General features: G+C 35.1%; 2 protein-coding genes and 1 pseudogene across 2 annotated transcripts; 2 read left to right on the top strand and 1 right to left on the bottom strand.

Moving 5' to 3' along the window:
* The first annotated feature begins 15,430 nt into the window (after positions 1 to 15,430).
* LOC143387200 (glyceraldehyde-3-phosphate dehydrogenase pseudogene) lies at positions 15,431 to 16,540 on the top strand (annotated as a pseudogene).
* A 2,521-nt stretch (positions 16,541 to 19,061) lies between these two features.
* Positions 19,062 to 19,970, bottom strand: LOC143387189 (olfactory receptor 8D4-like). Its single transcript, XM_076841786.2, has one exon. It carries the CDS (start codon positions 19,968 to 19,970, stop codon positions 19,062 to 19,064), a length of 909 nt encoding a protein of 302 aa, XP_076697901.2.
* A 20,711-nt stretch (positions 19,971 to 40,681) lies between these two features.
* On the top strand, positions 40,682 to 41,614 carry LOC143391090 (olfactory receptor 8B3-like). Its single transcript, XM_076843654.1, has one exon. The coding sequence runs from the start codon at positions 40,682 to 40,684 to the stop codon at positions 41,612 to 41,614; it is 933 nt and encodes a 310-aa protein (XP_076699769.1).
* Positions 41,615 to 63,240: the final 21,626 nt, after the last annotated feature.

The following is a 63,240-nucleotide window of genomic DNA, read 5'->3' as shown; positions in this document are numbered from 1 at the left end:
TACCTGCTATGTGAGAGGTATTGGGTTTTCCACTGATGTGCATGTTAAGATAAAGGTAACCTGGTCCTGAATATTATCCAATAATTCTTGAGGGAACAAGGCAAATATACAGAAAAGAAAAAAGAAAGAAAAATACAGGAAAAACAGCCATAGAACAAGAATAGCAATTTTACTCAGCAGACCTTTATATGGTTTTGTTATTTTTTATTTTTTATATGCAGTAGATTCAAAATCTGTATTACCATTTTCTTCTTGGCCCTTATAAGGTTTCTGTTGTTGCTATTTTATTTTTCTTGTTGCTTCTTTTAACACCACAGATAATCTCTTGGGAACTTCTGAGTGCATATTTTCATGGAAGCCTCACCTGTGTTGTCTGCAGATTGATCAACATTTTCACCTGCTGCAATGGCCTTGTCTGTGTGTGGAACCTGCCTCACAGGGAAGGTGTGGCTCATATGCACATTGCCTCAGTTGGAAAGTGGATATCAGGAGATCTCTGAACTGAAGCTATGCATGACATTTCTTTTTTAAAAATATTTTGTTTTAGTTGTAGTTGGACACAATGATACCTTTATTTTTATTTTTATGTGATGCTGAGAACCCAACCCAGTGCCCTGCACATGCCAGGTGAACCCACAACCCCAGCCTACAACCCCAGCCCTGTGCTTGATATTTCTGAGCATATGACTAGAGCACAAATAAAAACAGAAAATCTGGGGATAGCTTGAGCTCTGTAGATAATGTTTTTGTTGCATTCCAGACCACATGTAACAATTCCATCTTTTTCGGGGTGGCATGGGTTGGGTAGAGAGGGGTGATAATAAAATATGCTTCTAAGCTTTGTATCCATAAGATGATTTCCCTCCTCCAAGGAATGTTTCATTGAATTTCCACCATCTTAACTTCCATCTCAAATTGATTCTAATCATCCTATATCACACATTAAACCAGTTGTGTTAATTGGAAATTATTGAAATTATGTCTTTCTCCCTTTGCTTTTTTGTTGCTCTTGTTTTAGCCAATATATTTTTTAGAACAAAATGATTTAAATTTTATCTTAGGAATCATTCTAATTGAGACATATGAAATCAGTAGGTTTTCATCTATAAAATGCCACTGTTCTAACAAAGCATATCTACATTTAGGTCCTCCCTTTTATAATACCTCCCAGATTTAAATTCCCATCAAGTTGTTTACCCAGGTCCAGGACTTTAATCATGACATTGTCCACTTCTCCTTAATGAGTCTTCTCTGTACTTTATTCCATTTATTTCTTTCATGAATATTTTAGGGTCCAGGTAATGCTTTTACCTTTTCTAGCTCTCCTGTTTCTTATGACCTTTCAGCATTTGAGAGGACATGTATTATTTACTCTTTTTGCAACTCACTTTTTTATATCCCACATATAGAGGTATTGTGGTACTTGAATTTCTGTCCCTGACTTGTTTTACTTATGTATTTACTCTTTTTTCCAACACCATTACTTTTTATAATTAACAATATAGGAAGATTCTGAATTTCAAATCATTATTTCTATCATGTAGATTTTTAATCTGCTTCCATCTCTTTTTGGAATGTTTAATTTACATGTCCTTTATTTATCTGCAATTTTCTGCTGCTCCTAGTGGGATTTAAAATTGCATCATTTATAAATCATTTCATTCACTAAACAGATTTGTAGAAACAGAATGTTTTCTTTCCATATTCTTAGTCTTTAATTTTACTATACTTTTATTGAGCTGCTTCTTCTTCCCTATAATATGAAATATTCTTTTTATGGTAAGGTCTTCCTCTTCATTTTTATTTGTTGTTAATGAAATCTATAATCTACTACCCTTTTGTAGGGGAAAGCTCTATTTTAGGAGACAGATATTTGCAGTCCTAGAAAGAGCTTATGCATTTAACATATCCAGTTTCAGCTTAAGCATGAGATCACTTGGTAGACATTAATTCTCATCTTCCTCCTCCTCCTCCTCCTCCTCCTCCTCCTCCTCCTCCTCCTCCTCCTCCTCTTTCTTTTCCTTTTTTCCTTTTTTGCTGAGGCTCAAACCCAGGGACTTGCATATGCTAGGCAAACACTCAACCACTGAGTTGCCTCACTACCCCAGGGAGTTAATTAAAAAATTAACTCCCTTAAAAATAGTGTGAAAATAACAGATGGTTGTTCTAATCCCTATTGTCCCCAAATTACTTTTTATAATTTTTTTCTACTTGAAACGAACTTTCTCTGTATATTTAAATTTAAGTTGCAACAATATTTTAAAGCATCTGTGTAATTGCTTAGGTTAGCTCAAACTACCCAACCTACATTGTCTGAGTATCATGGAACTTTTAGTTATGTGAAGAAGTACTTAAATCATTATTCAAAGGACTTAGTCTTTGTTGATGTTAGGGGACAGATTATTAAGGATGGTGGAAACACAAGGTAAAGAGAATAATTCTATAAAATGAACCCACTGTGCTTACCTCCACATGCTTTCTTTACCAAAAAGCAATTTGCCTGCAAACCTTTGTGGCCTAAGTGAACAGGATGTCACATTCCTCAGCAACCTACCCATTATCTGAAAGGAAATGCAGGCAGGAAATAACCTTGATAAAAGGAAACAAGAGAGAGACTTTTCTGACATTTTCACAGACCAAATTCTGGAAGATAAGGATAACCCCTCCTGCTAACCACAAAATCTATAAGGATGTATGAATAACAACAATTCAATTAGAACCAGTCAACAGGGGCCAGGGTAACCTAGAATGGCCATGGCAGTGAGGATTTGAAAGTCTGATGCCACCGTACTTCAGTCAAAAGTCAAAAGATTGACCTGGGTGGAATTCTCTGAAACTTCCCTGGGATCCCCAGTAAAACTGGAGCACAGGAGAGGCACATTGGACCTCTCCTCTGTGAGAGGACCCACTCTTTCCCTTGAAAGTGTCCCTTTTCCTTTTCCTAATCCCTTCAATAAACTCATGCCTATTACTCTCAGTGACATGAAACCTTTATGACTTGGTCACAAGAATTTGGGTTTGAAGAGGAGTCTTCACACTGCCTCAGTGTCTTGGAGGTCTCTAAGTTTGTAACATTGAGACATTTGTCTGTGTTTAAGTCTTAGCACTAGCAGTGTGGTCATTGGAAAAATAAATTTTCCCTCAATAAAAATTACCTGTCTCTAGAAAGAAAGAAAGAAAGAAAGAAAGAAAGAAAGAAAGAAAGAAAGAAAGAAAAAAAGAAAGAAAGAAAGAAAGGAGGAAAGAAAGAAAGAAAGAAAGAAAGAAAGAAAGAAAGAAAGAAAGAAAGAAAGAAATTCACCTGTGAACAGTCCTGCTGTCTATGAACCTATGAAAATTAAAGTCTTACATCCTCAGCTCTTAGCATCCAGTTGCTGCTTCTTGAGATCTCAATAATTGGAAGCTGTGTATAAACTGTAAACTATCAAAGTAATGTCAAATGAGTGTTACTTCATGACATTGAGGTAAAAATCCATTCCTATCTCCCTATTAAAAACATAAGACTCAAATGGTTAGCTTTTGCACCTAACTCTATTTTTCTTTTTAACTTCTTTATACCCCTGGTCCAATGTACAAGGTATCATCTGTTTGAAGCTGCAGTGATTTGTGTTCTGCACAAATTGAGAGAAAAAGTAAATGAGTTGTCAAGTGAAGAAGTAAAATATCTTTCTTACAACTTTATTATTGCTAAGGTGTATTTTGGGTAAAGTGATCTTACAACTTTATTATTGCTAAGATATATTTTGGGAAAAGTGATTGTTTTTTTAAATTATAGCTATATTGTTATGCATAGTAGTTGGATTCATCCCAACAAACTCATATTTACATGAAAATCAATTTCAGTTTGTGATCTTTCCCCTTTTCCCTCCATCTCTTCTCCCTTCTCCCATTCTCCTTCTTCTACTCTACTGGACTTCCTTTTTCTCATCAAGTAATTTATATTTGATTGTTTCTTTATGTTATCCTACTCACCAAACTCTAGAATTAAACAAAATTACCATGAATCACAGAAAGTGCTGAATCCATGTAGGTCTCTATTAGCAGTTGTAGGACTCATAGGCAAGAGCAAAGATATATTCACTTATTTTAAATAATATTCTTTATTATAAACACAATTACCTTTATTTTATTTATTTATATTTATGTGGTGCTGAGGATTGAACCCAGTGCCTGACACATGCTAGGCAAGTGTTGTACAACTGAGCTACAGCCCCAGCCCTGAAAAGATATATTCTTTAGGAAAATATGCTAACTCATAAAATTTATTATTTATTATGAAAATAATATATTATTTTAATATATATTATAGTATATATTTAATATATTATAATATCTTGGTAATATATTTTAAATGATACATTATTATTTATTATTTATATAACATTTTTATTTATTATTTATTATGAATATATGCTAACTCATGAAATATGACACAAAAACGAACATTTTCCCTTTTTTTTATTAGTTGCTCAAAACACTACAATGATCTTGACATATTATATATCATACATTTGATTCAAATGGGGAATGAATTCTTTTTTTCCACGTGTACAGATTGCAGGATCACATTGGTTATACAGCCACGTTTATACATACTGCCATATTAGTGTCTGTTGTATTCTGCTGCCCTTTCTATCCCCGCCTCCTCTTCCCTCCCCTCCCATCACCTCTCTCTACCCCATCTACTGTAACACATTTCTCTCTCTCTCTCTTTCCTTCCCCCTCACATCATCTTATATGTAATTTTGTATAACAATGAGGGTCTCCTTCCATCTTCTGTGCAATTCCCCTTCTCTCTTTCATTCCCTCCCACCTCTTGTCCCTGTTTAATGGTAAACTTCTTCTCATGCTCTTCCTCCCTGCTCTGTTTTGAGTTGCCCCCCTTATATCAAATAAGACATTCGGCATTTGTTTTTTAGGGATTGGCTAACTTCACTTAGCATAATCTGCTCTAATGCCACCCATTTTCCTGCAAATGCCATAATTTTGTTATTTTTTAGTGCTGAGTAATATTCCATTGTGTATAAATGCCACATTTTTTTTTTATCCATTCATCTATTGAAGGGCATCCACAGTCTAGCTATTGTGAATTGTGCTGCTAGAACATTTTCCCTTTTGAAACTCATCAATCAGATGAGCTGCCCCACCTTCTAAGGGAGAATCAGTGAACTTGCAGTACTAGAGGAATAGGTATCCCACCTCATGGATGGATACATTAGGAATGAGGAATGTCTCATCCCATACATTTATTTTAGGACTTAGAAAATCAGGCTGCACTCAGCAGCTTTGGAAGCTGAGGCAGGAGGATTGCAAGTTCAAAACCAGCCTCAACAACTTAGTGAGGCCCTAAAAAACTTAGCAAGACCTTGTCTGAAAATAAAAAGTAATAACAGAGAGAAATGGGATATTGCTCAATGGTTAAGTGCCCCTGGGCTCAACCCCCCATACCAGAAAATTTTTTAAAAATTTAAAAAAATAAAAAGAAAAAATAGAAAATCAGACTCCAGCCAATTCAGAGAGGAAGAAATGGTGGCAAGACTATGGCAAGACTATGATGAATAAAAATAGAATAAGAGGATATCAATTAGTTAACTTATTATAATGATTCAGTCTTTTTGCAGAAGGAGGAGTAAGAACTAATGGAGAAGAGGAAAATAATTTTAGCTGAACAAAATTAAGCTATGTAAATGCTGCTTACATTTATAGAAAGGTAGATAAAAATCATTCAATGGGCATATATGTACATATATACATACACATATTCATATTCATATACATAAGTATATACATATTCATACATACATATAAATGCATATGTATAATTAGCAAAATAAAAATTTTAAGCTCTATTAGGAATAGAAATTCAAATAACACAAGCTATATGAATAAGTTATATGGAATTTACCTATGAAATAGCAAACATTTTTAAAAATCTTGACAGTGAGTACAATTGGACTTATATAGAAATATTCATATTAATTTGTATAAGACATTTTGATAATATATCAAATATGTTATAATTTTATATGAGCTTTTGAGGAGTTATTCAATTTCTAGGCATGTGTACTTTAGAAACAAAAGTTACATGTCAAAGGTAAAGTTATGACGTTTATTGCCTTGCTATTATAAAAGCAAAATAATGAATGCATAAAATTCTCTCAAAGGTTTGAATTTGGTATAGATATAAAATAGAATAAGTATGATACAGACACAATAGAATAAAAATCAATCATTATAACAATTTATAAAATAATACTGAAAAGAAAATCATCTAAATGGGAAGTGTGAAGTGATAAAGGCATGGCAAAAGGTGCTCACATATGTGATGTACTTAGATGAAAAATCCCTAGTGTATTAGCAGGCATTTTTTCTTTTTCCTACTTAAATAAGCACATATCATGCAAATTTAAATGGATAACACTTTAGGGATGACTTTGACATCCTTTCTATATTTCATTGTTGAGTTTAGGGAAATAAATACAAGGGGTTTCATCTTTTATTCCAAGTGTTTTTGAAGACTTTCTTCTACTGCATACCAGTGAATCTTCACATACATACATACAACACGCAGTGGAAATGCAGCTCCTCGTAATGGTTTTTTTTTTTTTTTATTGGTTGTTCAAAACATTACAAAGCTCAAGACATATCATCTTTCATACATTTGATTCAAGTGGGTTAAGAACTCCCATTATTACCCCAAATACAAGTTGCAGAATCACATCGGTTACACATCCACATTTTTACATATTACCATATTAATGACTGTTGTATTCTGCTACCATTCCTAACCCCTACTATCCCCCCTCCCCTTCCCTCTCATATTCCCTCTCTACCCCATCTGCTGTTGCTTAATTCTCTCCCTTGTTTTTTTTTCCCTCACAAACTCTTATATGTACTTTTGTGTAACAATGAGGGTCTCCTTCCATTTCCACACAGTTTCCCTTCTCTATCCCTTTCTCTCCCCCCACTCGTCTCTGTTTAATGTTAGTCTTTTCCTCATGCTCTTCTTCCCTGTTCTGTTCTTAGTTGCTCTCTTTATATCAAAGAAGACATTTGGCATTTGTTTTTTAAGGATTGGCTAGCTTCACTTAGATGTTTATACTTAGTGACTCCCCAGATAAAGACTTGAACATTGGCATCACACCAGGAGGCTTCCTCTTTTTCCTTTCTAGTAAATGCCTACCCCTAAAGGTAGCCACTATTTTGACTTGCACAGTTGATTTTGCCATATTTTAACTTCATATAAATGAAGCCATAGAATATATATACTCTTCTATGTCTAGTTTATATATTCATACTATGGTGCATTTGTGCAACCTCTGTCATGTGAATACAGCACATTTTATTTATCTATTCCCCTGTTTGATAGACATTTGTGTGTTCATTTTTTAGCTGTTATAATTAAATTTTCAATGAATATTCTTTTTCTGACTTATGGTTGATATATATCCTCATTTTTCCTGGGTATTTTTTTACTCGAGGTTATATATCTCCTGGATGTAGAGTGAATTAGTAGTTTTTGCTGAAACAGCTTCATAAAATAATGCACTCTCTGTCCTAAGGCTGTTGGGCATGCTATACTGCAACTATCAGTAAATGAAAGCACCAGTTTCTCCAGAACATTGTCAAGATTTAGTATTGTGATATTTTTAATTTTAGCCTTTTTGGTGAACATGTATCTCAATATAGGCAATACCCTGATGTCTAAGTTTGTACCACATTCATTTAGCTATATATATTTTTGGAAGTGACATTTTAAAATGTTTTTTTCCCAGAATTTTGAGGTAACATTGTGGTGACATTGTTTGCCTAAATTAAAATCTCTCCAGACATTCTCCCCAACGCTACACATATATATAGCTAGGAGAAAAATTAAGACCACATGATCACTGTGCCTTCAGCATAGCTAGATAATAGTACAAGCAATAATAAGTAACACTCCTATTAAACAAAAGAAATTGAGTCTAATAGCCTTCAGTATTAAAAAGACCATTTAATGTAAACATGCTAAAAAAGATACTTTTGGTAAACCAGAATATTGACTATGGGAACCAAACTCAAGTCACCAAAAAGCACAAAAAACTTAGGGTGTAATCTTAGAAAAATAGCACTTTTGGTGAGAGGATGAAACCAAGTCAGAGGAATCATTTGTATACTAGACAGGGGAAATGACAGACAAAAAGTTAAAAATTATGAAATATAAAAGAAAGTCAAAACAACAATAGAAACAGAAAATATACACGCAATCTATTCCTAAATGCTGTGCAAAAAAAAGAAAGAAAGAGAAAATATTTCCGCTGAAGAAACTGCATATGGCTATGCTGACAAAAGAGAGTGTGGAGAGCAGATGAACTCTAGTCATCAGCTGATCCTGCAGTGTAGGCAAAAGCCACGCCTGGAAACCAGTCCTTGCCAAAAGACAAGGATGTGAACAGCCTTCATACCAGGCTCTGACCCTAATAGTTATCAGATGTTCCAGTATGATGGGTTTACTGTGTACAACACAAATGTTTCTAACACCGTTAACAACAGGATAGTTAGAAAGTTTCCAGCTCTGTATCTTTTTAGTGCATAAAGACACCTCTTAATAACTCACAAGCCTTGAACAATTCACAAAGCCTTATAGTTAAACTTCCTGATTATAAGACACTATATGATAAACTTGTGGGGCTAGTTCTGGGTCTCTGTGACTCTATCAGAGGGCAGTGTCCCACCTGGCCCCAGCTTTGCTTAAGAATATCTCTGTGTTTTCTTTGTCTCTGTGTTTTTCTCCATCTCCTGATACCCCTATTGGAGATCTTTTGTTGATGCTGCATAGGTCGCAGCACTGGAAATACACAGCAGTTACTGCAAACTCTCAAAAGGCAAATCTTGTCCACAAAATGTACAAGGAAATCCAGCTGGGACATCTCATCATAGTAACAGTAGTAAAACAGTCTGCATTGTAGTTGTGGTTGTTCACTGGCAACGGCCAAGGTGGAGCATTCTGAGGAAGGAATGTATTTTCACCTGGCAAGGAATGACATTAACAAATGTGCTCATTTATCAAACCAGTTGGTATGCACCCTTGATATATGTTTGTATCACTGAATGTAAACAATATGAAAAAGTACAATAATGAAAATTGATTTCCTAATTTAACAACTGAACATAAATCAATAAATTAGAAAAAAATAAAAATATAAAATTAATTATTAAATTAATAAATTAGAAAGAAAACAGACATAATTTAAAACTCATAATCCTGAATTAAAAAATCAACCAAATATGCAAATCTGTAAGTAAATTAAAATAAAAGATAATACATCAATGTACAAGATATGAAATAATTAAAACAAATAAACCAGTGAAAGAGGAATGTAAACTAGGAGAAATTAGTTTGAGATTTTTGTGGAGATGAATCTTAAAATTTAGTTAAAAGAGTTTCCTAGGAAAATATGGTTTACTAAGGTTTTACCCATCAGCAATTGGAAGATTTAACAGATTCATTTCCATTAAGGATGGAAGTTAAGAAATGATCCTAAAGAAAAACACAGGCCCAGAGGGTTTCAATTGGCATTTCCACAATAAATTCAAAGACAAAATTGGCCCAAAGCTTAAAATAGAGTAAAATATTCCTGAGAATAAAAATAAGAACAATCTTCCAAATTCCCTTTAATTGGAAAGTATAGCAGGAATCATTATAGACATATAACATTCAGAATATCAAAGCAAAAACATTAAATACTGTATTAAAAGATTAAACAAAAACACTAAATACAGTATTAGCAAACAGAATCTAGTACTTGAATAAGAAGATAGTGGACCTTGACCAAGTGGGATTTATCATAGGAATGTACAATGTTTTGACATTAGGATCCTATAATCCTATTATAAATCAAAGGATAAATGAAAAATATATAACATGATTAAAACCCCATTGACAAACTCAAATTTTAATTAGTTATGTTAAAAACACTGTATAAAAGAAAAAAACAGATGTTTGATTTCTAAATATAATGGAAGATACCATGATTCAACAAATAGTATATCACAGAGGAAAACATTGAGTTATTCTTACTATTCCTACTAAGACACAGAAAAAAGAAATGTGTCAATGCAATAGACTTGAGAAACCACATAGAAGCGTAAAAATTAGGAGGAAAGAAAAGAGTTACCTTAGTTTCAGATGATATAAGAAAATACCTCAAAATTCTTAGAGATCAGTGATTAAACTAAAAATTCAGCCATGCAATAAAAAAATTAACCTTTAGAAATAAAAAATATAACTACTATAAACCTCCTTTACAATAACAACAAAAAGTTAAAGTATGTGCTATTATTTTTAATACAAAATGGAAAGAACTCTACTAGGACGTAGCAGGAAATGAGGGTCAGGATACCAAGATCTGGAAGCAACACTTTATTAGTGCTACCATGGTCCAGAGGGATAATTCCCAAAAAGTCTGAGCCCTGAGAACAGCAGGGCTTTTGCTTTTATACAAAGGCAAATTTTGGGTACATCAAGGCAAGGGAGTTTGTGTAATTCTATTGGAGAGTGCATTCAACATCCCTTATATGGGTACAAGCTTGTCGACAGCCTAGTGACTTTTAGCTCATACAGGGATTGTTCTGTCCCAGCTGTTTTGTTTCCTGCTTCTGCTACTGCTACACAGTTGTTACTGGTACCTGTTAACTGCTGCAAGCCCCTATGCTTAAATGTCAGTAAGTAGAGCTGCTGTGTGCCAATGTGTGAAATCACAGCCTCTCAGCTCTTAAACTGCTGAAGTTTCAATTCTGTACTACCACAGGAATTATTTAAGTCCTTCTGAAAGTACAAAAGTAGATTTAAACAAATTAAAAGACACTTATTGTTTTTGGATACAGTGACTCACTCAACATTCAATAACATTAATTCTTGAATTAATTTAAAATTTAACACAACTCCAATAAAAATACCCAAAAGATCGTTTTGTGGTTCTAGGTAAGTTCTTCAACTTTACTGAAGTGTCAGTATGTGTAAATTAATTGGTACAGGTCAAGTACATGAAACCACACATATATAAAATGTACAGCTTGATTAATTTTAACATGTATATATATATACTTTTGAACCATCACCACACATAAGATTAACAAACTTTTACTTCAGTCTCAAGAGTGTTCTTTTGACTTCTACAAACAGGCAATAGCTAATCTGAATTTTTGTGATAGTGGATTGTTTTTATTTGCTATAATTTCATGTAACTGGAATCATACAGTGTATATTTATTCATAGGGATTTAGATATCCATCCATGAATTCATCTTTATTGTTTCGTAGAATACTTTTCCATGGATATATCACAGTATATTCATTTGCTGATGATCACTTAAGTCATTTTGGGCTATTACTGAAAATATTGCTATGAAATTTCCTGCCTTGACATGGACATATATTATTTCTTTTGAGTCAATAACTGCAAATAGCTGGGTTGTGTGGTACGTATATGCTTAACTATTTAAGCCACTGTCAAGATTTTATAATGTCTAAATTTTAAAACTTCAACCATTTTGCAAGAGAGTTGCTGTTGATCTATACTGTAGCCAATAATTCATTCCATATATTTTGGTATCAATTTTAGCAATACTAATGTGTATTTTGTCCCATTTCATGGTTTTCATTGGCTTTCTCTGCTGACTAATAATACTAAACATGCTTTCATGTGCATTATTGTTCATTTATTTTATTTATGAAGAATCTGGTTAAATTTTTTTTCAGTTTATTATTCAATTTTTGAGTTATTATTACTGAATTTTATGTAAATTTTATAATAGATGAATTCTGTTTATAGACACAAGTCCTCTATCAGATATGTGTTCTGCAAATATTACATCCCCAATGTGTGACTTGCTTTTCCATATTCTCAGTGTTTTTCAAAGAAAAAAATCTATTTGATTTTGATGTTCAATTTATTGCTTTTATTATATGTATATTCCTTTTAAAATCCTTTATATATTTTGAAGTTGCAGAAAACTTCCTTCTGTTAGGTTTTGCTATAAATTTTTTCTGGTTTTAGGTTTTACAATTAGGCCTGTGATCCATTTTGATTAAAATTTTGTGGTTAGTTTATTTACTTTTATCAGCACTCAGACAGTTGTTTTTTCATGCTGTCTAGACTTATTGTATTAATTATTGGGGAATGTAGGGTGCAGTGAGCTTATATATCTACAATAGAGGTGTGGCAAAGCTGGGTGATTTAGTACTAAGTTTCAAAAAGAGAAACACCATGAAAAAATAACTAGAAGACAATTGAAAATAAAAAAAAAAACTATAGGGAAAATTAGAACTACCACATATTAAAACACTATGAAACTTGTAAATTAAAAAAAAAGTGCTACTACTGCATCAAAAGGCAGGAAGTACAATGGAATATAACATCCAAAATATGATTGAACACATATAGAAATTAAGGGTTGTTTAAAAAAAAAAACTGCTGTGACTTAGACACCCAACCAGAACAATTTTAGGGGAGGAAAAGCTTATTTGAGAGTTCATAGTTTAAGAAGTCTTAGTCTATAGAAGAACAGCTTAATTTCTCAGGACTGGGGTGAGGCAGAAATCATGGTGGAAGGGTGTGGCACAGGGAAGCAGCTCACATGGTGACCAGAAAGCAGAGAGAGGGTCTCCACTTGCCAGACACAAATATATACCCCAAACCACACTCCAATACCCACCTCCTCCAGCCACACCCTATCACTTCAGTTACCACTCAGCTAATCCCTATCAGGGAATTAATTCACTGATAGGATTAAGATTATTACAACCCAATCAGTTCTCCTCTGAATCTTCTTTCACTGTCTCACATGTGAGATTTTTTGGGTTACCTCACATCCAAACCATAACAAGTATAATATAAAATAGCATCTAAGGAATCTTTTATTTCATAATGCTAACAATCTAAAATATCTATTCAGGAAAAGAGTAAATGATATCTATATCTGCACTTAGCAAAAGAATGAACTCCAACACTAAATTTTAAAATTAAAGTATTTAAAGTTAAAAAATGCAAGGGGGTATTCCTCTTATAACCTGGATGAGTGGAGAGATTTTCTTAATCTTGCACAAAATCCTAGCACATTTAAATTTTTAAAAATTTTACTACTGAATTTTTAAATATCACAACAAGAAAAATAAAATCACTACAAACTACTCTGCCTCTTTGTGGTATTTCAAGCTATCTTCCCATCTCTACATGCTGATAGAGTATTCAAATGCTCTGACACACATTCTGTCCTTATTTTATACCTTATTTTATAGTTAGTTCAGTTGGAAACTAAAATGCCAGTTTCTTAATCTTACCTGGAACCATCTAACCTACAACTGAACTTCATATTTTATTTATATGAACATTTTATAGTAAGATATGAAAAACAATATCAATATTCATAGATGGGATTTTATTATAATTTCTAACTTTATTGAATTACAATAGCATTTACATGACTATATTATCCATCTACAAAAAGAAGTTTCACCTTTAAATAATTTACATTACTTATACAGTCAGTAAAATAAAATAAAATCCACAGAGATAGGAGAAAATCTCTGAAAAGGAATGTAAATAGAACAAATTAACTATTTAAATTCATAATACAAAAACAGCAAAAGAGGAATAGCTTTGAATTGTAATATAAAAAACAAAATTTTGAGTTTAAACTATCAGGCCAAAGAAAACTAATAACCTTGACAATGAATATTATACTCTCCCAGATGGTTTTGTTGTTTTTTTGCAATTGTAGATTTTCAATGATCTTAAATCACTGACATAGCTCTACCTTAAAAACTTGAAAAAAAATAAGAGCAAATGAAAGCCATAGAAGCAGAAGAAAGGAAATAATTAAGAACAGAGCATAAATAACTGAAATATAAATTAATAAATCAACAGGAGAAGATTCAGTTAAATTCAACTAAATAAAATTAAATCAAAATCAATCAGAAAAAAAAACTTCCTTTATTTTCTGAGATCAATAGAATCAATAAGTCTATAACAAGTTTGATTAGGAAAAAAGGGAATATAATTACCACTATTAGAAATTAATTGACAAAAATTATGAAACTTAAATGAACATAAATGCCCAAATTTCAAAAACTTAAATATAAGTGGTAAATACACAAAAACCCCACAAACTACCTAAGTTTACTCTACAGAAAATTCATAACCTAGATTTTTCCTTTCCTTTTATTTTATTTTTTTAAATTGAATCAGAAAATCTTCACACAAGGGAAAATCCAGATGCAGATTTCTCTGGTAAATGATATTAACCATTTAAGGAAGCAGAAATTTCAACTCTACATGAACACTTCAAGAACTTTCAGGGAGAGCAAATAATTCCTAACTCATTTTATAATGCTAAAACCCCCCTGTTACTAAAAACCTGATAAAGATATCACATAATGGAAAACTATAAACAAATACCCCCCTTGAATAGATGCAAAATTCTAAACAAAAAAAAATCTCTTAGGAAGATAACATATCATTTCAAAGTAGGGTTTGTTCCAAGAATTTAACAATGTTATAACTTTTGATAATCAATGTAATCAACAATATGTTTTTAAAAAGAAAACATATTTCAATAATTTAGAAGAAACATTGACAAAATACAACCTTATTTTCTCATATAAAAATCCAAAATTCTCAACAAACCAGGAATAAAAGAGAAATTTATAAATCTGATTAAAAAAATCTATGATAAAGTTACATCAGACTTGTGAATAACTGAATGATTTCCTTCTAAGATCAATAATGTCAAAAAGGTATACCCTTATCACTTCTATTCAATATTTTATTGGAAGTTTCAGGTACTGCAATAAGGAAAAAGAAAAATGACACTGGAAAGGAAGTAAAATTGTCTGTAGAAAATTTAGCAAAGCCACAGAACATCTACTATGGTATATATATTTAGTAAGAATTTCAGGAAAAGTATTTTTATACAAAAGTTAATGTGTTTCTATATAATAACAATGAGCAAAACAAAATTGAAATAAAAATAAGGTAATAGAGAATCAAGCAAGTGAGAAATAAGAATATTTCTTAAAAATCATTTTTTAAGAATCTCTACACTAAAAAAGGAAACGGAAAAGTATTGCTAAGGGGAGACCTAAATAAATATTACAGCATTTCTAACCAGGTCTCTGGGTTAGAATTCTCATTATTCCAATTTATCTTTACATTAAGAAATTGTTCATGAGACTCTGTGTGTGTGTGTGTGTGTGTAAAAGTTGACATCCTGATCCTAAAATATTAAGGGAAAAACAAAAGACCTAATATAATCACAACATGGAAAAGATGAAAAATAAAGAGAAACAAAATCCAATATCAAGACTTATTATAGGCTCTATGATCCTCCCCGTTTGACTGACAGCCATATCCTCTCTTCTCTTACAGTGCCAGCCATGACCATGAGACATGATGGTGAAGTTCAGAGTGAACAGATTTGGCCGTATTGGAAGCCTTGTCACCAGGGCTGCTTTCAATTATGGCAAAGTGAATCTTGTTGCTATCAATGACCCCTTCATTGGCTTCAAGTACATGGTCTACATGCTCCAGTATGATTTTACCCAGGATAAATTCAATGGCACAGTCAAGGCTGAGAATGAGATGCTTGTCATCAATGGAAAGTCCACCTTCATCTTCCAGGAGTAAGATCCCACCAATATCAAATAGGGTGATGCTGGTGCTGAATATGTATGGAGCTCACTGGTGACTTCATTAACATGAAGAAAGCTGGAGCTCATCTGAAGAGCGGTGCCACAAAGGTCGTCATCTCTGTCCCTTTTGCTGATGCCCCCATGTTTGTGATGGGCGTGAGCCATGAGAAGTATGACAACTCCCCCAAGATTGTCAGCAATGCCTCCTATGCCACCAAATGCTTAGCTCCCCGGGGCCAAGGCTATCCATGACAACTTTGGCATTGTGGAAGGACTCATGATCACAATCTGTACCATTACTGCTACTCAGAATACTGTGGATGGTCCCTTTGGGAAACTGTGGCATGATGACTGTGGGACTGCCTAGAAGAACATCATTCCTGCATCCACTGACTCTGCCAAGGCTGTGTGCAAGGTCATCCCTGAACTGAATGGGAAGCTCTCTGGCATGGCTTTCCATGTGCCCAACCCCAACGTGTCATTTGTGAATCTGACCAAATATGATGATATCAAGAAGGTGGTGAATCAGATATCAGAGGGCACCCAGGGCTACACGGAGGACCAGGTCATCTCCTAAGACTTTAACAGTGATAACTCACTCTCCCAGCTTCAATGCTGGGGCCAGCATTGCCCCCAACCATCATTTGTCAAGCTCATTTCCTGGTATAAAAATGAATTTGGCTACAGCAACAGGATGGTGGATCTTATGGTCCACATGGCCTCCAAGGAGCAAGAGCCTCTGGACCACCTGACCCAGAAAGAACACAGAGGAAGAGAGAAGCCCTCAGCTGCCAAAGAGTCCCTGTCCCTAACTCAGTCCCCCAACACACTGAGAATCTCCCCTCCTCCCAATTTCCATCCCAGACCCTGAAGATGGGGAGGGGCTTAGGGAGCCCTACTGTCACACACCATCCATAAAGTTCACTGCACCCCTCCCCCAAAAAAGACATTATAAAAATGCTATAATATACAGAAATAGATCCAAGTATTTATGAAAATAGTTTTTGGATAACAATGAAAAAAGGCTTTACAACAAAGAGTATGAAAACAAATAATATTATGCACAAATGGAACTTAAATATGCACTTCATAGCATATATCCAATAGGTCATATACCTAAATGTATAACCTGAATTTGTGAAAACTATAGAAGATCTTTAAGTCAATTTTTGTTACCTAGTTTTAGGCAAAGCTGTGTAGGATATAAATAATCTATACAAAAATATGTTGATAGACTGAACTGAATTAAAATCATGAATTTTACCTCTCAACAGAATGCAAAAAGAATTTAAATAATGCATAGACAAGGAGAAAATATTTCAAACCAATTATCTCATGAGTGACTTTATATAGAGAGAATATATAAAGATATAAAGTTTTCAAAATAAAAGTAAAAAAAAGTAAAAAGAGAGATGCAAAAATATTTGAACAGACATTTTCACTGAAAAAGATCCATATAACATTAAGAAAAGAAGCTTAGCATCATTAATCATAAGGAATACGCAAGTTAAATCACAAAGAAACACCACTAACTACTATATGAAGGAGTTAAGCATAACAATAATAAGAGCGACCACTTAAAATGTGTTTCAAAAACAATGGAAGAATTGACATCCTGAAAAATTATTATAGAGAATGTAAAATGGTGCAGCGACTTTGGAAAAACAGTCTTCAGTTTGTAAATCAATAAATGTATACCTAATACATGGTCCACTCTGATGTGCTTATCCATGAGAAATAAAAACATATAAGCCTATGCTGTAACAAAGACTGGTACACCGCCCTTTATCTGGACAAAAACCAATGTCCAGCACCAGGTAAATGAATTTGGTGTACTGATACTGGTATCATTACTAGCATTGCTACTGCAATAATAGTAGATTTTGTTCCATGTAACAACATGGACAAAATTAAAAATAACTATGCTGGGTATAATAAGGCCCATACAAAAGAGTAATGACTATATGATTTAATCTGTATGAAATTCTTGAAAATGAAAACAAATTTATAGCAACAGAAAGCATCCAAGGGTATATTACCAAGGGGCACAAGTAAACATTTAAGGATGATGGATATATTCACCGAATTGACTGTAATGATGACGTTGTGAGTGTATACATGTCAACACTTATCCAACTGTATATGTTTAATATATACAATTTGTACACATTTAATTTGTCTGTTATGCCTCAATAAAGCTATTAAAATAAGAAAGAAATGAAGAAGAAGTATAGGAGCTGAGCTTGATCAGTTTTTCAATTGTTATTTTTACAAGGAATATTGAGAAATGGGTGGGATGCATGGACAGAGACATTATCCCATAAGTTCCTCCATGGGAAAGCATGGGCCCTGCCAATGGAGTTTCCCTTTCGGCAGTGGAGGCTTGAAGAGGAACAGCAGGAATCTTAGGCCTTGAGTGGATGAGATTGTTTGGCATGATCCTTACCTACTCTGTAAGTCATTCCCACAAGAAATCAGTTATCACACTGGACATAACATCTGTAAATGGAGTAGGAGGAAATGGGGAGCAGAAGAGAATTAGTTAGGCTGCCTTCCAGGAGCATGCCCATGATTCAGTCTCTTTGAAATTAAGGAATACCTATCACCTATGAAATTAAATTTTTTAAAGGTCAAATTGCTTGTGTATTTTGCTAGTATATATATTCATTTCTGAAAACAACCTCCCTGGCCTACTATGAACTTATTATTTTGCTATTTATGTCTGCTTTTAAGTTTTTATAAAGGTTCATTAATTTGGGAATTAGTTGATTCCCTGATTAATCTTCATAAGAAAGATACACAGCAGAACAATAAAAGGGAGAGGACCCACGATGAGACTTCAAATTAGCAAAGTGTATATGTAGTAGTTTTTGAATTTTTCCTATAATTAAGTGCTAAGATTACTATTGTGTTAAGCCTAGTCTGGTAAGACTTACACTGAATGTTACAAAGCTAGTGATGTGAGACAGAAGGTGATGAATGCAAACTCATCCCAACTAAAGGAAAAAAAAAATTCTACTCCAGATTTTCTCAATAAGGAATGAAATAGAATGTGCAAATTTAACTTAGAAGAATATTTTAAGTAAACAAGTCCAGGCTTATCAAGGACTAATGACTCCTTATATTTTGGCATAGTTTGCTCAAGAAATAGTAGTGTGTGTGTGTGTGTGTGTGTGTGTGTGTGTGTGTGTGTTTGTGTGTGTGTGTGTGTGTGTTTGTGTGTGTGTGTGTATGTGTGTGTGTGTGTTTGCATAAACTTCATAAACTGGGCAACTGTTAGAGGAAATGGGAAAAGGGAAAATTATTGAATGTTAATTTTACGAAATAGGGAAGCTAGTTTTAAGAAAAAGAAGGGGTCAAGTGACCACCATGATCCTTAGTGATTATGTCCACTAACTCTGGGGTAGGCCACATCTCTTTCTCATTACTTTGCTCAGAACATATTTTACATCCTTATTCCTTAAGCTGTAGATCAAGGGATTCAGCATAGGGATCACTGTGGTATAGAACACAGAGGCCACCTTCTCCTGGACCCTGCTGTGGCTGGATGTTGGCTTGAAATACATAAACATGATGGATCTGTAGAAGACCGCAACAGCTGTCAAATGAGAGCTACAGGTACTAAAGGCTTTGGACCTGCTCTCACTTGAGGGTATTCGAAGAATGTTGGTGAGTATGAAGGTATAAGAGATGGCTATGGGCCCAGTTGTTGCCAGCACATTAAATCCACCTATAAGTGTCACCAGAAGCTCATTAAAGTAGATGCTAGAGCAGGAAAGCTGTAGGAGGGGAATTATGTCACAGAAGTAATGGTGGATGACATTCTCCCCATGGAAGGAAAGCCTGATCATGGAGGAAGTGTGGGCTACAACTCCAAGAGATGCCATGATATAGACCCCTGTTATCAATACGCTGCATGCCTTTTGGGACATGGTGAGACTGTAGAGCAGTGGATTACAGATAGCTGCATATCTATCATATGCCATGGCTGCCAGCATATAGCTCTCAGCAATAGCAAACGTGCAATAGAAAAAGAGCTGTGTCATGCATCCAGAATAGGAGATAACATTTTGTTCCCATATAAAGTTTCCTAACAGTTTAGGGGTAACAACTGAGGAATAGACGAGATCTATGAGTGACAAATTACCAAGAAAAAAGTACATGGGAGTTTGGAGCTTGGAATCAACAGTGATCCCATAGACCACTAGAAACAGGAGTAAAAGGGGCAGTTTGAGTTCTGGTTGGTCTGTTAATCCCTGGAGGACAAATTCAGTCATGGTGGAAAAATTGCATCTGATCATTTTCTCTAGGAAACAGTGTATAAACCTAAGGGGGAAAAAAAAAAGAAACCTTATAAAGTAAGAAATCTCTGTTCCCATGGTGGGAAGTTGTTTTATTACTAGTGTGACAAAAGAAAAGAAATCCTGATCATCAAATGAGAACAGTTTAATGGCTGTCAATAACAAAAGAAGAGGATTATATATATTTTTTTCATGTCAGATTTGAGTTTCTTTTAGTCAAGGAATATTATAAAGTGTATAGAAACAAAGAGCAAGTAGTATATGATCTTAAAATGATTAGAAAGTATCTGAATAGTTCTAGGCTACAGCAGTCTGTCTGGGCACAAAATAACTGAGCCACCACAAAGCCTTGTAGGTTCAAACAGCAACTCTTTATGCCCAAACTCTCATGGGCACTCTACACACACTTCCCGGGAATACACTCCCTCCACCGGGCTCCAAGCACCAGTTCTCCTGGAACCCCCAGGAGAACTCAATGGGAACTCCAAAGTAGGGGGCCTCTGGGGCAGCAGGATGGGCCCTAATCAGGGAGCAACCCTATTCCCAGCAGGATCCGCCCTAATCCCCAGAGCTGCCCTATTCCTGGAGCAGGGTCACCTTTCAACCATTCCCTCTAGCAAAATGCCAGGCATCATTCGACTAAACTGTGGCTCTCAACAAAGTCTTCCCCATTTTTTTTTTCAGACAGAGAGAGAGAGAGAGAGAGAGAGAGAGAGAGAGAGAGAGAGAGAATTTTTTAATATTGATTTTTTTATTTTAGTTATCGGCAGACACAACATCTTTGTTTGTATGTGGTGCTGAGGAGCGAACCCAGGCCGCACGCATGCCAGGCGAGCACACTACCGCTTGAGCCACATCCCCAGCCCAGTCTTCCCCATTTTTATCCTCGAAGACCACCCTAGTGTCTACTATAAATGGATACACCATAGTTACAGCTGGAGCTGGAAATCCATCTGACCTTTTCATGACTAATGCCTACTGGGATGCTCCATACTGCTAACACCAAGGTTCAATCAAGTGCTAAGTGTCCAACTACAAATAAAAAATAAACATTTTTTTAAATGAAAGTAACTTCTGGGCTAGTAACAGCCTGCATGTGCATTAGGTAGTTTTTTTACTGTGGAATAAACAAGAACTGGGGAGAAAATGCATATTTTAGGGTCACAGTTTAAGGTCACAAAGGGAAGCACAGGGAATTTGATGCTCCACATGAAGGTTTCCAAGTTGATTCTGAAGTTCTGCTATTCAAATAAGATAGTTTATTGTCAGGCAATTTTACTTCTAGAAAGAGCTTTGGGATATATTGTGGGTACATCTTAGGACATTGATGGAATAAGGGGAAAGAAAAGAGCCATCATTCTGTGGTTCTATCCATTGCATGATACAGGCAAGAGTAAATTTGTTTCCTCCAACTCCAGTTGTATTGGGTGAACTAATATCCACATGTATTTGATCTAACTAGCTTTATTGAACTACAAATTTGCAATTATCCATAAGTAACCCTATTTTACAATGAAAACTTTAAGGAAATGTGGCTTTTTCTAAGTGTACACTTACCTGAATGCTGGAAGGAGTAGAATTGTTGCTCCAACTTGGTTCGTTTGTTCTCTTTCAGTGTGAAATGAATTCACACAGTTGGCTTTATGGAAAATATGCCCCATCCAGTGCCTTGCTGATCTTGTTGGAGTGTAATTGATGAACACTGAAAATCAAATGGACATTATTGAAAATGAAGAAAAAATAGAGCATCTTCTGGCCATCTCAATGCTTGCCTCATGCTCCAGCTGTGTCACCAAGTCACTGTATGACTTTGGGAAAGTAACTTCACCTTTGCTGTCCTGTGAAAGAATGAATTGGGGACAAGGCTTTCCATAGTGTACTGGATCTCTGAAACTTAATGACACTGAGTGAGCAAATATAAGATTCCCTTTCACCCCCATAACATGAATAGCCTTTTCTAAACAAGGAAATATTTTGACTCATTGTTTGTGGGTGTTTGGTCTCCAAGGAAATGAATGACAAGAATATTCTCTAAGAACCAAAGATCCACGGAAGATGATGAGATTCTCCTGAGATACATGGAAGATGATGAAATTCTCCTGAGAACCAGAAACATGATGAAGTCTATTTGCTATTAGATTGATGATGTGCACAGAATGTTGGCATCACCAGTGAATGTAATTAAATTTTTGATCTTACTTTTTGGAAGAAAACAATGTATGTGAAAGATGATAATAGTTCCCACCTAGGATGGTTGTAGGATTACCATAATCAGATGTATAGCAGTTTAGCCTGGAGAATCTCACTTCAAAAAAGCAAGTGTCTCTGACCTCATGACTGAGCTCCTAAAAGAGCATAGTAAAACTGACTTTTAGATTTTTAAATCTATGTGTTATAATTAAGGTTAATTAAGATTTATATTCTTGGGATAGTGAGTAAATATGCTACCAGTATCAATGATGAGCCACTTGTGTTACAACTGGAGTTCTGTGATTTGAATGAATATTCCATATGTATTTTTATTTATAGGAAGAGCTTTAGGATATATTGTGGATATATTTGACTAGCAAATGCAATATTGAAGGGGAAGAATAGTCAGAAGATTGGAAGTATCTGACTTCAAGATTAATGCAAAGCATTAATACTCAAGAAGGTGACATAAAAAGAATAGACAAAGATATGAGCAGGGTAGAGGGCCCAGACATAGACCCTCATAGATATAATCAACTGATTGTGGATAAAGGAGCAAAAAAATAATTAATGGAGAAGGACAGTCTTTTTTAACAAATGATACTGGAACAATTGCACAATACATATAAAAAATGAATTTAGACAAAGGTCTCACATGTCTCACAAGAAACAAATCAAATGAATTACAAATCTAAATGTAAAATCATAAACTCCTAGAAAAATGACCTAGAGAAAAGTCTGGGTGACCTTGAGTTTGGTGATAACTTTTAGACACAACACCAAATACACAATATATTAAAGAGTTAAAGAAAAATAAGTCAAACTTTATTAAAATCAATAACTTTTGCATGTGTGTGGATAACTGCATTACTTTTTATTATTTAGTTTTGTTATTTCTTTTTTTTAATTGATTTTTTAAAAGAAATAAATGACAGCAGAATGCATTATAAAAAGGCATTATTTAAAAGAAGAAAAATGCAAGGTTCAGACTGGAGGAAAAGTCTGCAAAATGCATATCTAATAAAGTGTCAATATCCTAAATTTGCACAGAACTATTAAAAAATCAACAAAGACTTCAATATAAAAATGGGAAAAAAGTCTGAATGAACATTTTACCAAAAAGAAGATAAGGACTGGGAAGTAATCTTATGAAAAGACATTTAAGGTAAGTTATCATAAAATTGTAAATCATTCTTTAAGCTCTCTATTCACCTCACTGATTATGTCTTTTGCTGAGAGAAAGCTTTGTAGTTTGAATCCATCTCATTTATTGATTCTTGGTTTTAATTCTTGGACTATAGGAGTTTTACTAAGAAAGTCAGGGCCTAATCCAACATGATGGAGATTAGGGCCTACTTTTTCTTCTATTAGACTCTGGTTTAATTTCTGTCTTTTTTCTCTTTTCAGAATGAAATTGTCTTCAAACTAAGGTTAATTTTTAATCCTGTAAAAAACATCAGTGATAGTTATGTAAGATCTTAATTCTTTTTTTTCCCAACATTTTTAAAAATTATTTTTTAAAAATACACGGCAACAGTGGAATGCATTACAATCCTTATTACACATATAGAGCACAATTTTTGTAGTATTTCTGTATATAAAGTATGTTCACATCAATTTATGCCATTATCCATGTATTTTTTTTGCATTACACTTCTTAATACACATATATACCACAATTTTTCATATCTCTGTTTGTATATAAGGTATGTTGACTCTGGTTTAATTTCTAGGTTCTTGATTCACTTTGAGTTGAGTTTTGTGCATTGTGAGAGATAGAGGTTTAATTTCCTTTTTTTATGTGTGGATTTCTAGTTTTCCTAGTGCCATTTGTTGAAGAGACTATCTTTTCTCCAATGTACGTTTTTGGCACCTTTGTCTAGTAGAAGATAACTGAAATTATGTGGGTTAGTCTCTGTGTCCTCTATTCTGTACCATTGGTCTACAGGTCTATTTTGGTGTCAATACCATGCTGTTTTTGTTACTATTGCTCTGTAGTATAGTTTTAGAACTGGAATAGTAATGCTACCAGCTTCACTCTTCTTGCTAAGGATTGCTTTGGCTATTCTGGGTCTCTTATTATTCCAGATGAATTTCGTGACTGATTTTTCTATTTCTATAAGAAATGCCATTGGGATTTTGGTTGGGATTGCATTGAATCTGTATAGTGCTTAATACCTACAACAACATCTGTTTCTTGGAGTAATACATCATGATTCAATTTGAAAATATTTTCAGTTATTAAAAATTGTAAATAAAAGCAAATTAAAATGTCTGAAATTCAAAATACAACACCAAACACTGTTGAAGATGTGAAGTGACAGGATTGCTTATTCATTGCTGTTGGAAATGCAAAAAGGTGCAGCTATGGTGGAAAACAGTTTCTCAGGTTTTTATAAAACCAAACATAACTCTTACCATGTGACTGAGCAATCAAGAATCTTGCTATTTACCATGATGAATTGAAAATAAGTGTTTACACAGAAAATGCATGTGTGCAAAGGCTTTATTCATTATTATCAATAGTTGAAGGTAAAAGAAAAGTGAATCAATAAACAATGTGCAGTGAGTCCAGACAATGGGATATTATTAGTTAATTTTTAGAAATGAGCTACCAAACCAGAAGAAGACATGTAAGAAACTTAAGAACACATTTCTAAGTGGGAAAAAAAGCAACTGAGGAAAAGCATACATGTATTTTGATTTCAACTATGGGACATTTTGGAAAAAGTAAAACTATAAAGACAGCAAAAAGATTAGTGGATGCCAAAAACTTGGGTGAAGGGAAGAGATATGGATAGATTAGCACACGTAATGAGGCAAATATGTGTGGTACTGTAATGGCAGATACATGCAATTGTAGACTTGTCAAAATTGTAAAATGTAGAACATAAAGAGTGAACCCTAATGTAAATGACCGGCTTTTGTTAGTAGTAAAATACCATGAAAAATACTACTAACAGGGGAAACTACACTGGTTGTTGGAGGTCAGAAGTGGTATGCTAAATCTCTGTACTCTTTGCTCTGAAAACCAAAATCTTCTTGAAATTATCTCTCTCTCTTTATTACCCCTCTGTGTTTTGGATGTTTCTTTTGTTTATTCATCCAGGAAACTAAGGAAAATTTCAACACTAGGGATTCTCTTCTTCAACTTATTTAGATTTTTTTCATGCTATGATTTTTAAAAATATATTTTTAGTTGTTAATGGACCTTTAATTAATTTATTTATATGTAGTGCTGAGAATCAAACCCAGTGCCTCACACATGCTAGACAAGTGCTCTGTATAGTGCTTAGGGGGTAGAGAGAGAAGAGGGGAGGGGAGGGGGGAGGGGGGATAGTAGAGGATAGGAAAGGCTGCAGAATACAACAGATTCCAGAATGGCAATATGTAAATCAATGGTTGTGCAACTGAAGTGATTCTGCAATCTGTATATGGGGTAAAAATGGGAGCTCATATCCCACTTGAATCAAAGTGTGAAATATGATATATCAAGAACTATGTAATGTTTTGAACAACCTACAATAAAAATTAATTAAAAAAAAATACCTACAACAACATCTGTTTCTTGGAGTAATACAACCACAGCCCATCCATGAGATCTTTATCTTAATGATTCACTTAATATTCAGTGTGGTAAAATTTTGGGAGCTAATACAGAATTTGTGTACAACATGACTGATTTCTTGGCTTATCAATCTGAAAAACAAAACAAAATACAGCAACAACAATTACCACTTCCAAAGCAAATTACAAGTAAAATCAGTGAAGTAGAGAGAAGCCATCCTAATTCTCTGTTGTTTAATTTCCTGGTATTCTGCTCAGGGAATAGATGACTGCTTGATAGAACTTTTTTTTTCATGGTCATGTTTATCATTTAAAAGGCTTTTTATAATCACTTTATTTTTATGAAAATAATGTATGACAACTTCAAAGACATTTAAATGGGAAAAGTAAGTGAAATAGAAGAGAAATAAGGGTCATTTCATATTCAGCTGATCCCCTCCCCCATGCACACACATTTTGACTGTTTTAAATTCCATGCAACCTATTTTTTAATGCTACACTTAATATTCAGTGGCATGAGAACCAGAATAAGGATTTTCCCAGAGGAGATAAATATATCTAGAAGTTTGGCTCTACACATCTTCTCTATTTTATTTTTCTTTGAAATTCTTACTTATAAAAATTCATTTATTTATTCATCCAATAAATATGATTTGAGCAACTTTGCATCATTTATTGTTTTAGGAATTGAAAAGAAAGATGTACAAGACAGACATGGCCACTGTGTTTACAGATCTTACATTTTAGATATGGTCATATATTACCCAGATATTCTTAGAACTCAGTGTTAAGCTTTAATTACAATGAGTGTCATGAAGGTGATGCATTGGTTTCTATGAATTCATATGCAACAAGACTGTATCCATTTTGTTCCTAGGAACCTGGAATAACACAATTTATAGAACTTAAAGAAACTGTATCCCAGAGAGCACAGAAAAATTATTTGTCCAGATTTTCTAAATCTCAGTATAATGATTTTCTTCTGATACCTTTCAGAGCAAAGAGCCAACATACTAGAGGGACAGTGATATTATTTCAACTTCAACTCTCCTTGCTGTTTTCCATACTGACCTACCTTCTTGTTTGCAGCTTAGTTTTGGTCTCAGTATAACTGCAGAAGAACTGTATGTTGATATGAAAGCTACTTAGGTAATATATTTCCCTTAGAAATGTGTGACTGTAAGTGTAATAGAGGCCGACCTTAGCCAGGATTCAATTTTTTTTAACTGTTCTTTGATTTTCTTCCTGAAATCTAGAATCAATTTGCTTTATTTCTTGAACAAAATTTTTTTCAATAATATGTGTCCATATACAAACAAAATATAGACACTGTTCTTGAATGGGTGTTTTATTGTAAAGAATCATTTTATTGTAATGATTATCAACATGGATTGAATATATCCTCACCCAAACTGAATCCTCCCATGATTTTCCATAACTTTGGCTATTGCAACCCTATCTATCCAATGGCTAACATGAAAAGCTTTGGAGAAAATATTCTTCTCTTTCAGTTCATATCCTAGCTATCCATAGATATTAATGCTTGATCCTCCAGATGCATCTGGAATTCTGCCTCTTCTCACTGCCTTTGCTGTATCCATCCTGGTCCATATAACTTATGTCTTTCACCTGATTCCTGGAATGACTTCCTAATTGTCCTCCCTGCTTCCAGTCATATTCTACCATATCTCATTAGCTTACGAGCACACAGGTGATTATTTTCTCTTCTTTGTTTTTTTTAAAAAAAATTATTTATTTATTTATTTATTTATTTATTTATTTATGGAAGCAGAATGCATTACAATTCTTATTACACATATACCGAACAATTTTTCATATTTCTGGTTTTATGCAAAATATATTTACACCAATTTGTGTCTTCATACATGAACTTAGGATAATAATGTCCATCACACTTCACCATTATTTCTAACCCCATATCCCCTCCTTTTCCCTCCCACCTTTCTGCCCTATCTAGAGTTTATCTATTCCTCCCATGCTCCTGCTCCCTACCCCATTATGAATCAGCTTCCTTATATAAGAGACAACATTCGGTTTTGGATTTTTGTGATTGGCTAACTTCACTTAGCATTATTTTTCTAACTCCATCCATTTTCCTGCAAATGCCATGATTTTATTGTCTTTTATTGCTAAGTAATATTCCATTGTGTATATATGCCATATTTTTTAATCCATTCATCTACTGAATGGCATCCAGGTTGGTTCCACAGTTTAGCTATTGTGAATGGGCTGCTGAAAACATTGATGTGACCATATCCCTGTACTAGGCTGTTTTTAAGTTCTTTGGGTTTAAACTGAGGAGAGGGATAATTAGTTCAAATGGTGGTTCCATTCTCAATTTTCCAAGAATCTCCATATTGGCTGCACTAATTTGCAGTCCCACCAGCCATGTATGAGTGTACCTTTTCACCCACATCCTCGCCAACACTTATTGTTGTTTGATTTCATAATAGCTGCCTTTCTGACTGGAGTGAGATAAAATCCTAGAGTAGTTTTGATTTGTATTTCTCTAATTGTGAGAGATGATGAACACTTTTTCATATATTTGTTGATTGATTGCATATCATCTTCTAAGTAGTGTCTGTGGGTTAGTCTCTGCATTCTCTATTCTGTACCTTTGGTCTACCAGTCTGTTTTGATGCCAATACCATGCTGTTTTGTTACTATCGCTCTGTAGTATAGTTTAAGGTCTGGTATAGTGATGCCACCTGCTTCACTCTTCCTGTTAAGGATTGCTTTAGTTATTCTGTGTCCTTATTTTTCCAGATGTATTTCATTATTGATTTTTCTATTCTATGAGAAATATCATTGGGATTTTAATTAAAATTGCATTAAATCTGTATAGTTCTTTGGAAGTATGGTAATTTTGATAATATTAACTATGCCTATCCAAGGGCAAGGTAGATCTTTCCATCTTCTAAGATCTTCTGTGATTTCTTTCTTTAGGATTCTGTAATTTTCATTATATAGATCTTTCACCTCTTTCGTTAAGTTGATTCCCAAGTACTTAATTTTTTTAAGGCTATTGTAAATGGGTTAGTTTTCCACGTTTCCATTTATGAGGCTTTGTCACTGATATACAGAAATGCATTTGATTAATGGGTGTTGATTTTATATCCTTCTAATTGCTGAATTCTTTTACTAGTTCTAGAAGTTTCCTGGTGGAACTTTTAGGGTCTTTTAGGTATAGAATCATATCATCAACAAATAGTGCCAATTTGCGTTCTTCTTTTCCTATGTACATCCCTTTAATTTCTTTCATCTGTCTAATTGCTCTGGCCAGTGTTTCAAGAACTATGTTAAATAGAAGTAGTGAAAGATGTGGCTCAAGCGGTAGCACACTCGCCTGGCATTCCTGTCTTGTTCCAGTTTTTAGAGGGAATGCGTTCAATTTTTCTCCATTTACAATAATGTTGGCCTAGGGTTTAGCATAGATAGCCTTTATGATGTTGAGGTACTTTCCTGTTATCCCTATTTTTTCTAGTGTTTTGAACATAAAGTGGTGCTGTAGTTTGTCAAATGATTTTTCTGCATCTACTGAGATGATCATATGATTCTTATCTTTGAGTCTATTGATGTGATGAATTACATTTATTGATTTTCATGTGTTGAATCAACCTTGCATTCCTGGGATGAATCCTACTTGATCATTGTGCATGATCTTTTTGATATGTTTTTGTATTTGATTTGCCAGAATTTTATTGAGAATTTTTCATCTATGTTCATTGTAGATATTGGTCTGAAGTTTTCTTTTATTGGTGTGTCTTTGCCAGTTTTTGGAATCAGAGTGAGATTGGCCTCAGAAAATGAGTTTGGAAGTGCTGCATTCTATTTCCTGAAATAAATTGAAGAGTATTGATATTAGTTCTTCTTTAAAGGTCTTGTAAAACTCGGCTGTGTAGCTTTCCCGTCCTGGGCATTCCTTGATTGGTAGACTTTTGATGGCATGTGTTATTTCGTCACTTGAAATTGATCTGTTTTGATTATGCATATCCTTTTGATTCAATTTGGGCAAATTATATGATTCTAGAAATTTGTCGATGCCTTCCATATTTCTTATTTTATTGGAGTACAAGTTTTCTAATTATCTTCTGTATTTCTGTAGTGTCTCTTGTGATATTTCCTTTTTCATCATGTATATTAGTGATTTGAGTCTTCTCTCTTCTTTTCTTCATTAGCATGGCTAAGGACCTGTCAATTTTATTTATTTTTCAAAGAACCAACTGTTTGTTCTGTCAATTTTTTTCAATTGCTTCTTTTGTTTCAGTATCATTGTTTTCAGCTCTAATTTAAATTATTTCCTGTCTTCTGCTGTTTTTGTTGTTGATTGTTCTTATTTTTCTAGTGCTTTGAGATGTAGTATTAAGTCAGTTATTTGTTGACTTTTTCTTCTTTTAAGGAATGAACTCCCTTTGATGAACTTTCCTTTTAGAACTGCTTTCATATTGTTCCAGAGATTTTGATATGTTGTATCTCTGTTCTCATTCACCTCTAAAATTTTTAATCTTCTCCTTGATGTGTCTGTAACCCATTGTTCATTCAGCAGCATATTATTAATTTCCAGATGTAGGAGTAGATTTTATTTATTATTTTATCATTGGTTTCTAATTTCATTCCATTATGATCTGATAGAATGCAGGGTAGCATGTTTACTTTTTTTTTTAAAGAGAGAGAGAGAGAGAGAGAGAGAGAGAGGATTTTTAATATTTACTTTTTAAGCTTTTGGCGGACACAAAATCTTTGTTTGTATGTAGTGCTGAGGATAGTACCTGGGCCACACACATGCAGGGCGAGCGCGCTACCGCTTGAGCCACATCCCCAGCCCAGTATGTCTACTTTTTTATATTTGCTCAGAGTTGCTTTGTGGCATAGTATAAGATCTATTTTAGAGAATGTATTTGGTATATATGGTCTATGTGCTGCTGATTCATGTGCTGCTGAGGAGAAAGTATATTCTCTCGTTGAAGGTTCGAGTATTCTATATATGTCAGGTAAGTCTAAGTTATTGATTGTGTTATTGAGTTCTATAGTTTCTTTATTCAGCTTTTGTTTGGAAGATCTATCTAATGATGAAAGAGGTGTGTTAAAGTCACTCAAAATTATTATGTTGTAGTCTATTTGACTCTTGAACTTGAAAAGAATTGGTTTGATGAATGTAGATACTCCATTGTTTGGAGTATGTGTATTTATAATTGTTACGTCTTGTTGGTGTATGGTTCCTTTGAGAAGTATGTAGTGTCTTTCTTTATCCTTTTTGATTTACTTTAGATTGAAGTCTACTTTATTTGATGTGAGGATGGAAACCCCTGCTTGTTTTCGCAGTCCTTGTGAGTGGTATAATTTTTCCCAACCCTTCACCGTCAGTCTGTGAATGTCTGTTCCTATGAGATGAGTCTCTTGGAGGCAGCATATTGTTGGGTCTTTTTTTTTTTTCTGATTCAGTCTGCTAGTCTGTATCTTTTGATTGGTGACTTTAGGCCATTAACATTCAGGGTTATTATTGAGACATGATTTGTATTTCCAAACATTTTTGTATATTTTTGGTATTTAATATGACTTGGTTCTCCTCTGATCATATTTATCATTAGTGTAACCCCTCCCTCTGTTGATTTTTATCATTGTTTTTTATTTCATCTTTGTGGAATATTTTGCTGAGGATGTTCTGTAGTGCAGGCTTTCTAGTTGAAAATTCTTTTAACTTTTATTTATCATGGAAAGTTTTTATTTTATCATCAAATCTAAGGCTTAGTTTCGCTGGGTATACAATTCTTGGTTGGCATCCATTTTCTTTCAGAGCTTGGTGTATGTTGTTCCATGATCTCCTGGTTCTGAGTGTCTGAGTTGAAAAATCTGATGAGGTATGAATTGGTTTCTCCCTGTATGTGATCTGATTCCTCTCTTTTGCAGCTTTTGAGACTCTATTCTTATTCTGTATGCTAGGAATCTTCATTATAATGTGCCTTGGTGTAAATCTGTTGTGGTTTTGTACATATGGTGTCCTGTAAGCCTCTTATATTTGGTTTTTCAATTCATTCTTCATGTTTGAGACATTTTCTGATATTATTTCATTGAAGAGATTGTGCATTCCTTTGGTTTGAAACTCTGTGCTTTCCTCTATTCCAATAAGTTTTAGATTTGGTCTTTTGATGCTGTCCCATAATTCTTGGATATTCTGTTCACGGTTTCTTACTATCTTCACTGTGTGATCAACATAATTTTCCAGACTGTATACTTTATCTTCATTATCTGATGTTCTTTCTTCCAAGTGATCTCGTCTGTTGGTTATGCTTTGTATCGAGATTTTTATTTGGTTTATTATATCATTCATTTCAAATGTTTCTGACTTTTTTTTTTTTGCAGAGTCTCTCTTTCATGAAGTAATCTTTTGCTGCCTGTATTTGCTCTCTCATCTCCTTCTTGGAGTGATCAATTTTTGCCTCTATTTGCTCACTTAGGTCATTTTTTAATTCACAGATCAGTTTAGTTATGAATCTTCTGAACTCCTTCTCTGACATTTCATTAACTTCACTGTTCATGGGTTTTTAAATTTAGTATCCTGGTTTGTTTGGGGCACTTTCCTTTCTTGTTTTTTTTTTTTTTTTTCATGTTGTCTATATATCTCTCTTTCTTGCAGTGTGGATCCTGGTCCTGGTCCATTGGAAGCCGGTGAGAGCAGATCTGGTCTGGGCCTGATCCCCTGTGGTATTCTGCTACTCAAAAGGAGCGGTCCCCTGATGGAGGCTGTGCTCTGATGGGTGTCTACCTGTGGCAGAACGGACCAGGGCCTACTATGAGCCTGGATCCCATGCATGCAGGTGTGGGCAGATCTGGGCTGGGCCTGCCCTCCTGCTGTAGTCTGCTGGTTGGAAGGGCCAGTCCAGTGCTAGAGGCTGGGCTTTGGTGGGGATGTGGTGGTGGGAAAGACATGGGCCTACTGTGAGCTTGTGTCCCACGCAGGCTGGGGTGGGCAGATCTGGGCTGCTGAGCCTGCCCTTTCTTGGTAGTCTGATGGTCGAAAGTGCGGTCCTGTGCTGGAGGCTGTGATCTGGCAGGTGTCTGCAGGTGGTGGAATGGAAGGAGCCTAGTGTGAGGTATGATATTCTTGCAATGCCCAACTGTAGGCTAATGTAAGTATTCTGAGCACATTAGGCAGGTGTTAGGCCAAACTAGGATCCTAGAGTAGTTTTGATTTGCATTTCTCTAATTGCAAGAGATGATGTACACTTTTTCATATATTTGCTAATTGATTGTATATCATCTGCTGAGTAGTGTCTGTTCAGGTTCTTGGCCCATTTATTGATTGGGTTATTTGTACTTTTGGTGCTTAGCTTTTTGAGTTCTTTATATACCCTAGAGATTAGTGCTCTATCTGATGTGTGAGGGGTAAATATTTGCTCCCAAGATGTAGGCTCTCTATTCACCTCACAGATTGTTTCTTTTACTGAGAAGAAACTTTTTAGTTTGAGTCCATTCCATTTATTGATTCTTTATTTTAATTATTGTTCCACAGGAGTCTTATAAAGGAAGTTGGGGCCTAATCACATGTGATGGAATTAGGGCCTACTGTTTCTTCTATTACTTGCAGGGTCTCTAATTTTATTTCTAGGTCCTTAATCCATTTTGTATTGAGTTTTGTGCATGGTGAGAGATAGGGGTTTAATTACATTTTGTTGCATATGGATTTCCAGTTTTCCCAGTTCCATTTGTTGAAGAGGCTATCTTTTCTCCAATGCATGTTCATGGCATAATTGTCTTATATAAGATAATTATAATTTTGTGGATTAGTCTCTGTGTCCTCTATTCTGTATCATTGGTCTACCAGTCTGTTTTGGTGCCAATACCATGCTGTTTCTGTTACTATTGCTCTGTAGTATAGTTTAAGGTCTGGTGTAGTGATGCCACCTGCTTCACTCTTCCTGTTAAGGATTGCTTTAGTTATTCTGTGTTTCTTATTTTTCCAGATGTATTTAATTATTGCTTTATTATTCTATGAAAAATATCATTGGGATTTTAATTAGAATTGCATTAAATCTGTATAGTGCTTTGGTAGTATGGTAATTTTGATAATAGTATTTCTGCCTATCCAAGAGCAAGGTAGATCTTTCCATCTTCTAAGATCTTCTGTGATTTGTTCCTTTAGGATTCTGTAATTTTCATTATATAGATCTTTCACCTCTTTCGTTAATTGATTCCCAAGTATTTTATTTTTTTAAGGCTATTGTAAATGAGTTAGTTTTCCTTGTTTCCATTTCTGAGGCTTTGTCACTGATATACAGAAATGCATTTGATTAATGGGTGTTGATTTTATATCCTTCTAGTTTCTGAATTCTTTTACTAGTTCTAGAAGTTTTCTGGTGGACCTTTTAGGGTCTTCTAGGTATAGAATCATATCATCAGCAAATAGTGCCAATTTGCGTTCTTCTTTTCCTATGTACATCCCTTTAATTTCTTTCATCTGTCTAATTGCTCTGGCCAGTGTTTCAAGAACTATGTTAAATAGAAGTGGTGAAAGACGGAATCCTTATCTTGTTCCAGTTTTTAGAGGGAATGCGTTCAATTTTTCTCCATTTAGAATGATATTGGCCTGGGGGTTAGCATAGATAGCCTTTATGTTGTTGAGGTACTTTCCTGTTATCCCTAATTTTTCTAGTGTTTTGAACATAAAGGGGTGCTGTATTTTGTCAAATGCTTTTTCTGCATCTATTGAGATGATCATATGATTCTTTAAGTCTATTGATGTGATGAATTACATTTATTGATTTTCATGTGTTGAATCAACCTTGCATTCCTGGGATGAACCCTACTTGATCATGGTGCACAATCTTTTTGATATGTTTTTGTATTTGATTTGCCAGAATTTTAATGAGAATTTTTGCATCTATGTTCATTGTAGATATTGGTCTGAAGTTTTCTTTTATTCATGTGTCTTTGCCAGGTTTTGGAATCAGAGTGATATTGGCCTTAGAAAATGAGTTTGGAAGTTCTGCCTTCTATTTCCTGAAATAAATTGAAGAGTATTGATATTAGTTCTTCTTTAAAGGTCTTGTAAAACTCGGCTGTGTAGCTGTCCAGTCCTGGGCTTTTCTTGATTGGTAGACTTTTGATGGCATCTGTTATTTCATCACTTGAAATTGATCTGTTTTGATTGTGCATACCCTCTTGATTCAATTTGGGCAAATTATATGATTCTAGAAATTTGTCGATGCCTTCCATATTTCTTACTTTATTGGAGTACAAGTTTTCTAATTATCTTCTGTATTTCTGTAGTGTCTCTTGTGATATCTCCTTTTTCATCATGTATATTAGTGATTTGAGTCTTCTCTCTCCTTCTCTTCATTAGCATTGCTAAGGGCCTGTCAATTTTATTTATTTTTTCAAAGAACCAACCTTTTGTTCCATCAATTTTTTTCAATTGCTTCTTTTGTTTCAGTATCATTGTTTTCAGCTCTGATTTTAATTATTTCCTGTCTTCTGCTGTTTTTGGTGTTGATTTGTTCTTATTTTTCTAGTTCTTTGAGATGTAGTATTAAGTCAGTTATTTGTTGACTTTTTCTTCTTTTAAGGAATGAACTCCATGTGATGAACTTGCCTTTTGGAACTGCTTTCATACTGTTCCAGAGATTTTGATATATTGTATCTCTGTTCTCATTCATCTCTAAAATTTTTAATCTTCTCCTTGATGTCTTCTGTAACCCATTGTTCATTCAGTAGCATATTATTAATTTCCCCAGGTGTAGGAGTAGATTTTATTTATTATTTTATCAATGGTTTCTAATTTCATTCCATTATGATCTGATAGAATGCAGGGTAGTATGTCTACTTTTTGTTTTTTTAAAGAGAGAGAGAGAGAATTTTTAATATTTATTTCTTTTAGCGTTTGGCAGACACAACATCTTTTTTTGTATGTGGTGCTGAGGATAGTACCTGGGCTGCACACATGCCAGGCAAGTGCACTACCGCTTGAGCCACATCCCCAGCCCAGTATGTCTACTTTTTTATATTTGTTAAGAGTTGTTTTGTGGTATAGTATATGGTCTATTTTAGAGAAGATATTTGGTATATATGTTCTATGTGCTGCTGAGAAAAAAGTATATTCTCTCAATTAAGAATGGAATATTCTATATATGTCAGTTAAGTCTAAGTTATTGATTTTATTATTGATTTCTATAGTTTCTTTATTCAGCTTTTGTTTGGACGATCTATCTAATGATGAGAGAGGTGTGTTAAAGTCACCCAACATTATTATGTTGTGGTCTATTTGACTCTTGAACTTGAGAAGAGTTTGTTTGATGAACATAGATACTCCATTGTTTGGAGTATGTATATTTATAATTGTTACGTCTTGTTGGTGTATGCTTCCTTTGAGCAGTATGTAGTGTCTTTCTTTATCCTTTTTGATTTATTTAGATTGAAGTTTGCTTTGTTTGATGTGAGGATGGAAACTCCTGCTTGTTTTTGCAGTCCATGTGAGTGGTATAATTTTTCCCAACCCTTCACCGTCAGTCTGTGAATGTCTGTTCCTATGAGATGAGTCTCTTGGAGGCAGCATATTGTTGGGTCTTTTTTTTTCTGATTCAGTCTGCTAGTCTATATCTTTTGATTGGTGACTTTAGGCCATTAAAATTCAGGGTTATTATTGAGACATGATTTGTATTTCCAAACATTTTTGTTTATTTTTGGTATTTAATATGACTTGGTTTCTCAACTGATTAGATTTTCCTTTAGTGTAATCCCTCCCTCTGTTGATTTTCATCATTGTTTTTTATTTCATCTTTGTGGAATAATTTACTGAGGATGCTCTGTAGTGCAGGCTTTCTAGTTGCAAATTCTTTTAACATTTGTTTATTGTGGAAAGTTTTTATTTTATCATCAAATCTAAGGCTTAGTTTCGCTGGGTATACAATTCTTGGTTGGCATTCATTTTCTTTCAGAGCTTGGTGTATGTTGTTCCATGATCTCCTGGTTCTGAGTGTCTGAGTTGAAAAATCTGATGAGATACTAACTGGTTTCCCCCTGTATGTGATCTGATTCCTATCTTTTACAGCTTTTAAGATTCTATTCTTATTCTGTATGCTAGGAATCTTCATTATAATGTGCCTTGGTGTAAATCCATTGTAGTTTTTTACATTTGTTGTCCTGTAAACCTCTTATACATGGTTTTCCAATTCATTCTTCATGTTTGGGACATTTTATGGAATTATTTCATTGAAGAGATTGTGCATTCCTTTGGTTTGAAACTCTGTGCTTTCCTCTATTCCAATAAGTTTTAGATTTGGTCTTTTGATGCTACCTCATAATTCTTGGATATACTGTCCATGATTTCTTACTATCTTCACTGTGTGATCAACATAATTTTCCAGACTGTATACTTTATCTTCATTATCTGATGTTCTTTCTTCCAAGTGATCTAGTCTGTTGGTTATGCTTTGTATCAAGATTTTTATTTGGTTTATTGTATCCTTCAATTCAAAAATTTCTGACTTTTTTTTTGCAAAGTCTCTCTCTCTTTCATGAAATAATCTGTTGCTGCCTGTATTTGCTCTATCATCTCCTTCTTGGAGTGATCAATTTTTTGCCTGTGTTTGCTCACTTAGGTTATTCTTTAATTCACAGATCAGTTTAGTTATGAATCTTCTGAACTCTTTCTCTGACATTTCATTAATTTCACTGTCCATGGGTTTTTAAATTTAGTATCCTGGTTTGTTTGGGGCACTTTCCTTTTTTTTTTTTTTTTTCTTTTTTTCATGTTGTCTATATGTCTTTCTTGCAGTGTGGATCCTGGATCTGATCCATTGGAAGCCGGTGAGAGCAGATCTGGTCTGGGCCTGATCCCCTGTGTTAGTCTGCTAGTCAAAAGGAGCGGTCCCCTGCTGGAGGCTGTGCTCTGACAGGTGTCTGTCTGTGGCAGAACGGACCAGGGCCTACTATGAGCCCGGATCCCATGCATGCAGGTGTGGGCAGATCTGGGCTGGCCTGCCCTTCTGCTGGTTTGAAGGGCCAGTCCAGTGCTAGAGGCTGGGCTGTGGTGGGGTGTCTACTGGTGGTGGGAAAGACTTCAGCCTAATGTGAGCTTGTGTCCCACGCAGGCTGGTGTGAGCAGATCTGGGCTGCTGAGCCTGCCCTTTCTTGGTACTCTGATGGTCAGAAGGCTGGTCCCGTGTTGGAGGCTGTGATCTGGCAGGTGTCTGCAGGTGGTGGAATGGAAGGAGCCTAGTGTGAGGTATGATATTCTTGCAATGCCCAACAGTAGGCTAATGTAAGTATTCTGAGCACATTAGGCAGGTGTTCGGCCAAACTATGATGTTTGGCAGGTATGTGTACTAGCCAGTATTTTTGACTTAGGATATTTTAAATGTATGAGAAATTTATCTAGATGTAGCCCTTTAATTATTCCAGGAGCATCTGTATCCACAGCTTCCATTTGACTACTTTTAGATGCAGCATTTTATTTTACCCATTTTTAACCTAATTATCATAATAATCTAAACAAAGAGATTCTGTTTTTACCATCCAAAACAAAAATGAAACTGTGGCACAAATAAGTTAAGTAACTTTTCCAAAGTCTGACATTTAGGAAGTACAGGGGTAGGATTCAAACACAGACACTCTAATTGTTTATCATGGGACTTTTCATGAGCAATTTGAATTGCTGGCCTCATTTCTGAACTGTCACATTTAAGAACTCAGCAGAATACTCTGGTAGTAATTCCAGTAAGTGGGCTGGGGGTGTAGTTGAGTGGTACAGTGCTGGAGAAGCATGTGTGAGGCCCTGGGTTCAATTCCTGGTAAACCTGAACCCGTGCACCCACAAAGAAGACAAAAAGAAAAGAAATAAATTTTCATTAGGCATTGAAAGCTTAAAATTTTAGTAGCAATGTAACGCAATAATATTTATTTTGCAGCTATTTCTGGAGAGATAACCCTGAAGTAAACTCCTACAATCCTTGAAAACTTTCTGAAACTTCTTTAAAAATAAGTAAGGTAGCCTGGGGGTAGATTCCGCAGAACATTTACATTGAAGATGTGGGAACAAACAGAGCAAGAACCAAAACAGTAGATTTCTCTTGAGAGATCAAGGTGCTGGGAAGATGGAAATTTTAATTTGGCTCTACCATGGGATATGTTCAGTACCTAAGGAGAAGGAAAAATCCGAGTAAAACATTGAGTCCCTAAGGAACCAAAGGAGTATCATTATTTAATTCCCTCACTTCCTATTTACACCTAAAATTTGTTCCCTAGGAAGAAAGTAAGCTTCTATCCTGCTTATAGTCAGAGCACAGTCTCATTGAGTGCCAGATATAATAATAAGGAGGGTGTTTACATTTCTTTGATGATTCACAGGACCTAGACTTATTATTATAAATTATGACTAGCAGTTCAGAATGATTTCCAGGGAATATGAGAAATTCAGTCTAATACCACTCTTCCAAGAGCAGAGGGATAAATAACAATGATGAGGAAGCACCAAGGTTTTCTCTCCTGTGGAAAATGAGTGGTTGGTTGGTTTGTTTGTTTGTTTTTTTTTTTGTGTGTGTGTGTTGGGGTCATCATACTGGGGATTGAGCTCAGGGGCACTCAACCACTGAGCCACATGGCCATCCCTATTTTATATTTTATTTAGAGACAGATCTCTCTGAGTTGTTTAGTGCCTCTCTTTTTGCTGAGGCTGGCTTTGAACTTGTGATCCTCCTACCTCAGTCTTCAGAGCCGCTGGGATTGCAGGAGTGCACGACCACGCCTGGCCTGGAAGGTAAGTTTTTAAGTGTATGTATATCAAAGTTTTATTTTCATTTAACCCTTTGAGATATCATTAACATATAAAATTGCATCTCCATGGTATACAACTTGATATTTTGACATACATACACATTATGAAATAACTCCAACAGTGATCACCTCTACCCTTTGTGTGTGTTTTGTGCATGTGTATCCATATAGTGAGAACATAATTTTAAGTGCCATCCTGTTAGTAAATATCACATATACGGTGCATTATTATTAACTGTTGTTAACATGTTGTGCATTAGATCTCCAGAGCTTAAGCATTTTGCATAACTGAGCCTATGTAACCATTGGCCAGTATCATATTTTCCCTCTCCTTAGCCTATGGCCACCAGCATTCTATATGAATACAAATATTTATATTTCTTATTCAGATGAAATCATGCACTGTTTCTCTTTCAGTGTTTTTTTTTCATTTTTAGCAGAATGTTCTCACATTTTGTGATGAAGACCAGGGATCTAAGACACATCATTTTCTTTCCATTTTGTGCAATCCTAAGACTCAAGTGAAACTGGTAGAGGAAACTCTTTGAAAAGGGAACAGAGAATGTTCGAGAATTAATGGACACCAAAGTTGTGCATTAATCATTAATTTCCTTCTCTGTGGTCAGATATCTCATTATTCTAGATTAATGGTCTTTTGTGACATGGGGCAATAACTTAACCATTCCTAGACTCATGTTTTGTTTTAGATTAGAAAGAACATTCATGATTGCAAACCCACTAGAGTGTAATCTGCATTGAAGGTCAGCACCAGGTTGCTAAGATATTTGCCTCCAAATTTGCTAGTGATGTGAGGCTCAAGAAAAAGGGGGAAATACGAGATAAGAGGACAATTCACTCTGATGCAGCTTTCTTCTTTTTTATTCCTAGGTTTTTCTGAAAGTCATGTGAGTGTATGCTAGCACCAGTCTTACTTATGTAGGCTAAGTGTGTGATGTTCTGTATTTAGTTTTAAGATTCTAATAAGAATTTTATATTAGTATACTGGCAACACAAAAGGCAGATTATATGGATTCAGGTTGATTAGTTTCAGATATTTCTGGTGCAAACCTCAGTGGTGGGAGAAGATGTTCTTGGGAGAATTGGGTTGTCTTTTATTGTAACTCTTTTATTTTTCTCCTTGTGTCCACAGATTCTTTTGGAAAAGAATGGCTCCTGAAAATACCTCTTTTGTGACAGAGTTTATACTGGTGGGGTTAACAGATTGGCCTATTCTCCAAGTCCCCCTGCTCATCCTATTTCTAGTAATATATATGGTCACTGTGTTGGGAAATCTGGGTTTGATAACTCTAATTGTCCTGAACTCACATCTTCACACCCCCATGTACTTTTTCCTCTTTAACTTGTCCTTTGTAGACTTCTCTTACTCTTCCGTGTTTACACCCAAAATGCTGGTGAACTTCATTTCAAAGAAGAATGTTATCTCCTACACAGGTTGTATGACCCAGCTTTTCTTTTATTGTTTTTTTATTATTTCTGAGTGCTACGTGCTGACATCAATGGCCTATGATCGCTACGTGGCCATCTGCAATCCACTTTTGTACAACATAGCCATGTCCCCTAAGGTATGCTCCAACCTTATGCTTGGTTCATACTTGATGGCACTTTCTGGTGCCATGGCCCACACTGGATGCATGCTGAGACTGACCTTCTGTGATGCAAACATCGTAAACCACTATTTCTGCGATGCCCTCCCTTTGCTCCAGCTCTCCTGCACCAGCACCTATGCCAATGAGCTGGTTATATTTATTGTGGTGGGCATCAACGTTGTTGTGCCCAGTCTCACCATCTTTATCTCTTATGGCTTCATCCTCCACAGCATACTGCAAATAAGCTCCACTCAGGGCAGGTCCAAAGCCTTCAGCACCTGCAGTTCCCACATAATTGCTGTTTCTCTGTTCTTTGGATCATGTGCATTTATGTATCTGAAACCATCCTCTGCTGGGTCAATGAATGAGAATAAAATATCTTCAGTCTTTTATACTAATGTGGTTCCCATGGTGAACCCTTTGATCTACAGCTTGAGGAACAAAGATGTTAAAGTTGCCCTGAGAAAAATCCTGAGCAGGAAAATGTTTTGATCAGAAACAGCACCTCCCTGTATATGCAGTTGCAACACAGATAGATTGTCTGAGTTTACTTGAAATGTTTTTAGTGACATCTTTCTTATATTTCTTTTTTACCATGGGGGAGGGAAATTTGATATGCATTTCTCAATGTTTTGTAGTAGTTTTCTTTGTTCCCTCACCATTTACAGTTTCTCCTCTCACCATTTTGCCTCTTTAAGACTAATATTAAGAAAGAAATTTCTTTTTTTTTAAATTGTCATCTGCAATCCACTTTTGTACAACACAGACATGTCCCCTAAAGTGTGCTCTAAAGAATAGACTTTATTCTAAGAAATGGTGAATGGTTCTGCACATGACTAAATAATTCAATGCCACATTGATATTATGCCCTGGGCTGGAGAATTCTTGTTTGCTACTCTAATGAAGCAACAGTCCTATAATGTTTCTACTCTAGGTTTTAATCTTCCAGTGGGGGATATATATATATATATATATATATATATATATATATATATATATATATATATATATAATCTTTCAAATCCAAGTGTTTCACAGATACAGATGTTCATAGACCAAATATCATTTGCAACCACTGTGCAGCTGTAGACACTGTGCATTAAACACTTTTATAAGAGATGTTATATTTCCCTTGTATGGTTTAACTAACACATATTATATTATCCATATATATTTATTTTATGGTTAGAATACTGAAGTTCAAAGAGGATAATGCTTTGCTTAAAGTCCTATGGCTCCTTAAAGATAAAGCCTTGAATAAAATCTTAGTAACATGATTTCAAATTTATTGCTCCTTTTAAAATATTTTTGCGATGCCCTCCGTTTTCTCCTTTGGCTTTTCTATCTTATTTTCTTAGTTTTATTTCACTAAACATGAGATATGAGAAAGAAATTCCACTCTGAAAGCTGACTGTGCTTTGTTCTACAATGAGACAGGTTTTTGTATTATTATTACTATTATTACTGTTGTTACTTTTGTTTAGAAGATCAATTTCGTGGTTCTTTTAGTTTGGAAGAGGAGTCTTTGGGGGGGCAGTGTAGATGTGAGATGATTAGCTGAAGTCAGGAACAGACTTTTCTTATTTCTTTTTTGAAAAAAAAATTAAAAATTTTAGGGTCTTTTAATTGAGAGAATAGGAATAAAGTAGAACTATAAGATCAGAACCCAAAGAGAAAATATGACCAGTAAATAAGAGATCTATGCATGGAACATGATCAATGAAAGTTTAAACATCAGTTAAGCTTGCATTTGTAATCTGTTTGGTAATTATTCTTCATTTTTAATAAAGTCTTGGTAAAAGTTCTGAACCATAATCACCTTATGTTAATAGTGTTTGGGGAAATGAAAATCACTGTATATTTTTGGGTTGTCAGGAAGGGAGTACAACTTCAGGATACAAAATTGTGAATTGTAATTGAAATTCAAGTACGGAAGAAGGAATTTAGAAAGTAAAATAACAGGAAATGAAAGCTACTGCTTTCTCTTTTCCAGAAGACCCTAGAAACATGATGATAATAGGATTCCCATGGATTGGAGACAGGTTTATGTCATTTGACATTGAGGAATTTACCCCCAGAAGCCAGGAGTACCTTGAAACAACTAAACCACTTCTTTTTATATTGACTTTCATAGACTATTCCTGTATAGAATTTAAGGCGTGAAAACCCCATATTCCAGCTGGTAGAGCCATAGAATTCAGTATTTACCTTTGGTGAATAAAACAAATGTGACAATGTCTTTTTGAGGGTAGGACAATGGATAATTTTCCTTTTGAGTAAACAGGCAAAAAGATGACTATGCTGAAAATTCTTAACCTGTTATACAAATTTCAATATTTTCTAAGATAACTGTAATAATATATATTATTTTCTCATTTTTTCTATTATCTGTGCACTGTCTACTTATTGAAAATTTATCATAAGTTGTTGACTATTTGTTTTTAGATGTATCACATTGCTAAAATTGTTTTAAAATATAAATACAATTTTACTTTATTACTTTTCTGATGTACAAAATTACAAAAACATTCTGTATGGAATGTTTTCTATTTTTATTATAAATTCTAATGATATTATTAATATAATTTTTTTTTAGATTTTTGTCACAAGAATGACAATGGAGTAGTAATTCTCCATATACTCTGCAAATTGTATCCCAATATTACATCATATTGTCATTTTCCCTTTCCTTTTTTAATTGGTGTACATTAGTTACACAGAACAGTGACTTTCATTGTGGCATATTCATGCATACAAATAACATAATTTGATCAGTTTTACTTCTCACTACGTCCCATTACCATCCCTTCATCTCTCTCCCCAACTTCCTTCCTCTGTTCTCAGAGTCTCTGTTGTACTTTCATGATGTCCTTTTTTTTCCTTTTAGTTTCCAACTATGAGAGTAAAACTTGTCTGAGTCTGACATATTGTGCTTAACCTGCTGCTGTTAGCTCCATAATTTTCCTGCAAAATATAATTTTATTTTTTATGGCTGAATAAAACTCCCTTGTGCATATATACTGTCTCTTCTTTATCCATTCTTCTGTTGATGGACACCTAGTCTGATTCCATAACTACTGTGAATTGTGTGTTGTGATAAATATCAGAATACCTGCGTCTTTAAAGTATACTGATTTAATTCTTTCAGATAAAAACTGAAGAGTGGTAGAGGTGGATTATATGATAGGTCTATTTTTAGGTTTTGATGAAACTCCACCCTGATTTCCATTGTGGAAATCGCCTTTGTTACAGAGGCAGAGCCTGCTGCAACACTGAGATAACCTTGGTGATCCTTGGTTACCAGTTCTTGTAATTATGCCAAAAAAGTTTTCAGACATGTTGTTCAAATAGTCATGGCTAAAATGGAAAAAAAAGGACACTGTTAATAGAGAAAGCATGATCTTTAAGAGGAGAAGTATGGTATGCCTCTATCTGTCCGGTTTTATTGGAGGTACCAGGGAAGTTTCCAGAGAGCACTGCCCAGGTCCACCTCTTGATTTTCAACTGTCAACAGGACTGCATCAGACTTCCAATTCCCCACTATGCATGGTAAAGTACAGGTTATTTTGGCTCATGCTGACTGGTTCTAATTGGAACTTGTTCTTACAGATTTTATGATTAGGGATAATAAATAAGTGAAAATTGATGAATGGGAGGTATTAAATCCAAAAATGGAAACATCTGACTTCAACAATTTCTGCTAGAAGACTGTGAATTTATAGAAGACTATTGTGGAGCATGGAGTGGACACTCATCCCCTGCTCCTGATGTTTCCTTCCATGTGGAGGACATTAGTGCCATCACCTGGCTGTGCTCTTCTCCCTACATGACTGGGGATAGCTTTCCCTTCTCCTTTCTCTTGTATAATGGTGGCTGCCTATGGGAAGCAAGTTCTCTGCCACTATAGGGAGTGGTGAGCCTGTTGAGCAGATCAAAAACTGTTAATCACATAGTAGGAAACATTAGAAAATCCACTTTTAAGTTATGTTTGTGTCTTTATCACAAAATTCATGTATTAAAGTGTGACATTTTGTCTCTGATTTACCTTATTTCTCACTGTATAAGGACTCAGAAGAGACTGGTATTCTGTATTATGTTGTTCATAACTATTAGAGACTGAAAAAATGTTTAAAATAATTCTAGCTACAAAAGAATGTAATGAGACACTAATGATATCAAAACACCATAAAATGACATAAAGATTTTAATTAGAATGAAATAGAATGTCTGGAAGGAAATATGTAATCCTTGAAATTAAAAAGTAAATAGATAAAGTACATTGACAGAGTTGGAGAGATAATAGGTAGAAAATTGATCTGAGTAAATTATAAAATGTTCAGCAAAGATGAAATGAGACAATAAGGAAGAGAATCTAAATGACACAAAAGACAGATATAGGTACAGAAACTCCAGAAAGAGATAATCCAGGAGAAGCGTTATCTGCATACACAATGGCAAAGACATATTCAGAATTTTTTAAAATTGAAATCTTACAGAACAAATAAACTCAAATGAACACATAGAAATATTCTAGAAATGTTTTAATATCTGTAATGAAAATAGCAAGAGAATAGGAGTGGGAGAGCAGCAGGGAGTGAGGGAGGGAGAAAGAGAGAGACAGGGAGGGAGAGAGGGAGGGAGGAAGAGAGAGCATATCTAATTATATATAAAGGAAAAAAAATAGTGATCTCAAGTTTTTAGCAGTAAATACAGAGTACACAGGCAATGAAATAATACATTTTAAATGACAAGGGAAAAAACTCTTGTCAATTTAAATTCTGTATTTAGTCGTTTATGTATTTCATAAATGATGGTGAAATAAGACAATTTCAGGTGAAAATAGAGCATTTCAATTATTGTATTCTCACTGAAATTACAGTCAACCGAAATGCTTTAGTATTAAGAATACAGAGTTGGAATAAAGGGATGAGACCAAATACCATTGTGTGGGGAGAAATTGTTCAACATGTTGGTTGATTTAAACAGACATTTACTATAAACAAACCAAATGACAATAATAACTACATTAAGAGCATTTACGATAAGGTATCATTAACTTACCAAACAATAACACGCAAAATGGGATAAGGTTAGAGCTAAAATAGTTTATGATTTTTTAAGTCTTTGAGAAGAGAGGTTATGTATTCTGACTACTTTAGACATTGTTAATTCAAGGACACATGCTCAAATTTTAGATTGTCCTCTAAGATAGTGGGAAATATGTAATTTTCAAATGAGAAAAGAAGGAACAGGAAGAAAAATTTTACAAATGTAGCAGAAAAATGTATAATAAATAGAAGAAACAAATAATAGCAGAAATCAATTTAAATATGTAAGTAACATTAGCAAATGCAAATGAGACAACTCCATTATTTAAAAGAGAGGGGCTTTCAGTTGGGGGTCAAAAGGCTCAACTCCCAACCCTTATGTCAGTACAGCCATGCTATTCAGAGGGAACAACTATAAAATTGAAGGACAAATACAAATTGAAAATAAATAAGTAAAACTGAAATACCAGGAATAAAGCTACCAACACAAACTGCTATAACTAAATTAATACAAAGATAAAATGACTTTAATTATGACTAGCAGAGATAAAAAGCCACTTCAAAATCATAAAAATAATAGCATTTAATAGCTTCAAACCTGCATTTACTTACTGTAGGTATTACACCATTGACAATGCTTTCAAAAATGAAATCCATGTGTTTTTTTTAATATATTTTTTAGTTGTGAGTGGACCTCTTTTTTATGTCTTGTGCTGAAAATCAAGCCCATGTTATTTTTAAGAACACATAGAATACAAAGTTTACTTATGAACTAGTCCTTACATTCTGTCTCAATAAATACAAACCTGAATATGAAGACCACTTTCTCTAATTACCATGCATTATTATTAAAATACAAAGTTCTCCACCCTTCTAGATTTAAAATTTAATTATGAATTTTCTGAACTCCTTCTCTGACATTTCATCAACTTCGCCGTCCATGGGTTCTGTTATTATAGTATTATATAGTACTGTATCCTGGTTTGTTTGAGGCAGTTTCCTCCCTTGTTTTTTCATGTTGTCTATGTGTCTTCCTTTCTTGCAGTGTGGATCTGAGATATTACAGTTTTTTCCCTATATTCTTGTAGTCCTTTTGCAGATTGTCTGTACCTCACTGTGATGTTGGGCTTCCAGACCCTGCTGGTGTCCCTCAATGCATGTTACTGCATCTAAAGTTGGTGGTGGCAATAGCCGAGGTAACTCGAGATAATAGTTGAGGTGCCCCAAGATGGAAGCAATGTCTTACAGAGATGGGGCTGCAAGGTGGGCCTCACACTCCCTTTGGGATGCCTGCTTCTAGGCCCTGTCTGCTGTCAAAAAGTTTCAGGTTACTGCATGGGGAAGCTATTTTACAGGGCAATATTTTACAGGGCAAAAAACAAATTCAAAATGAAATAAGAATATATTTAAAACTGAATAAACATCATAGGGTGTTAACATATACTAAAACTTATAAGAAATCGCTACAGTAGGAGTCACAGGGAAACTTTGTCCTATAATCAATTTTATTTTAAGATAAGATAAAATATTTTGAAATTAATGTGCTAAGGATTGAGAGCAAATAGCACAGTAAACTCGAACAGTAATAATGCTTTAATTATAAAATATTATTAATACTAGTGTATTAATTATAAGTACTTCCAGAAAGAATAACATAATAAGAAATGAGAAAACAGTAACTACAAATTAAAAAGCTGGCTATGTAGATGATTAAAGAGATAGAAAAAAATCTGTAAAAATCAATTGAATAAAAGAGAAAATCCCCAAAACTTTAGAATGGAAAATGGGCACACAATTCAGAGAGTCAGATACAGAAAAATACATCCTGAACATACAATGTATTTGAGAAATTTGATTAAATAAAAATCTTTTTGAAAAACTACTATTTATCAAATCTTGATTTTTAAAATCTTCTGAACAAAACTATAATAAAGAAATATAATCAGGAGTTCAAAATTCCTATTCCCTCTAAAAATTCTTGAGGTAGTATATAAATTCTAATGAAACTGAAAATTAGCCCAATTTATGTGAACATTTTTATGGAGTAGAAACGGTTCTCTTCAATTGTTAAGAAAGCACTTATAAAAGCTGGTGATGGTGGCACAGTAGTGTAATCCCAGCTGCTCAGGCGGGAGGATTTTGAGTTTGAGACCAGCCTGGGCAAGTTGACTATTTATTCAATAATAAATAAATGAATAAATAAAAAGAGCATTTGTATCTCAACAAACAAGGAAGCATAAAAAAGGTATATTAATATGGCAGTATAACATACTTGGAAGGGTCATCACATTAATATGCTACAGAAATATGTAACTTTTCTGATATCACACCAGATAATACCTTTATAATGTAACTATCTAGTATAATCTAAGATCACATATTAAAAAGTAGGACTTTAAACAGGTAGCCTAAACTAGTTGAGATATCAAATTCATGTTTTCCGGAAAAGGATATTTTTATTAATTTGTTACAGTAATAACTGTAGTTAAGACCCTAGGTTGCCTTATGGATTTCATAACAGAAAACAGTTGGGCTATTAAATAAGAAAAGCTCAGGAGCTTTCCAGATATCAAATTTCTTGGGGCTGCCTGAGATAAACTACAGTAGAGATCCAGATGAAAAGTTTTGATAGGAAGTATGTTTGAAGAACAAAATATACTTTTTTTATTGATTCTCTCTGAGATCTATCCCTTGGGTGAGTAACTGTTTTTAAGATTATATGGAGCTCTAGTTAGATTTTTTTTTAGCTGTATATTGCACAGGGAGACAAATCTTAGGAGATTTTTGTATACCTTTGGGAAACAATAATATATTTCTAAGCACAATGCAACATTTACAAATAATATATGATTTCATTTTTATGGTAAATTTTGTAAAATAAATGGGTGTCAATTTCTCAGAAGGTTGTACAAATCCTATATGTTTTTGAATTTGTTCTTTTTAAATGCTATGTTTAAATATTTCTTCAAGATATTGCATCAAACTTGATATATACAAGCTATTACAATTTTTTTACTTTGACTCATTTTATTCTCAAAAATAAGTCATATATGAGGAGTTTTATACGTGAGGATATTAAATCACAGGTATTATCATTTTTCTAAAGTTTCATAACTGGTGAATAGCAAAGTCAAAGTTTAATTCTGGCTATTCTTGATATACAGTGGTATTAAGATTTGTACTGTGAATACTATGATATTGTATTCATTAATTTTTTGAGATTGTATTCACTTATTTTTTGAGACTCCAAAAGAAGCATTGCAGGAAAGATCAACCATACTTAAAATTTTTCACTGGAAAAGGGTAATACTTATTTTCTGTTCACATGTACCCTGGATGATTTAATATCCCGGATTGATCTCCCTTTATCTGCATTTCAGTGTCAGTATTCTTTTCAGAACCACTAATGAGTGAAGCAAATCTTGCAAAGCTGAGTGTTCTAATGTCCTGCTGTCCTAAAACTGCTACATTAAGGTACCTATAAGTTCTTGCTTCTGTAGATGGCTTTTCCTACTTCAACCATGTCCCATCAGAGACCCAATTGATAAGTGGGTCACAGCCTTGAGTTGTAACTGGGCTCTTAACCATCACTGTCAACACTGAAGACATTCTTGGCATTATTTTAGATGTGGAAGGTCCACAAGGCTGGTTAGGATGACAGCATTCAATAACCCCACGCTCCTGTTGTTCCCAATGCTTTTCAGAGCAGTTTACTGCCATAGTTGTTCCTGACAACAGAAACAGCTCCTTCTTAAATCTAAATCATTATGTCATGCTATTCGTGGTCTACAAAATGCTCCCAAATCTTGATAATTTTTCAAATGTCACTGTAGGAACCCCAGGGATCTTTTGATCTCTGTGTTTCTTGAAACCTAACCAATGTTTTGTTTTCTAATTGAAAGGCTGTCCTCTGCTCCATGATAGCTGGGACTAAAACTGCTTCTTCCTCTGCTTTCCCATCATGTCCCTGGCTGAGGCTATTTGCTGTTTTGGGAAGCCTTGGAGTCACTTGGAGAGCAAAATCAGAAACCATTTTATAAATGTAAAAAATATATGTTAGGAAGAGTTGCATAGTGATTTAAAATTTGCAGAGGTCAGGCTGGGCTTTATGTAGCTGAGGAGCAGAGTGCTTGCCTAGCATGTGTGAGGCACTGGGTATGATCCTTAGCACCCACAAAAATTGAACAAATAAAAAAAGGCATGCTGTCCATCTACAAGTATAAGAAAAGCCATGCAGAGGTCTATACAGACTTTGTCTTCATAACTATTGGTCCTACCATAAGGAAATACTGCCAGGAAATGACCTGCCCTGTCACACAGACTCTATGACAAGGAGTGCAGTTCTGCTTTCAGCCCACTCTTCTGCCTCCAAACAAGAAGGTTTTCTATCTATATCATTAGTCATAGGGGACAGGAGTTAAGATTTGAATGAGCAAAGGTTTCATTCTGATTAAAGTTATTTAGATGCTTTATAACATTTGTTTGAGATAAGTTAATAAAATTGAATATGACGTTTCCATTGTATTTGAATCCAATGAAGAATTGGACCTCATTCTCTACCCAGAACACTGAACTTCATGAATTCCATCTCTTGGCTGAAAGACTAACTTTATCAGTGTCCAAAGGGATCATTGTAGTGTTTCAAATTCTGATGTCTAGCCAATTTTAATCTTGTCTCTTGAATGAAATTACATCACAAAAATGAGAATACTTCAATTTCTTCAATAACTTTATATTCTGTAGCCCTCAAAAGACTAGTTTAGCTACATTTTTTTATTAAACTCCATCTTTTCAGTGCAAAAGTAACAGATTAATACCTATTCTAGATAATCATATGTTTAAAAAGTGAGTGTTTTAAATGAAGTATTGTCATAAATTTATCTATGTTAAATGAAATAGTGAATAAATATCAATTTTTAAAACTTTTATCTTTATTTTAATTATTCACACATATAGTAATATGCCTGTATATAACTTGTATCATTTATTCACTGAAAATGGGTGACTTGTAAGCTCCTGGTGACCTGCATGGACTCTTACATTATTTAATGACTGATGGTACAACCAACCAGCTACTTTTCTTGGATATGGATTTATGTTTCTCAAGGGTTGGAGCAGGCAATTTTCTGTCTTACAATATGGTTAAATTGTAAAGCTTTAAAGGCAGTAGAATTGTATGTCACCAAACATGAAATAAGATTTGGAAGAGAAACAAAAGAGTACCTTATTAGACAAGGTCACATCACCTAGGGTCACCAGTCCTGCAGGAGAGTATATCACTCATGCAAATGGTAGTTGTTTATTTTCACTTTCATTTGATGTAATAGTATCTCATTTTCAGTAAAATCTCACATATGTAAATACTTTACATTTGCTCATCTACAAAGTGAATTACTGAATTACTTTGGAAATTTAATTATTGTATTTCATGCTACACTGAAATTTGAGTTGAAAATATTGAAAATAAATAGATGCTCTTTTGATGGTGATTCAAGACAATAATTTTTATGCACATGACCTATTTTGTGTATTTTTCTCCACATGACCAGACTTTGGAGTTTTAGAGAGCTTTGCAGTTTGGGGACTCTTTTTTTTATTGTTACTAGTTTTCAAATGATTTTTCAGGAGGCTGTTTAAACTGCTTGGCTTGCTACTTTTACCTTTGATTAACAGCTTTCTCAGCTTTCTCTTTCAGATTTGGTGACTTTCTTTTGGTTTCTTCAGGTATGTTAAAATTATTTCTTAAAACAATGATATGGGGGGGTGCTGGGGATGTGGCTCAAGCGGTAGCGCGCTCGCCTGGCATGCGTGCGGCCCGGGTTCGATCCTCAGCACCACATACAGACAAAGATGTTGTGTCCGCCAAATACTAAAAAATAAATATTAAAATTCTCTCTCTCTCTCCCTCTCTCTCACTCTTTCTTAAAAAAAAAGAAAACAATGATATGGGGCTGGGGTTGTGGCTCAGCAGTAGAGCACTTGCCTAGCATGTGTGAGACCCTAGGTTCGATCCTCAGCACTACATAAAAATAAATAAAATAAAGGTATTGTGTTCAACTACAACTAAAAAAATGAATTAAATAAAAACAATGATATAGCACTAATATCTGGTACGTGAGCTGGTTTGTGAATGAACTTTAAAAAGACAATATTGTGATACTTAGAATGGCTTCTTTAAGGTGTAACTTACATATATTGAGTTCATAATATTGGGATTTAAAATCACTTGATAAATATCTATAGATAGTGAAATATTGCTGCCCATCAGTTGTTTTCCTCAATCCAGTAGGCTCTGTCAAAACATAAACTGATAGATTTTGTTTACTTTGACAGATCAGCAATTTTAGTCTTAAAAATTCAGAAAGAACATCTCTTCAGTTTCAGAGAGATAGGTCCTCTGTGGTTCTGACCTCTGGACAAAACTTCCCAGTGGAAAAGATTTTTATACTAATTGGAATTGTAAAAGGAAATTTAATCAGTGCTGTGTAAGTCTATCAAAAATCATGGAGACCACTAAATGGATCGGAACCTAAACTCCCCCATTTCTGTCTCTTCTAGCTTTCATACTATGTTGGCTTCTTTGTGAGTAACAAAAATATTGTGTCTGTCTGATTCTTATAGTTCATTGAACAACTTCAGAGCATACTCCTGAAGATGGTCCAGTTTCCTTGGTATTATCAATGGGGCTGTCTGGAGTTGTGCCTTGGCAACTCTGATTTTCTTTCTCTTAAAGTATGAGCTCATTTCCTGAATTCAGACACATGGCTCTTTTCTCATACATTCTTGGAAAAAACACCCCATCTAGTTCAGTCTTTAAATCAGCACATATATTGATTATCCTTAACATGTTGTGGAAGGTTTATAGAGAACATATGTTGCAGCAAATTTTTAAATCTTTTGTTAGAAAGGTCACTGAGTATTTGACTTTGAATAAAGGACAGGACAGAAGATGTAGGAAGGGAAATGGCAATGTGTTGATGGTTTAGGTGTTCACCTAAAAGTTAGCTCGACTTCTTTGCTGTTTCTTGGACAGAAATATCTAAATTCTAATGTAAGCATGGCCTTTGGGACCACAATTTGGGCAGTCAAATCCACACTAAAAGGAACAAGTGTCTTGGCCCATTCAGGTTTTTCCTTCAGAAATCAGACATGAGAGAATGAGGGTTGGAAGTGATTAGAGCCATTTCCATATGTTCTTTTCTGTACTTCATAGACATCTGTATGTTTCATAGTCTCTAGTTTTACAAATTGTTAATTATGCTGATTCATGGAGTTGGGCTGGGAACTGAAATGGGCATTTCTCACATGGTCACAGGTAGATCTGAAGCCATCAGGTCACAAGGTCTGAAGGTTCTATTGGCATATGCTGAGATAAAGAGGGTAAGAGTTCATACTTTCTTGGTATGAACAAAAGACTAGTTTGGTCTGGAAACGTTTCTGCTTTTTCTCAAAGTGTAGTAGTTGGAAGCTTAAACCTAGCAACAAAATGAAAGGACATTGACTTCAAGAGGAGCTTTCAGCATGGTTGGGTTTGGGTGGAGCCATGGTTCGGTGTTATAGTTAGTCTCTGTCCTCAAGCTTTTAAGAGGTCCTTGGAAAGGATGAAGTCATGAGACACCTGAGGTTGTCAGGAAGGCAAAACATCAAAACCAGCATGAAATTTTGCTTTGGAAATCAGAAACTTAATATCACCTTTTTCTCTTATCTCTTCCTACAGAGAATATTTTGTAAGAAATGGCTACTTCAAATCATTCTTCAGGGACTGATTTTCTCCTGGAACAGTTAACAAAGTGACCCAAGCGTCAGTTGCAACTCTTCCTCCTGTTTCTTAGAATGTATGTGGTCACAGTGGTGTGGAACCTGGGCATGATCCTCTTAATTGCCCTCAGTTCTCGGCTTCACTCTTCATGCTTCACTCAGCTTCTTCTCTCTCAGTCATTTGTCCTCTTTCATCTCTGCTACTCTTGTGTCATTACCCCTAAGATGCTGGTGAACTTTGTGTCAGAGAGGAACATCATCTCCTTTCCGCAGTGCATGACTCAGCTTTATGTGCTCCTTTCTTTGGCCATTGCAAAAGGTTCTAATAGTCATGGCATATGATGGTTATGTTGCTATCTGTAGCCCACTGCTTTATATAATTGTCATATCCCACAAGCTCTGCTCCACTCATGATGGCTGTGGTGTACTCTCTGTGGTATACTCCCTATACTCCAGCTCTGTATCAATTGTTTATTATTGTAGGAGTTAACACCTTAACCCCTACACTGGCCATCCTCATCTCTTATACTCTCATCCTCTCAAGCAACCTCCATATTCACTCCACTGAGGGCCAGTCCAAAGTCTTCAGCACTTGTAGCTTCCATCTCATGGCTATGGGCATCTTGTTTGGGTCTATAACATTCCTGTATTTCAAGCCTCCTTCCAGCAGTGCTATGGACCAGGAGAAGGTATCCTCTGTTTTCTGCATCACAGTGATTTTCATGCTGAACCCCCTGATCTATAGTCTGAGAAAGAAGGATGTGAAGAACGCACTGAGAAGGGTGGTTGTGGGGACATAGTTGTCCTGATAAGTAGGCGATCAAAAAAAAAAATTAACAAGGTGATAAGTTGTCAGAGGATCTTTGAAATTTCTGTCTTGCAAAGAGAAAACTCATCATCATTTGCAAAATTCATATTCTAAGCTTGAGAATAATTGAGACTTTTGTGGAGATTATAAAATAACAGTTTTCTGATATGCTTCAGAGAAATAAGGGTTGGCAGATGGAAAGCAAGCAAACATTATAAATTTTATCATTATGGAAACAATATTTTTATGCCTGTTAGAAACTAGAGATGTTAGTTATATGGGATGGAGGGTCTGAGTGTTGGGACAAGAATGTGCATAAGTGACTTTATATGCATCTTCATTAATATTTCAGTTTCTGTGGACATCAACATACTTTCCACATATTGTGTTTTATCCAGTGTAAAGAGATATTGTACAAAAGTATCTGGTTTAGTTCACTTGAGAAACTCCTTGGCCTTAATGCTCTCATTTCTTAAAAGAAATATTAATTTATATCTCCTTTCCTTTTCAGTGTAAACATAGTTTGATGAAATTGTCAAGCTGCAGAGTACAGGACATAAGTTAAACACTATAAGTACTCCAAGACACCAGTCCAGAGATCAACTGAAAATGTAAAATATTCTTCCTTGTAAGTGAAGAATTTATTCCAGTGGTCTAATTTCAGTTTTTCACAAAGACAAGTATGGCTAAAGATGACCTTTCAATTTTTACTGCTCTGTTCTTTCCCCATCTCTCACACTTCTGTCCTATCACCATGTGTGTTTAGGATGAGATCCCAGGCTGCCTCCAGTCTCAGCTTTTCAATCTCTCTATTTACACACAACTTCAACCTAGGGCTGTGTGATGAGTGGGAAAGCTCTTCTTTGTAATAAAATATGACAAATGATTGTAACTAGTTTCATATGGTGGTTGTAACAAATTTCCATCAAGTATAGTGGCTTAAAAAAATGGATATTTATTCTACAGTTCTAGAGGTTAGAAGCCCAAAAGTTCTTTTATTTTATATTATTTTTATTGGTTGTTCAAAACATTACATAGCTCTTGACATATCATATTTCATACTTTAGATTCAAGTGGGTTATGAACTCCCATTTTTACCCGGTATACAGATTGCAGAATCACATCAGTTAAACATCCACATTTTTACATAATGCCATATTAGTAACTGATCTATTCTGCTACCTTTCCTATCCTCTACTATCCCCCTCCCTCCCCTCCCATCTTCTCTCTCTATCCCATCTTCTTTAATTTAATTCTCTCCCTTGTTTTTTTTCCCCTTTCCCCTCAAACCTCTTATATGTAATTTTGTATAACAATGAGGGTCTCCTTCCATTTCCATGCAATTTCCCTTTTCTCTCCCTTTCCCTCCCACCTCATGTCTCTGTTTAATGTTAATCTTTTCCTCATGCTCTTCCTCCCTGATCTGTTCTTAGTTGCTCTCATTATATCAAAGAAGACATTTGGCATTTGTTCTTTAGGGATTGGCTAGCTTCACTTAGCATAATCTGCTCTAATGCCATCTATTTCCCTGCAAATTCCATGATTTTGTCATTTTCTTAGTGCTGCGTAATACTCCATTGTGTATAAATGCCACATTTTTTTTTTATCCATTCATCTATTGAAGGGCATGTAGGTTGGTTCCACAGTCTAGCTATTGTGAATTGTGCTGCTATGAACATCGATGTGGCAGTATCCCTGTAGTACGCTCTTTTAAGGTCTTCAGGGAATAATTCGAGAAGGGCAATAGCTGGGTCAAATGGTGGTTCCATTCCCAGCTTTCCCAGGAATCTCCATATTGCTTTCCAAATTGGCCGCACCAATTTGCAGTCCCACCAACAATGTACAAGAGTACCCTTTTCCCCACATCCTCGCCAGCACTTGTTGTTTGAATTCATAATGGCTGCCAATCTTACTGGAGTGAGATGGTATCTTAGGGTGGTTTTGATTTGCATTTCTCTGACTGCTAGAGATGGTGAGCATTTTTTCATGTTCTTGTTGATTGATTGTATGTCCTCCTCTGAGAAGTGTATGTTCAGGTCTTTGACCCATTTGTTGATTGGGTTATTTGTTTTCTTATTGTTTAATTTTTTGAGTTCTTTGTATACTCTGGATATTAGGGCTCTCTCTGTAGTGTGAGGAGTAAAAATTTGTTCCCAGGATGTAGGCTTCCTATTTACCTATCTTATTGTTTCTCTTGCTGAGAAAAAACTTTTTAGTTTAAGTAAGTCCCATTTGTTGATTCTAGTTATTAACTCTTGTGCTATGGGTGTCCTATTAAGGAATTTGGAGCCCGACCCCTCAGTATGTAGATTGGAGCCAACATTTTCTTCTATCAGTCACAGAGTCTCTAATTTGATATCAAGCTCTTTGATCCATTTTGAGTTAACTTTTGTGCATGGCGAGAGAAAGGGATTGTTTCATTTTATTGCATATGGATTTCCAGTTTTCCCAGCACCATTTGTTGAAGATGCTATCCTTCCTCCATTGCATGCTTTTAGCCCCTTTATTAAATATAAGAAAGTTATATTTTGTGGATTGGTCTCTGTGTCCTCTATTCTGTACCATTGGTCCACCCGCCTGTTTTGGTACCAGTACCATGCTGTTTTTGTTACTATTGCTCTGTAATATAGTTTGAAATCTGGTATCGTTATACTGCCTGATTCACACTTCCTGCTTAGAATTGCTTTTGCTATTCTGGTTCTTTTGTTTTTCCATATGAATTTCATGATTGCTTTATCTATTTCTACAAGAAATGCCATTGGGATTTTGATTGGCATTGCATTAAACCTATAGAGAACTTTGGGTAATATCACCATTTTGATGATGTTAGTTCTGCCTACCCATGAACAGGGTATATTTCTCCATCTTCTAAGGTCTTCTTCTATTTCTCTCTTTAGGGTTCTGTAGTTTTCATTTTATAAATCTTTCACCTCTTTTGTTAGGTTGATTCCCAAGTATTTTATTTATTTTTTTTTTGAGGAGATTGTGAATGGGGTGGTTGTCCTCATTTCCATTTCATAAGATTTGTCACTGATATACAGGAATGCCTTTGATTTATGTGTGTTGATTTTATATCCTGCCACTTTGCTGAATTCATTTATTAGCTCTAGTAGTTTCTTTGTAGACCCTTTTGGGTCTGTTAGATATAGAATCACATCATTCAGAAATAGTGATAATTTAAGTTCTTCTTTTCTTATTTTTATGCCTTTAATTTCTTTTGTCTGTCTAATTGCTCTGGCTAGTATTTCGAGAACTAAATTGAATAGAAGTGGTGAGAGAGGGCATCCATGTCCTGTTCCAGTTTTTATAGGGAATGCCTTCAGTTTTTCTCCATTCAGGATGATGCTAGCCTGAGGCTTAGCATAGATAGCTTTTACAATGTTGAGGTAAGTTCTTGTTATCCCTAGTTTTTCTAGTGTTTTAAACATAAAGGGATGCTGCACTTTGTCGAATGCTTTTTCTGCATCTATTGAGATGATCATGTTGTTCTTATCTATAAGTCTATTGATGTCGTGAATAACATCTATTGATTTCCATATATTGAACCAGCCTTGCAACCTAGGGTTGAATCCTACTTGATCATGGTGCACAATTGTTTTGATATGCTTTTATATTCAATTCGCCAGGATTTTATTGAGGATTTTTGCATCTAAGTTCATTAGAGATATTGGTCTGTAGTTTTCTTTCTTTGAAGTGTCATTGTCTGGTTTCGGGATCAGGGTGATGTTGGCCTCATAGAATGAATTTGGAAGAGCTCCTTCTTTTTCTATTTCTTGAAATAATTTGAAAAGTATTGGTATTAATTCTTCCTTGAAGGTTTTGTAAAACTCTGCTGTATATCCATCTGGTCCAGGGCTTTTCTTGGTTGGTTGTCTTTTGATGGCGTCTTCTATTTCCTCTTTTGTTATTGGTCTGTTTAAATTGTGTGTATCTTCCTGACTCAATCTGGGCAAATCATATGACTTAAGAAATTTATCGATATCTTCACTATCTTCTATATTATTGGAATATTGGGTTTCAAAATAATTCCTAATTATCTTCTGTATTTCTGTAGTGTCTGTTGTGATATTGCCTTTTTCATCCCCTATATTAGTAATTTGAGTTCTCTCTCTTCTTCTCTTCCTTAGCATGGCTAAGGGACTGTGGATCTTATTTAATTTTTAGGAACCAACTTTTAGTTTTATCAATTTTTTTTTGTTGTTGTTGTTTCGATTTCGTTGATTTCCGCTCTGATTTTAATTATTTCTTGCCTTCTACTACCTTTGCTGTTGTTTTGCTCTTCCTTTTCTAGGGTTTTGAGATGAAGTGTGAGTTCACTTATTTGTTGTTTTTTTCTTTTTTTGAGGAATTCCACGTGATGAATTTCCCTCTTAAAACTGCTTTCATTGTGTCCCATAGATTCTGATATGTTGTGTCTGTATTTTCATTTATCTCTAAGAATTTTTTGATTTCCTCCTTTATGTCTTCTGTAACCCACTGATCATTTAGTAACATATTGTTCATTTTCCAGGTGATGCAGGATTTTTCCTTCCTTCTTTTATCATTGATTTCCAGTTTTATTCCATTATGATCAGATAAGATGCATGGTATTATCTCCACACCTTTATATTTACTAATAGTTGCCCTATGGCATAATATATGGTCTATCTTTGAGAAGGATCCATGTACTGCTGAGAAGAACGTGTATCCACTTGATGATGGTTGATATATTCTATATATGTCAGTTAAGTCTAGGTTATTGATTGTGTTATTGAGTTCTATAGTTTCTTTATTCAGCTTTTGTCTGGAGGATCTGTCCAATGGAGAGAGTGGTGTGTTGAAGTCACCCATAATTATTGTGTTGTGGTCTTTTTGACTCTTGGACTTCAGAAGAGTTTGTTTTATTATTGTTGCAGCACCATTGTTTGGTGCATACATATTGATAATTGTTATGTCTTGTTGGTGGATGGTTCCTTTTAACAGTATATAGTGTCCTTCTTTATCCCTTTTGATTAACTTAGGTTTGAAGTTGATTTTATTTGATATGAGTATGGCCACTCCTACTTGCTGCCGAGGACCATGTGAGTGGTTTGATTTTTTCCAACCTTTCACCTTCAGCCTGTGTATGTCTTTTCCTGTCATATGAATCTCCTGAAGGCAGCATATTGTTGGATTTGTTTTTTTAATCCAGGTTACTAGCCTATGTCTCTTGATTGGTGAATTTAAGCCATTAACTTTTAAGGTTACTATTGATATATGGTTTGTACTTACAGTCATGCTTATTTATTTATTTATTTTAATATGGCTAGTTTTACCTTTTTGGTTATTTTTTTTTCTTCCCTTTACTGAGTTACCTCCCACTGTTAGTTTTGGGTGCTGTTTTTCATTCCTCTTCTTGTAGTGTTTTGCTCAAAATGCCTTGCAGTGCTTGTTTTCTGGCTGCGAATTCTTTTAACTTTTGTTTATCATGAAATATTTTAATTTCATTGTCAAATCTGAAGCTTAATTTTGGTGGATACAGTATTCTTGGTTGGAAATCATTATTTTTCAGCATTTGAAATACGTTGTTCCAGGATCTTCTCGCTTTCAATGTCTGTGATGAAAAATCAGCCGTTTACCTAATTGGTTTACCCCTGAATGTAATCTGCCTCCTTTCTCTCGTAGCTTTTAATATTCTCTCCTTGTTCTGTATGTTGGATATCTTCATAATTATGTGTCTTGGAGTTGGTCTATTACGGTTTTGTATGTTTGGGGTCCTGTAGGCTTCCAGGATTTGGCAATCCATTCCATCTTTCATATCTGGGAAGTTTTCTAAGATTATTTCATTCAATAGATTGTTCATTCCTTTGGTTTGAACCTCTACACCTTCTTCTATCCCAGTGACTCTCAAGTTTGGTTTTTTTATGACATCCCATATCTCTTGGATGGATTCCTTGTGATTTCTTAGGATCCTTTCTGTGTTGACTATATTCTTTTCAAGTTGATAAACGTTGTCTTCATTATCTGATGTTCTAACTTCTATTTGATCTAGTCTATTTGTAATATTCTCATTTGAGTTTTAATTTGGTTTATGGTTTCCTGCATTTCTAGGATTACTGTTTGATTTTTTTAAAAAATCTCTATCTCCTGGTAGAGCTCATTCGTTGCCATTTGAATTTGCTTATGTAATTCGTTTTCAAAGTATACTTTCATTGTTTGGACTTGCTGTCCAAAGTCTTCTCTAAGATTCCATTCCATCTGAGTTAGGTATGCCTTGAGTTCTTTCTCTGTCCATTTTTTCTGATGCCTCTATGTTCTTCTATGAATTTAAGTTGTCCTGCATTGTTTGTAATCCTTTTTCCCTTGTTTATCATGGTGCTCACATTACTTTCCAAATCTGTTTGACTGCCGTGTTTCTGTTTTCTCCTTTAAACTTGTTTTTGGTTTTTATAGTTCCAATATCTCTCCTTTGTGTTGGGATTCAATGCTCAGAGATGTTGGATTTAATTGTGATTTAAGGTAATTCATTAGTTTCATTAGAGGCCTACAGATTTTGATGGCATATAGAGAATTGCGGTTTGAACTTAGTATTTTATGTTGAGGTCGGGTGATTTGATGGTATGGAGGTTAGTATATGTTAGCTTCTTTGGGGGGTTGCTCAAATGCAGGCGGATATTAACAAGAGAATAGACAGGAGTACTTGGGTGTAGTTAAGGGCTTAGGCGGACTATAGACCGATTCGTAGTATTCATCTATTTGCATTTAGTAAGTTGTACGTAATCTGGGTGGTCATGCTTAAGAGGAAAGATGGGGAGAAGGTAAGGAAGCAAACCAAGAAAGAGAGAGGGAGAGAGGAAGGAAAGAGAAAAGAATAGAGAAGAAAAAAATGATAAAAAAATAATAAAATGCAGTAAAATAAAAATAACAATTAAAAAATAATTAAAAAATTAAAATTAAAAAATTTAAAAAATTAAAAAATTAAAATTAAAGGAAAAAAAAGGTCACTGTTAGGCTTCTATTTTCTTCGCTTCCAGTAGGTGGTGCTGTGCCTTCCGGGCCAAGATTTTGCCCTCTAGCTGTAGGAAACAATCCGTGTGAGGCCCCTCGCTCCCCCTCTCCCCCCCCCCCCCGTGTCTCTCAAAACCTGTTGGCTTAGGTTCATTCCTGGTCTCTAGTCACCTTGCTTCTCCTGCCAACCAGGCTTTTCCCAGTGTGATACCTCTCGGCAGTTTAAGCTACACTCTGGACCTGCAGTTTCTGGATATGTAGTGCGGCTGTTGGGAACCAGCACCTTATTGTTTTGATTCCCTCCGCTAGCCCCTCTTCCAAGAGCTGGCAAGACAGGTTTCATTTTTACAGCTGGTGGGAGGCGGGGGTTGGAGGTCAGGTGCCTTTACCTTTCCCCACGACTCTATTCACACTCACTCTAGTAATCACGACCCAGAAATCCGGGGAGAGATTTTATGCAATTTCCCCGCTGTATGGGAGAGGGTTTAAATTACACACACCTGTTCTATCGCTGAACGTGCTGCAATCTGTCGAAAACTGGCGATGGTGACATCAGCTCTCCAAGATGGTGGCCGCTGGCTTCCTCGGTGGGCTGTCTGGTGTGGAGGACAGAACTGGACCGCTTCCTTCCCCGTCTCAAACCCAGAACTCACCCCAGAGCACAGTGAGGGCACAGCCGGCAGGACCCCACAGAATATGTAGCACCGTTCATTTGCATTGCTGGCACGCTGTTTCCCGGTGCGCCGCAGTCTCTAGCAGTGGGATGGGATGGGCGCCGATCAAACAGCCTGAATTCCCGGGCGCACGGTTCACTCGCGGTTGAGCCCCAGTAACCAATCCTCGGGCTATGGAAATCCTTCCTCTAGGTTTCGGTGCATCCCAATTTTGCTGGAAATTCCTAACAAGATAGCATTTGGCCATTCTAACTCGTTATTCACCTGCACAGTGATGCGGTACATGGGGATGATGCACTCTATTTGCCGCCATCTTCCATTATATATTATTTATATAACATTTTTATTTATTATTTATTATGAAAATATGCTAACTCATGAAATATAACACAAAAACGAACATTTTCCCTATTTTTTTATTAGTTGCTCAAAACCCTAGAATGATCTTGATATATCATACATCGTACATTTGATTCAAATGGGGTATAAATTCTTATTTTTCCACAGTACAGATTGCAGGATTACATTGGTTATACAGCCACATTTATACATAGGGCCATACTAGTGTCTGTTGTATTCTGCTGCCCTTTCTATTTCTTCCTCTCCTCCCCTCCCCTCCAATCACCTCTCTCTACCCCATGTACTGTAACACATTTCTCTCTCTCTTTTTTTTCCTTCCCCCTCACACCATCTTATATGTAATTTTGTATAACAATGAGGTCTCCTTCCATCTTCCATGCAGTTCCCCTTCTCTCTCCCATTCCCTCCCACCTCTTGTCCCTGCTTAGTGATAATCTTCTTCTCATGCACTTCCTCCCTGCTCTGTTTTGAGTCGCCCCCCCTTATATCAAAGAAGACATTTGG

Source organism: Callospermophilus lateralis, chromosome 2 (assembly GCF_048772815.1).
Source record: "Callospermophilus lateralis isolate mCalLat2 chromosome 2, mCalLat2.hap1, whole genome shotgun sequence".
NCBI classification, from domain to species: Eukaryota; Metazoa; Chordata; class Mammalia; order Rodentia; family Sciuridae; genus Callospermophilus; species Callospermophilus lateralis.
Note: the sequence above shows the minus strand (reverse complement) of the source record. Positions and strands in the feature narration are given on the sequence as shown.

Bases quoted from the DNA above. Each gene is read 5' to 3' on its own strand.
- LOC143387189 (XM_076841786.2), bottom strand. From the start codon at position 19,970: ATGATCAGATGCAATTTTTCCACCATGACTGAATTTGTCCTCCAGGGA.
- LOC143391090 (XM_076843654.1), top strand. From the start codon at position 40,682: ATGGCTCCTGAAAATACCTCTTTTGTGACAGAGTTTATACTGGTGGGG.